This window comes from Prionailurus bengalensis, chromosome B1 (assembly GCF_016509475.1).
Source record: "Prionailurus bengalensis isolate Pbe53 chromosome B1, Fcat_Pben_1.1_paternal_pri, whole genome shotgun sequence".
In the NCBI taxonomy this organism is placed as follows: Eukaryota; Metazoa; Chordata; class Mammalia; order Carnivora; family Felidae; genus Prionailurus; species Prionailurus bengalensis.
The window spans coordinates 157706508-157778596 of NC_057344.1; the positions used below are offsets into that span (position 1 = coordinate 157706508).

The 72089-nt window shown below is 35.4% G+C and overlaps 1 non-coding gene and 1 pseudogene across 1 annotated transcript; both read left to right on the forward strand.

Annotated features, from left to right (window-relative positions):
• Positions 1-27291: 27291 nt before the first annotated feature.
• LOC122479181 lies at positions 27292-27407 on the forward strand. Its single transcript, XR_006296249.1, has one exon. It is a non-coding gene; the product is annotated as a U5 spliceosomal RNA (small nuclear RNA).
• A 10347-nt stretch (positions 27408-37754) lies between these two features.
• Positions 37755-38355, forward strand: LOC122468318 (annotated as a pseudogene).
• Positions 38356-72089: the final 33734 nt, after the last annotated feature.

Below are 72089 nucleotides of genomic sequence, written 5' to 3' on the forward strand. Positions count from 1 at the left end.
GAAATCTCTGACCTACAAGGGAAGACAAATAAGGTTAGCAGCAGATGTCTCTACAGAAATTTGGCAGGTCAGAAAGGAGTGACATGATATATTCAATGTGCTGAATAGGAAAAATACGCAGCCAAGAAAATTCTCTTCAGCAAGGCTGTCATTCAGAAAAGGAGAGAGAAGAGTTCTCCAGATAAAAACTAAAGGAGTTCATGACCACTAAACCAACCTTGCAAGAAGTATTAAACCAGACTCTTTAAATGGGAACAAAAAAACTAAAAGCAACAAAAATCTGTAAAGAAACAGAGAAAAATCTTCAGAAACAGCAATTCTATGGATAATGCAGTGGCACTAAATTTATATCTATCAATAATCACTCTGAATGTAAATGGACTAAGTGCTCAAATCAAAAGACATAGGGTATCAAAATTGACTTTACAAGATCCATACATATGCTGCCTACAGGAGACTCATTTATTATTTTTTAAATAATTTTTTAATGTTTATATACTTTTGAGAGAGAAACAGAGACAGAGCACAAGTAGGGGAAGAGCAGAGAGAGAGAGGGAGATACAGAATCTGAAGGAGGCTCCAGGCTCTGAGCTGTCAGCACAGAGCCCTATGTGGGTCTTAAACTCATGAATAGTGAGATCATGACCTGAGCTGAAGCTTAACCAACTGAGCCAGCCAGGCACCCCAAGAGACACATTTTAGAACTAAAGATACCTGCAGATTGAAAGTGAGGACATGGAGAACCATTTATCATGCAGATGGATGTCAAAAGAAAGCTATATTTAGATCAACTAGGTTTTAAAACATAGACTATAACAAGCGATAAAGAAGGGCACTATATCTTAATTAAAGAGTCTATCCAATTTATAAAATAATAGCAAACATAAAGAAACTCATTGATAATAATACAATCATAGTAGGGGACTTTAACACCCCACTTACATCAATGGACACATCATCTAAGCAGAAAGTCAACAAGGAAACAATGCCTTTGAGTGACATACTGAGTCAGATGGACTTAACAGGTATATTGAGAACATTTCATCTTTAAGCAACAGAATACACATTTTTTTCAAGTGCACATGGGACATTCTCCAGAATAGATTACATAGTGGCTCATGAATCAGTTCTCAATAAGTACAAAAAGTTGGGATCATACCATGCGTATTGTCAGACCATAATGCTATGAAACTTGAAGTCAACCACAAGAAAAAATTTGGAAAAACCACAAATACATGGAGACTAAAGAACATCCCACTAGAGAATAAATGGGTCAACCAGAAAATTGAAGAAGAAATAAAAAAAGTACATGGAAGCAAATGAAAGAGAAAACCAGACACTCCAAACATTTGGGGTGCAACAAAAGCAGTCTTAAGAGGGAATTATACAGCAATCAAGCCTACGTTATGAAACAAAAAAGTCTCAAATATAAAACCTGCCCTTTTACCTAATGGAGTTAGAAAATGAACAGCAAATAAAGCCTAATACCAGTAGAAGAAGGAAAATAATAAAGATTAGAACAGAAATAAATGATATAGAAACAACAACAACAACAGTACAACAACAACAACCAACAACAAACAATAGTAGAACAAATCAATGAAACTAGAAGCTGGTTCTTTGAAAGAATTAATAGAACAATCCCCTAGCCAGACTTCTCAAAAATAAAAGAGAAAGGACCCAAATCAATAAAATCACGAATGAAAGAAGAGAGATTACAACCAACATCACAGAAATACAAACAACTATAAGAGAATATTATGAAAAATTATACCAATAAATTGGGCAATGTGGGAGAACTGGTTAAATTCCTGGAAACACATAAACTATCAAAACTAAAACAGGAAGAATTAGAACATTTGAACACTGTTATCCAGCGAAGAAATTGAATCAGTGATCAAAAATCTCCCAACAAACAAAAGTCCAGGGCCATATGCTTCCTGGTGGAATTCTACCAAACATTTAAAGAAGGGTTAATACCTATTCTTCTCAAACTGTTACAAAAAGACAGAAAGAAAGAAAGAAAGAAAGAAAGAAAGAAAGAAAGAAAGAAAGAAAGAGAAATGGAAGGAAAGCTTCCAAACTCATTCCATGAAGCCAGCATTACCTTGATTTCAAAACCAAAGACCCACTAAAAAAGAGGAGAGACAGAACGAGTGAGCAAGAAAGGAGCAGAGAGAAGGGACAGAGAGAATCCCGAGAAGGTTCTGTGCTGTCAGTGCATAGACCGACATGAGGCTCAAGCTCACAAACCTTGAATTCATGACCTGAGCTGATATCAAGAGTCACACACTCACCTTAGTCACGTAGGTGCCCCCAAAATAAATTTCTAATAAATGTATGTTTAATTTAATCACATGAGTCACTTAAATAATGTTATCTCTTTTGAATAAATGTAGATACTACATAGCTGTCATTTTTTCATACGTAAGATTATAATCTTAATTTTCTCCAAGGAAATGCTGAACATAAATATGTTCCTTGAGTTTACAATTTTGTCTTCTTCAGCTTTACAATCAGATTTACAGTTTAAATTTCTCTAGTGGACATAGCAGTGAAATAGATTTACAGAGTTATGTTTATAATTTCTTGAGTTGGAAATGAAAGAATAAATATATTACTTTTTCTGCTTATGATTTTCTGTATCCCCTCATAAGAACAATTCAACAAATTATGGGCCACTATATAGACATTTTATCACAGTTTGGGCTATATCTATATAATATATATATACACATATATTATACATAGATATATATACATATATCTATATAGTATATACTATATAGTATATATACACATATATATTATAGACATATAGCAGTCTCAACAGTGAAAATCTAAAATGGTGCAAACTATGAAAATGTCTGCAGCTTCTGAAGTGTACTGTTAAAGGAAGTGATTATGGAGATGTTGATAACAGGATCAATCTACCTTGCACGTTTTTGGGGAGTCAGCAGGCAGTCTGAGATGTTCACATGTAGTGAGAAAAAGATTGATCTCCTATGTAATATTCAGTTTTTAAGTTTTATCATAGTATCACCAGTGTATTATAATTTTAACTTAAAGGGGCACAATAGATTTAACAATAACAGGTTTGTGGACCTAGCAGTCCAGCAGTGTTTTTCTTTAAAACTCCATAATGCTAGGCTGAATAATTGAAGAGAATAAATGCAAAATCACTTTGACAAAACTCTATTGCACCCTTAGTAAGTGTCAGGGACTATGATGGATGCTTTGAATGCCCATTCTCTGCTCTGACATTCTTCTCAATTTGATGGAGGAACTATCAAACAATAGCACATTATAATAACACATAATAACACATTATAGTAACAACACCAGGACATCATAAACAACAGAAGATATTTTCACACAAAGTTATGGGGATATAGAGAAAAGTACCTCATCTCTCTTGGAGACAAGAGAACAGTTTTTGGAAGCTTACAGGTTTTTGTTACTGTTATAAGGCAAATAATATAATAAAAAGGTAACAGTATGTCTAAACTATAGCGATGTGAAAAAAAATCTGGTATATTCAAATAAGTACAAGTGGTTTGGAATGATGAGTTACAAAATATATGTGGGAGGACCGACAGAAGATGAAGTAGAAATAAAAATTTGATGCTTCCCTAAGGGGTTTAGAATTTAATCTCAAGGTGGAAGGTCATCATTTTTTAAAAAATTTTTTTAATGTTTATTTTTGACAGAGAGAGAGAGAGAGAGAGAGAGAATGAGTGGGGGAGGGGCAGAGAGAGAGGGAGACACAAAATCTGAAACAGGCTCCAGGTTCTGAGCTGTCGGCACAGAGCCCGACATGGGGCTCCAACTCACGGACAGTGAGATCAGGACCTGAGCTGGGACGCTCAACCTACTGAGCCACCCAGGCGCCCTGGAAGGTCATCATTGATGCAGTTCTCATAAGGAGATGATAGTAAATGTATATTCTGGAAAGATAATCTGGTCATAGTTTTGAAGCATATGGAAGAGGAAAACTGTGGAGAGTTAGGAAGCTTCCGTATTAAACTTTGTGAGTGTTGGAAAATCTAAGGTAAAGGAAAGTACGGTACAGGAAAGACAAAATCATCGTTTAAAAAGGAAGTCTATAAATTATAACTGATAAGAGATGACTAAAAGAATAGATATGAAAAATGATGTAAATGGTAATGTTATGCTTTATGCAGATTGTCTCCTGAGTCCTTAAAATAGCTATAAGAGCACTGTAATTATATTCTAATTTTGTATATGGGAAAAAATACCCAGAGCGCTTAACTCACTTGCCCAAGGCCCCCAACGAGTAGATCTTCAAGTTCACGTAATCTGACTTCAAACACCAGCCTCTTTAAATCTCTGATATACTGAAAGGAAACCTATGCTAGAATGTTAGATGGGGCAATGAGATGGATAAAAGTGTCATTCGTTAGAATAAAGATTTATTTTTAAAGAAATGGAGGTGGAAAGGTAGTTCAGTTTAAGATATGCTGAGTTTGACGGTAAGATATGAGTGATAGACTTAATAAGAATGACAGTTGGGGCACCTGGGTGGCTCAGTCGGTTGAGCATCCGACTTCGGCTCAGGTCAAGATCTCGCGGTCTGTGAGTTCGAGCCCCAGGTTGGGCTCTGTGTGGACAGCTCAGAGCCTGGAGCCTGTTTCAGATTCTGTGTCTCCCTCACTCTCTGACCCTCCCCCATTCATGCTCTGTCTCTCTCTGTCTCAAAAATGAAACGTTAAAAATAATAATAAAAAAAAAGAATGACAATTTATAATTACTAACTAACTGCATCTCTGTTTTAATTTACTGTTACCTTTATGTACATACTCAATACTAAAAGGGTCTAATCTTCAAAAAATTTGGTCAGCCTTCATTGAAGTTTTCATTTAGAAACCACCGTTTCGATTTATTTCCTAATTTTATAGCTCACAAATACAGATCTGGAAAACTGAACCTTACAAAACATTTTAAACATTTAACTCTTATTTGAATTTTTGATGCATTAAAAACCGTGTGGCTAGCCTTTCCTCTTTTCATATTTATGAACTCATAGCTATGCTGTAAGCATTTCAACATGAAACCGTACTGGTCTTCTTAGCTCATTAGAGTCAGCAATCTCTGCGATAATTTGGACTTTTTGTGTATAGGCAAAAAATGCAGCCAAGCTGTTATTAAGCAAAGTTAAAGTTAATCTTTTAAATAATTGCCATCAGGGCACCTGGGTGGCTCGGTAGGTTAAGCAGCCGACTTCAGCTCAGGTCATGATCTCACGGTTCATGGGTTTGAGCCCCATGTTAGGCTCTGTGCTGACAGCTTAGAGCCTGGAGCCTGCTTCGGATTCTGTGGCTTTCTCTCTGCCCCTCCCCTGCTCAAGCTCTGCCTCTTTCTGTCTCTTAAAAGTAAATAAACATTAAACAAATTAAAAAAAAAAAGATGTAAATGATAGAAATTCAATGTATACACCTGACAACACGAGGAGCCCTGCACTAAAATGTAGTTGGTTTAATGACTTAGAAGACAGGTCATCTTCTGTGGAGAATTCATAATAGAAGACCATGGATGAAATCTTGAGAAACGAAGAAACATTAAAGAAATATACTTCATATAAGGCAACACCATTTATGAAAAGATCTAATTGAAATAAAACTCTTGAGGAGATATTTTGCATGTAAATGTACCCAATAACCATGTCTTTGTCGCAATTCAAAACAGATCTATCCATTTTCTACTATCAAAGATTCATTTAATATTTAAAGACAGCCATCATTTATTACTTAGGCTTTTCCTTTCCAGGGATTTCCCCATTATTAGAATATGAATTCTGAAAATTAGCACCATCAAAAACACTTTTTGGATTATGTTATTGGCTCTAGAATGCACCTGTTAAAATATCTGTTCCTGGTTAGAGAAAATTACATTTACCCTTAGCATATATTAGTTTACTAGGTTAACGTTATCGAAAAAATTCAAATCCCTAAGTAAAATCAACATAAACTAAGGCGGTTTTTACTCTAGAGTCAGAAGACAACCCAGAGAATGGGGGTACTCTCCATAAAGAACACTGTTAGTGAGACACTGAAGGTACCGTCATCATGAACATCCTAGAGCAAATCACTTGGATGAAAATTCAGAACACAAAGGAATTAAAGGCCTATGTAGTGCTTTATGAAATTTCCCACTGTTGACTTTGTCTACACAAAGAGTAAAATTAAAGTCAGCACAACCTTGTAAAATATCTTACCAGGCTGTATGGCGTGTTTTTCATTGAATATTTAGTGTTGATGCTTAGTACTGTTACACAGTCTTATTTCTCTCACTTCAGATTTATCTCCATATATTCAGTAGAAAATTTCAAGATAGTCACTGTGCTCAAAGCACTATGCTGGCTATTGCCAGAGACATAGAAATGGGTAAGATTCATTTCCTCTCTAGGAGGTAGGGAAGTTTTATTGTTCAGATTTTCAAAACTGAGTCACACTTTATGAGATTATTGACAGTTCATATTAATATAAACCAATGATTTTAAATTTATAAAATATAAAACACTAAATAATACTTTAGATATTATTGATGAAGTTGAGTATATAGAATAAATTTGGAACTTGTTAGTACATGCTAAAGACAGCAGTTGAGCTATATTTTTAAGTAATTAGAAACTCTTAATAAGTTGTTGAAGTGACACAAATTTTAGTGTTTAACTCCACATTTTTTCCAAAGTAGAGAATTGGCCCCTTCATCATTTAAATACTGAAAACTCTGAATTAAAAAAAAAAATATTTTTGTGGATGATAAATACGTTCCTGGCTATGACCCAAACTACGAAACCTAAATATATATAAAATGGATTTTAACAATTAGTCTATTACTGATAATATAAAATAACACATTAAAAAGAAACAGCATTACCATTAAAGCTTTGGCACACTTTTGATATTGGACAAAAACAAATTATTCACAAAAGGCAATATATCATGATCAAAACCTTTACTTATTTTGCTCTTCTTTCTGTACCTCAGTGATACCTTTCCCAAATTTGTGCTATCAAAACATTCAATAGCTATGCATGATAAGTTTGGAATTATAAAACAATGCAGTATTTATACTTTAAAAATTATGCCTAAACAGTTATCAAGATTAAAATGAAATTATACAGTCCAATTATACAATCTCCTTTTGTAATGTTAATTTTCTTGCAGAACAACTGTTGCATAATAGCAAAGATTGGTTTTTCCATTGTATTGCTTCAAGATTAATTAAAATACTTGTTCTAGTGCACTGCAAATGGGAATCAAACATGTCACTGATGAAGGTTGGTTGCATCGGTGATTATAATCATAATTTTTATTCTGTAGCTTTCTCATGATCATAACTACATAATTCACCTTTATTCTCAACAAGACCTTCCAAAAAAACTCCACAGGTATATGATAAACCCATATCAATGACTATATCATCAAATAAAGTATTTCACCATCACTGTTGCTGAAAAAGTATAACAATATGTTTTATCTAAACTACTCAAATACGATTCACTCACAAAAACAAAAATATATTTTGTCAGGAGGATCTATTTTAATCATCTATTATATGAATACAAACTTAGTTTTCTTGACTCATATTTGAAATAATTTTGCTTTAGGTTTGTAAACTATTTTTCAGCTTTTTTTTTTTTTTTGATACTTGGTTTGGTTGACGAAGAATCTAACTCCTAGTAGTATCCTCCCATTCTAATGTTCAACTCCTCTTCCTCTTCTATCCTGGTTTCATCACCCAGATTTCATTCTTCAACTCTGTGCTCACCTTAGTCTATATATTTTATGGAATACCTAATGCACAAGTGGGTCCAACTACTGTGTATGTTGGTGTCCTGAATAAATCTCTAATCCAGAAATTTGTTGAGTTCCAAACTTTCATATCCAATTACTGTCCATATGTTTTTGCATAGATAACACACAGTGACCACAAAGTTAACTTGTTCAGATTTAATTCATTGTCTTTTCCCCAGAGTACTCTTTACTATTTTTCATAATGTACCTCAACAGCCCCACGTTCTTTAAGACCACTTAGATTCCATACTTCTCCTTGCTCCTTAAATCTAATCAGTTAATAAGTTGCCCAGATTCTGTCTCCTTAACACCTCTTAAAATTCACTCCATCTTTCCATCGGTGCTCTACGGCCTTTGTTCAGGCTTGTATCATTTGTTCTTGGATTATGAAAATCACCATTTACCTTTATTTCTCTCTTCTATTAGAATTCTATAAGATAAGACCTATCCCTCTCCATGTGTTCCCTTCAGGTATAGGATCTCAGATAAAAGAAGTTGATTTGGTGGCATGATCTCAAGTAAAAAGAATGAAAAGGGGAGGGGAAAAACAAATGCACAGGTGAGTTACCCAGCTGGTCACCACCATGGGATCCCCTGAGGGCCTCAGAATTATCTGCTAGGGATATAGAAAGACAGTGTCTATCCACTGGTCCTTATCCTCTGGCCAAGTGTTACTGCATGGAGTATTTATTCTCTTAAATTTCCAGGTGTATGCATGCAAGAGTACTGAGTGGTATGTCAGATGTCCAAAGACATGGCTTCAGAAAGAGCCTAGGATTGGGGCATGTGGGTGGCTCAGTTCATTAAGCATCCAACTTTGGCTCAGGTCATGATCTCATGGTTCGTGTGTTCAAGCCCTGCATCGGGCTCTGCGCTGACAGCTCAGAGCCTGGATCCTGTTTCAGATTCTGTGTCTCCCTGTCTCTCTGCCCCTCCCCTGCTCACACTCTGTCTTTCTCTCTCTGTGTCTCTCAAAAATAAATAAACATTAAAAAAAATGACCCTAGGATATAAAGCAAGTGGTATAGTGAAACTGAGACAAGGTACTGTCCATTAAACCTAATTTAATTTGTTTACTGGATCAATAACTAGGGGTGAGCTGAGAAGCAGCCATAGACAGGGTCTTATGTTACTGTTCTTTCTATGACATAAATCTGATTATGCAGTGCCCATGCTCATACATTTGCATGGCTTCCTAAACATTAAGTTCCTTAGCGTAGCACCCAAATATTCTCTGGGAAGCTGTATATGTCTTCCAAATCTGAGTCAACTTTCTTCTTAAGTGATGCTGTGTCTATTATAGTATCTGAAATATAAACACATGCAGGAGCTCCTTATTATCAAAGGATGCTTAGTACAGGGAAAAGACACTTAAAGTAAATTCATTTAAAACTGGAATCAAACTGTATAAGGAATAGTGTCAGTAGTGGCAGTGGTGGAGTGGGATGGTGGGGGTGGCTAATAGAGAATTTGCATTACAATAACTAAGAAATGAAAACACAGCTTACTCCTTGTTTATTTTAACAAGACTGCATATAGGGCAACTGTATTCTGATTCTTAAATGCACTTTAAAAGTGTTACTTTTTGTGCATAGAATTTTTCTAATAACATCTTGTAATAGTGTGAAATTATATCCTTCATCATGATTTCAGTTTTACGAAAGGATAATAAAGAATGTCTTTTTAACTAAAACATAGGAAGTTTTCATTGGTTTCCCCAAAGAGCTACCTTAAATCTTGATTTCTAAAACATTCTTAAAAAATAACATACAGCTTTATCAATATTTCCTTCTTCATTTGTTAACTGCGCTACCTTTTACTTGGCAGTGGCTTTATACGTGACTGGAATAGTCCACAAACATAATTTTATTGACATAATGAAAATGTAATTCTTGCAGGATATGCACTTTCACTTTCTAATTAATTTGCATTGCATTTGCATTGCATGGACTAATGTTTACAGAACACTGTAATAAGTGAACAGAGTTATTGATAAAGAATTTGAGGAGAGGAGCAGTGATACTCAGTAATGTTAAGTGGCTGGCAAGGGAAAGAGGGAGGTATTTTCTAGAGAATAATTTCATAAACTGTCAGTTCCTTAGTGATTATTCTCATGCTGTAGTGAATTTTGTTTATCTTCAAGCTCATAACTGGGGATTCAGAGAAGGATAATGAAAATACACTGTATATTTATCTTTTGTTCTTTTATTGTTCTCAGAGGAGACTTCCTGTTCTATTACAATTGTCAGTGTAGTCCTCTTTCTCCAATTAGACTCTAAATTCTCTGAGGTTAGCTGATTTTTAATAATGATAATCCAATAGCAATAATAATTATTGATCATGAGGTTTACTTTTGGAGAATAGTTTTGGTAAGACATTTACTTGACTTTTCATGAGCAACCTAGAAGGCACTGTACATTTGAGTTGTTATTGCTATTCCATTTTACACACAAGAAAACTAAAGCACAAAAAGGTAAGCAAAAAAGTACAAAACAAAAAGACATTTTTTTCAAGTACATACATAAAAGTGGTGAAATGGAATTCAAATCTGTTGGTCATCAGCATCTTTGTATCTGTTATAAAATTGTATTAATATAACATCTAGAGCTTCATTGGATAAAGTGTCTTCTAGATTTTTTTTTAAGAATTTGTGATAGGTGATACTGTGTTTTGGAAACACATTGGGAGACACAACACGTCTGGTGGTCTCCTCTTATTGATGTCTGACCAGCGTGTTTGAGTATGGTCAGCTTGATTGTTCTTACAGTGTTTGACCTAATGAGTTGTGCAGCTATTAATGCCAGATCCATTATTCCATTAGTGATTACAAAATGGTGAAATTTTAAAAATTCGTTTTGCATTTATTAGATAAAATTATTTCATAAAGAAGAAAATTCCCACGTCAACTACAAGAATAACACAATAAATGGGGTGCCTTAGTGGCTCAGTAGGTTAGGTGTCTGACTCCTGATTTCTGCTCAGGTCATGGTCTTGTGGATTCATGGGATCAAGTCCTGCATCAGGCTCTGTACTGACAGTGTGGAGCCTGCTTGGGATTCTCTCCTTTGCTCTCTGATTCTCCACCCCTTGTCCTTGTGTATGCTCTCTCTCTCTCTCTCTCTCTTAAATAAACTTAAAAATTTTAAAAAGGATAATAGAACAAATACCATATTTTCTGCTTATTTATGATGTTGTTTCAGTTTAGATACTTTCTTCCTTCTGTTCATCTAATTCCCCTTGGAAGAAAATATTAAGCTAAAGTACTACCTCTTCAGGGAAACTTTCTCTGACTTCTCTCCTAAGCCCCATTTATTATTCCTTCTCTATCTTCCATTTTACCCTTATCCTAACTATGTATTGTTTTCTTAGCATCCTTTATTAAAGGATACACTCCCTGAAGACAGGAAACAAAAAAACAGAAAAGAAAGATATAGCTTCTCAGGTGAGACCTACTTACTAGAGTCAATTCCACTCAATCCTTTCTCTACAATGCTTTTAGAAATGCATTCACAGGTTAAATATTCCCTATAGCTGTGTAGGATAAAGAGAGTCATCCTTGCAGTTTGTATGTGTGCATCAGTCATGTGCCTAAAGGGAAAGAAGCAGTGCAAAATGGGGGAGTTCAGAAGATGAAGGTAAGACGAAAAAAGGTAGCATTTCAATTTATGGTTGGAAATCAAAATCCTGACTTTGGTAATATATGTCATATTTAAGTGGATCCATGGCTTAAATCTTCTTACAAAACAGATGCTAGTTCTACAGTCCATGGTAATTTTAGGAATAAATACTGAGAAGGCCTCAACTCCTTCATTAAATAAAATCTAACTCTAGTTTATTCATTGGCTCTAGAATATGTTTTTTTTAAAAGGGAAAAAAGTCATCCATCATTATAGCACACTTTTTTTTTAACATTTGATATTTGATATTATTTATTAGAGTCATTATAGATAAAACTAAAAAAAATATTTATAGAAGGAAAAATCTCCTCTTTATGTTTCCAGTGTGTGTATTTTTTTTATGAATTGTAAAACCTACTCTCTTGTTTCACAAGAATAGACACAGAGTTTTAAATTGCATTGCTTTCTTCTCTCTTATTATCCAACTGTGAAAACATGTGTTTGTCTTATCCACAGAATGGAGGATGAAGAAACTTTGTTTAACATATAGTGATTACATAGTAAAACATTCTGACTCCATTTAAACAAAAGAGTGAAGTTGCCAAGTCATTTCCCAAAGACAACCAGTCATTAAATTAGAAACAGCTGGGGTAGACACAGACTCATCATATGCCACCACTAGAGAAGGAGACAAATGAGGAGATTAGTTCAAAAAAGTGGTTGATCCAAAACAGAAAGAGAATTCCAGAAAGGATAGCTTAGTTTTAAATAGAGAAGGGACAGTTGTTATGAAAACAAGAAAGTATGGGGCCATGTGCATTACAGGTGCCTTGCTTAGGATGGAGGTTTCTCAGGCAGTAAAGTCATTTCTACATTTCCACAATGAAATTTTTATCACTTTTGTTCTGAAATAGGAGTTATAATGGAGCTTCTAACCTTGTCAAAATCTACAAAAAAAAAAACCTAAAAATTAATATATGTTTAGTATATCATTTACATTTATTTTGGTTTCATTCTTTGCCTTGCTCTATATTAGGGGGTTTATACAAATTTGAAAGTGAATTTGTTAGTTTCTATTTTACTTACAATAAATATAAAGTTATATTTCCTTATATAATTCTGGTAAGCATAATGTGGTATATATTTTGGGTGTTAATTTTCCATACTCCAAGTAGTTGTTGCTTAAAGTAAATTATATCATCCATCATATCACAACCTAACACCACTATCAGTCACCTTGTAACAGAAACTAGCTGACAATGGATTTATGAACAGAATATTCTTTGAGATGCACTTTAGGACCTCAGTCTTTGAAAGGGACATCGCATTTCCATCATCTCTAGATTATTCTAACACTGAACAATTGCAAATTTCTTCAGGTTAATCTTATATTTTTTGTTTCCTCAAATATGTACTACATGCTTAAGGATGTGCCAAGTACTATGCTCTGTCTACGTTTCTTATTGTTCTGGAACCTTAACAGTTCATGAAAAGAAGCCAATCTTATCCAATAGGCAATGTGATAAGCACTGGGGAATATATTAAGCTGCATTAATACAAGAAGATAATAACAACAGCTAGCTCTTTTGTTAAGTGCTTACTATGTGCTCCGCATGATTATTAGGCTTAACATCTATTAACCTATTTCATTCTTATAATAGCTATATCAGTTGACTGAAACAGAGTTTAAATAACTTGCCTGCTTATATGGAAAGTGTCAGAACTGGGATTCAGAAGCTGTCAGTTTGGCTTCAGACACGGAGGTCATAAACTATGTTATATTCCATTCATTCCTTAGAAATCAGTCAAAAGCCTTGGTCTACTATTTAGAATTTTACACCAATCTACTACAACGGGCTGTCACTGTACACACACACAAATAGAGTAAGAACTGACAAAAACATACGTCACAACCTTGAAAATATATTTCAATGATAAAAAAAAATAATCGACGACCTGGGGCTCCTGGCTCCTGGGTGGCTCCATTGGTTGAGTATCTGACTGTTGATTTCAGCTCAGGTCATGATCCCAGGGTGTTGAGATCAAGTCCTGCATCCTGCTGTATGCTGAGCATGGAGCCTGGTTAGGATCCTCTCTCTCTGTCTCTCTCTCTCGCTCACTCGCTTGCTTTCTCTCTCCCTCACCTGCCTCTCCCTCTGCCCATCTCCCCAGCTCACGCTTTCTCTCTCTCTGACTCTCAAAAAAAAAAAATCAAGGACTTGAGTTACTACATAAATTCTTAAAAAACAAATGGAGCAGTGGAGTTAAAAATGTGGCTTATATCAAGTAAGACACTCAAGTATTCCTATTACTTCTGATGTCAAAGAATAAAAAGAAAGCACAAGGAAAAAATACAAAGTTTAATAACTCATCTTGAGTGAAGCAATTCTTTGAGAGTTTATTGATAGGAAAAGGCAGTTTTTTTTTCTTAAGTGCTAGAAAAGGACACTATAGTCAAGTTGTAATGCTAATTAAGGATTGGAAACTCACATTAAGATAGGATAAAATGGGTGCACAGGTCTGTGTTTATTTGATTAAAATAAACTCCATTATTTATTGATCAGGAAAATGTCTCCAGATATGTCCAGTAACAGTATTATATACTGAGTTAACTCAGAGTTTACTCTATCAGATACAACTCGTTAGATTCAGGTGTGATGAAATATAACATTTTTATATCATTTAGGCAAATGCTGTTGCAATCATAAAATTTTCTTTCATACTCTCACAGCATTAAATATATAATTTACATATCCTTAATTTGAAGTAATGGTTTTTTCATTGTTGGGATGTTTTAATGATGGTTATTTATTTATACAAGCAAATTGTTTTAACTTCTATGTCCTCCTTAAGACCCAGGACTGCTGGCATTTCCTGCAATTGTATAATTGTGTATTTACCCCTAACTTATTAACTCATTTTTCATTTAACCATTCTTTCACTCAACACTTAAAAACATGGTGTTAAAAACTGGTGAAAATCCCAATGCATTATCTTGTTTTTGCCTTCTAATTTCATTATTTTATTCAATGCTACTTTCATCCATCATTTAGAAAGAAGGATAGTAAAACCTGGGGTTGGGGGGGAGACATATAATTTCTTCATTTATTCATTAAAAAAAAAGATAAACTAATAGTTTATTTAGGTTGACTAATTAACCCTTCCCACTAGTGGTCTTGAATGTATTTTGGCTTCATTGTAATGACTTAGATATGAAGGGGAAGTAGAGTACTGTCATTGGTAGGACATGAATTTTGTATTCATCTTTGGTAGACCAGTTTTCTTACTTACCTTCTGAAAAACAAAACAAAACAAAAACAAAACAAAGCAAAACAAACAAAAAACTATTGCCTATTTATCTGAATTGCATCATGTAAAATATAAGTTGATTTTTATGGTAGGATATAGAGATCATAAATGTTAATCCTAGTGAATATCATGAAAAGGAAGACGTACAACATTAATTGACAAAAACAACCACTACCCTACAGAATACAATTGGTATGTTATAGTGCTAACATTATGAGACCTTGCATGCTGTGCACAGCACAATAGCTGGTTTTAATTTTTTTTAATGTTTATGTATTTTAAAGAGAGACAGAGACAGAGACAGAGTATGAATGGGGGAGAGGCAGACAGAGAGGGAGACACAGAATTTGAAGGAGGCTCCAGGCTCTGAGATGACCGCCAGCCAGCCCCTGACATGGGGCTCATGGTCATGGACTGCAAGATCATGACCTGATCTGAAATCGGATGCTTAACCAACTGAGCCACTCAGGCGCCCTGACAATTGCTGGTTTTATATTGTCATGATCAATCATGTGCCTAGACACTATAGTAGAACATATTGATTCATTCTGAGAATCTAGAGGATTGGCCCAAGAGAACTTCAACAAAAATGTGAAGTAGATACGCAAAATACCTTAAAATTCTCTCATAAGGGGCCCCAAATGCACTGCTTAAAATCAGGGTCTCTGATTCAAGGTGGGCACTGGAGCACTTGTTTAATAGCTCTCTTAAACAAGAATGGTGACAGCAAGGAAAATATTAAGAAACAAGGTGGAAAGAAGAAGGAAATGGAAAGAGAGAAAGGGGAAGTTAAAGAAGAGGAGGAAAGACAGTTGAATACTAAGCTTCACCCAGGAATTAATAATTACCTTCACAGCTATGATAGCCAACCCTGAATTACTACCTTACAACTCCTTGAAGAGATGACTTCAGGTTGACATATCCTGATATTTTTTAGAGTATCCAAATGCAGGAAAGATATCTAGAACTGCACAACTGGAGAGGAAAACAAACACTCCAAACTTTTATCCTTTAATATATGTAAGGATAAGATGAACAAGGTCATATATACATGTAATAGGAGTTCAAAGAGGACTGAATCAAGCTCATGGTAAGGAGAACCAGATAAAAAAAATCCCCTGGCTGGAATAAAATCTTTGCTTTTTTTCTTCAAAATCTTCTGTGAAATACTAAGCAATGAATGTTGTAAAAACTCATATTAAACTAGCCACTTAATGTTATAAAAATCAAAAAAAGTCTTAAAAATTAATAGAGATAAAAGGGAAGCTAATATGACTCAGATACCATCAACACAGATGCTAGAAGGCCATAAAGCAATGTTAATCAAGTTCTGCTGAGTGATTCTGAACCTAGAATGTACAACCAATCAAACTTTAATTGCAAAATTTCTGACTCGCAAGTTTTACTGCAATTTACTACTACATTTTCTATGTATTCTTTCAAACATAAATTAATCAGATACACCTTCTTGTAAAATAAACCAGGAATAGTAAAGGTAAAAATACAAGAGCTAGAAAGCAATAAAATGAAATTAGAACAGGATATCAAGGTAGTCTGTGAAGAATGATTTCAGAAGAAATTATAAATCATCTCATCAGCTTAATAGACAATCTGGAAGTACAAATAAGTAATATATTAATGAAATTAGGGTACATAAGTCTTCTGATACATGAAAATGTGTATTTTAAAAAGGAAGTCCAAACTTTGGGAAGAAATGTGGAATAAATAGGTCATGGTGATTGATAGTGATGTTCAAGTCAACTTTATCCTTATTGATATTCTTCCTACTTGATCTATCAATTACTGAAAGAAGGGGGCAGAAGTCTCATTTATAATAATGGATTCATATATTTCTCCTTGAAGTTCTATCAGTTTCACCTCATAGATTTGGACAGTGTTGTTAGGTGCATACACATTTAGGATTGTCACGCTTTGAAGAATTGATTTTTTTAAAACCCACATTTGTTCCTGAAAATTTTTTTTTCTGAAGTCTGCTTTGTTTGAAACAAATATAACTTACTGTAAGTCATTTTTGATTAATGTTAGCATGATATACCTTCTTTTATCTCTTTTCTTTCATTCCATCTGTATCTTGATAATTAAAGTGATTGCTTTTAGACAACACCCGGTTAAGTCTTTTTTTTATTTTTTAATCCACTGTGACAGTTTGTCTTTATTTGGTATATGTAGACCATTTCTTTTGTTTATTTCTTTCTCTTCTCTAGTTTTAATTGAGTGTTGTACTAACTTGCTTGGACTACCATAATAAAATACCACAAACTGGGTGGCTTAAGCAACAGATTTGTTTTCTCACAGTTCTAGAGGCTAGAAAGTCAAGATCAAGATATGGGTAGGGTTGGTTTAGTCTCTCCTTTTTAAAGGAGAGGCCTCTCTCCTTTTTAAAACCACTTTTTGCTGTGTTCTCATGTTCTTTCTTCTGTGCACATGCATCCCTGGTGTCTTTGTGTCCAAATTCTTTTTTCTTATAAGGACACCATTCATATTGGAAAAGAGCCTATCCTAACAGTGTCATTTTAACTTATTCATCTCTTTAAAGGCCCTTTCTCCAAATGCAGTCACATTTTGAGTTACTGTGGTGTAGACTTCAACATATAAATTTGGGCGATGGTGCATAATTCAGCCTATTGCGAGGATATTATGTTTAATTTTCTCCCCTACTTAGATATAAATTGTTCTTTTAAAACAAGTTAATAGTTGCTCTGGAGTTTAAAATATATTTTTTTAAGTAATCTAAATTTACCTTCAAAAGCACTATACTGCTTCACTTGAGTGCAGGTGACTTCTAACAAAGCATTCCCGATTCTTCCCTCCCATCCATTATGACAATCACATCATTTATGTCACTTGTCCATATGCTATCATAACCTAACACATTGTTATTATTATTACCTTAAATAAACCTTTGTATTTTAGGTAAATTACCAACAGACAAAATAGACTTTATTTTACTTTCATTTCATTTACTTTTATTTCTTCTCTAATATTATTCCTTTCTTAATATAAATAAAGTTTCTGATTTATATAACTTCTTCTTTAAAACATATTTTATCACTGATTGCAGGGAACATCTACTGGTGAAGTGTAATTCAGCTTTTATTTCTCTGAGAAAATATTTCTCCTTCAGTGTTAAAGAAAAATCCCATTGTAAATAGGATTCTAGGTCAGTAGTGTTTTTCAGCACTTTTAATATTTCACTCTACTTTCTTCTTGCCTGTATAATTTCTGATGAGAAATATACTATAATTCTTATCTTTGTTCATCTATAGGTAATCTTGTGGTTTTGTAACATACTTTTAGCTACAATACTAAAGCACTATCCAAAAAACGTTGTACTCATTAAAATTTAAAAGTTCTATGTGAAAGACATGGTTTAGATAAACAAAAGTTAAGCCATAAAATGGGAGAAAATATTTGAAAAGCACACAGTTAATACTTACATCCACGATATATGAAGAACTTTTATTACTCAATGATGCAGAAGAGCACAATTAGAAAAATGTACAAAAATATCTGAACATATTACCAAAGAAGATATACAAATAGAAAATAAGCCTATAAAAAGATATCCAACATCATTTATAATTAGAGACTTACAAATCAAAGCAATGTGACATACTAATAAAATGGCTAATACTGAACAAATGGATAATACCAATTTCTGGTGAGAATTCAGAGTGACAGAAATCCTTATCCATTGATTGTGGTAGTTCTAAATAGTAAAGCCATTTTGAAAGACATTAGCAGTTTCTTACAAAACTAAAATTAATTGCTTTCCTATATATTTAACCATTTAAAAATGTATGTACACACGAAAACCTTCACATGAATGTCATTTTCAGCTTTATTCATAGTTACCCCAAATTGGAGCAATCAATAAGCCCTTCAGTAAGTAGATGGATAAGAACATCTGTGGTATATCTGTACAATAGAATATTATTCCTTAATAAATACAAATGAGCTTTTAAGCTACAGGAGACATAGATGCATCTTAAATGTATATTTATAAATAAAATAAACCAATCTGACATGACTATATACTGTTTGATCCCATTTATATGGACATTCTGATAATGGCAAAACTACAGAGATGGTGAACACGTTAGCGGTTGACAGTGGAAATAGGTAAGGGTTAAATATGTGGTGCACAGAACCTTTAGGGTAATAAAATTATTCTGAATGATACCGTAATAGTCAGTAAGTGACACTCTATTTGTTAAAACTTACAGAAGTTTAGAGCATAGTGAACCTTAATGTATAGAAATTTAAAAAAATAATAAATTCAGATTTGGGGTATCCCTGTTTGGCATGAAGAAGGGGATAGCAATCTATTTTAAATGCTGAGCCACACTGAAGAGGGTGGGGACAGGGGTGCTACACTAGATAACTTTAGAAATGAGTGATTTTTTTTTTTTTTATCTAGCTGATAAAGCGATTTCCTATGGCGTATTGGTTCTGATACTGCTATTTCCATATACTGGATACATGTGTCCTGAAGTTGAACAAGTAAGACATGAATGGCAGATGGTGGGAATCAGGTTTCTCACTGTTGGATGCGGAGTTTGCAGATAAGGAAAGAGAGGATGCTAGCATGATGAAATAGAGTTGGCGGTATCCAAGGGAAGCCATGTTTAATCTAATAAAGATACAGATGGTTATATATCGAAATATTTGTACATGTGTGCACGCACACAGGGAAGTACATGCACATATATTTCCTTGTTCTGTCACCTGAAAGGGCCTGGATGCCACAGCACTGCAGTAGCAACAAACACACCTAGAGCCCAGCACTTCATTTCTGATATCAGTCTTCAATGAGAGGGAGCAGGGCCCTTTGGGAAAATGACTGGTTTTAGGACTAAAGCAGAAAATACACACGATGACCTTGGAGTATCTTATACTGCCACAAAGCAGGATAATACTCAACAACAACAAAAACCCCACTACGCTGATGTGGGTATATCCAAGGGAAGCAAAAGGCAACTGCAAGAGCCCCCGTGCCAAAGCTGGATCAATCTGAGCATCAAAGTGAATAAAGCAGTATTAAATCATAACTTAAAATTTAAAATAAATATCCATGAGTCCAAACTGATATAAATGCTTGAGTAATTAAATGGGGGGAAATAAATCTCATGTGCAAAAGGATTCCAAAAGACGTATATAGCTATTTTGCCCTCAAATTAGATAATATGAGTTCTCTATGAAGTAGAGTCTCCTGGGTCAGAGAATTGGGTCAAGTGTTAGGTACAGAAGCAAACTCAAATGAGAAGCTTCCTAAGGATTCCCACATAAGGAAAGTTTTAGCCTCTAGCTTAGCAGAGGAAATCTCCAGGGAACACTGAGAGTTCTCAGCTCTTAACTCCCCATAGGAACTAGTTCTAAGATGAAAGTTAAAGCATTCTAAATTAAGAAAGTGTTTTGCTGGTAAATGCTTCACAAGTGGCTCCTCAAGGGAAAACAGTGCATATAAATTTTACTAATATCAAGACTATGTGAAACTAAGTTTACAAATAAAACTAAAATATGTAACACTCTTGTAATTTCACATAGCCAATGGAGATACATATAACAGTGTCATAGAAGAGTGCCTGGGTGACTCAGTTGGTTAAGCCTTGGACTTTTGGCTCAGGTCATAATCTCACGGTTCTTGAGTTCAAGCTCTGCATCAGGCTCTGTGCTGACAGCTCAGAGTCTGGAGCTGCTTCAGATTCTGTGTCTCCCTGTCTCTCTGCCCCTCCACCATTCGCACTCTGTCTCTCTCAAAAATAAGTAAACATTTAAAAAATAAAAAGTACCGTAGAACACTTTTGTTGATTCTTTGCAATAATCTTCTATCCACAGCTGGCCTGTGGCTGCATATGATGAGTAAGTTTAGTTCTGACATGAATGTTTGTTGATATTTGTGTTTACATAAGCAAAAATGACAAGAGGAAAACAACAAAGGCATATGTTGGAACTTCCCTCATTTGCTACTGCAGTGAGTGCTTAGTTTAGTTGGAATTATACTGGAAATATACTTCTTGGGTGTTCTTTTTTTTGGCTATTCACAAAGTAATAACTACAAACAACATACATTTTTTTATGTTTTTATTTATATTTGAGAGAGAAAGAGAGAGTCTGGTAGAGGGGCAGAGAGAGGGAGACAGAGAATCTGAAGTGAGCTCTGTGCTGACAGTAGAGAGCTCAATGAGATGAAGGGCTCAAACTCACAAATCAAACCATGAGATCATGACCCATACCCAAGTCAGACGCTTAACTGAGTCACCCAGGGGCCCTTAAACAACATATTTTTAAGTTTAGCTTATGTTTGTTAATATATTTCATCATTTCTTGGTCTGAACAACAAAACGTTAAACTGAATTTTAAAATTTATGACATTAGCTTATTTCCATGGTTTAAATACTTCTACCATGGCCAAAGAGACATCCTTCATGCAGAACTGGGAAAACATGAGTAGTAACACAGCATCATACAACATTTAAACCATTCTTGTAAAATAGGTGTAATCTTGAGAACATAGATAGTAATAAAATATATTAAAAATACAGAAGTGAGGAGTTTTGAGTATTTAATATCTTAATGTAATTTATTTAACTATAGGTTTACATGATTGGATTTCTAATGATTGTGTTATAACTACCACTTTTCAAATTGTCTGAAAAAAATATAACAATTCACTAGACTATTGGATTTGTGTGTGTGTGTGTGTGTGTGTGTGAGTTTAGATCAATATTTTATTTTGTTTGTTTTATATTTTATTTTATTATTTTATTTTATTTATTTTGTTTTATTTTTATTTTTTCCAGAATCCAAGTAAACATTTCCTAAGCATTCTGCTTAAAGTTCTCAATGGAAAAATGAGCCTTCTCTTCATGTCTAATTTTATCGTCTTTTTCTGCCTCTAGCCTTATATAATAAATCAGTAAAGAGTGATTGTTCAAATTTTCTCAGCCTTAAATTAACAATTTGAACTCACCAAACTAGTTCTAGACCTTCTTGGACCAATCTTTAACTTGGTATTGATAAAATGTTGCTTCTATTTATTTGCCTTTTGTTTAATAAAATTAATACAACATAAAATTAACCATTAAACATTTTTAAAATAAATTTATTTACTTATTTTGAGAGAGACAGAGACAGCATGACTGGGGGAGGGCCTGCAAGAGAAGGAGAATGAGAGAATCCCAAGCAGGCTCCATGCTGTCAGCTCAGAGCCCAACGTGGGGCTGGAACTCATGAAACCTTGAGATCACGACTTGAGCAGAAACCAAGAGTCAGACGCTTAACCAACTGACCAACCATTAAGCATTTTAAAGTACATGATTCAGAGTCGTTGCATGCATTCACTATGTTTGCAACCACCACTTTTATATAGTTCCAGGATATTTTTCTCACCCCGCAAAGAAACCCCATACCAATTAAGCAGACTTATTATTCCTCCTTCCTTCCCCTACCCCTGCACCCCTCCCAGCCATTAGCAAACACTAATCAGCTTTCTATCTCTATCAATTTACCTACTCAGAATACTTAATATAAATGAAACTATACAATATGTGAACTTTTAGGTCTGATTTCTTTCACTGACTTTAATGTTTTCAAAGTTCATTGACATTGCAGCATGTATCTGTACTTCTTTCTATTATATGGCTCGAGAATATTCCATCGTATGGATTTACAACATTTTTTCCACCCATTCATCTGTCAATGATATTTGGGTTGTTTCCACTTTTTGGCTATTGCAAATAGTGCTGTTATAAACATTTGTGTATAAGTATTTATTTTAACATTTGTTTTCAATTCCTTGAATGTAAACTTAGGAGTGGAATTATTGGGTCATATGGTAATTCTATGTTTAACTTAAGAAAATAAATGCCAAACTGCTGTCCATAATGGCTATACTATTTTACATACTCAAAAGCAATGTAGAAAAGTTACAGTTTCTCCACATCCTGACCGGTATTTATGTTCCTTTAAAAAAATTATAGCCATCCTTGACATTGGTATCTCACTGAGGTTTTGATTTGCTTTTCCTTAATGACTAAGCTGTGAACATCTTTCATGTGCTTATTGGCAATTTGTAGATCTTCTTTGGGGTATTGTCTACTCAAGTCATTTACCCACATGGGACATTTTTTTTGTTATTGAGTTGTAAGACTTCTTTATATGGTTTGGATATTAGACCTTTATTAGATTAATGATTTGCTAACATTTTCTCCCACTCATTGGGTTGTCTTTTCACTGTCTTTAGTGTCATTTGAAGAGCAGTTTTGTTTTCAATAATAATTTCATTGTCTTGTTTTTATTTCTCTTTTTCTGCTTGTGATTTTGGTCTCATATAAGAACACTTTACTAAATTCTAGATCATGAAGGTATACTTGTGTATTTTCTCCTAAAGATTGTATAGTTTTAGCTCTCATAGTTATGTCTTGGATCCATTTTAAAATAATTTTGGTATGTGATATGAGGTAGGGGTCAGACTTCATTCTTTTGCTAGCTTTGGATTTACCTTGTCTTTCTCTTTATAGTTCCTAAACTGTACAGTTAGGCTATTGATTTGAAATCCTTTTCTATTTTTTTTTCCAGTATAAATGTTTATAGCTTTACATCCCCAAATGAACACTGCTTTCACTGTATCCCAAAATTCTGTGTGCTGTATTTTCGTTTTTATTGGTCTTAATGAATTTTCTTATCTCCCTTGTGATTTCTCCTTTGACCCATTAGTTAAGATTGAGTCTCACGTGTAACCTAAGCTTATTCCAAGTGTTATTCTTTGCCCCAGTCTGCTGTAACCAATATGTGTTTCATTAAACGCTTCTGGCAAAAGCCACTGGGGAAGTCATCCCTGTCCTGGAAGTGCTTCAAGTCAGGTGAAACAAATGTTTTGTACTGGTCATTGAAAAAGGTGCCAGATGAATGGAGACTCATAAACACATTTCTTTGAGAATAAGGTCCAAATTGCTTTTTCTAGTTCTACCAATTTGCATGACAAGTGCAGCTACTGATTTTTAAATTTTTGAGGAATCTGAATTCTGATTTCCATGGTGGCTACACCAATTTACATCCCCACCAAGGGTGCTCAAGTGTTGCCTTCTCTCCACATCTTTGCCAGTACTTGTTATCTTTTGTCTTTTGGATGAGAACCATTCTAACAGGTGTGAGATGATACCTCATTGTGTTTTTGGCTTACATTCCCCTGATGATTAAGTAATGTTGAATACTTTTTCATGCATCTGTTGGCCATTTGTATGTCTTTTTTGGAAAAATGTATATTCAGGTCCTCTACCCATTTTGTAATCATAGTGGTTTGTTTGCTATTTGGTTGTAGGAGTTCCTTACAACTTGGATATTAACATCTTATTAGATACATGATTTCCAAGTATTATCTCCCACTCCACATGTTGCCTTTCATCTTATTAGTTGCATTGGGGAGAGGTGGATGAGATTCCCTACTCCACCATTTTTAGTGATGTCACTCTTAAAATACTACTTTGATAGCAGTACTCCACCCTGAATCTAATTTCTCAGTTTCCTTGCATTTCCATTTGTTTCCTCTCTCTCTCTGTTCCTCTCCTTCAGTGAAGGACCTGACGGCAGAGAAGAACACATTATTTTAGTCTGTTTACAGAGCAACTAGTCAAAAGTCAAAATGCAAAACAGTTGGGAAAGGAATCTTTGATAGCTATATTTATATCCTGAAGAATATGACCTAGACACAAATAAATGGACAGGATAAACTAGATGCAAAGATACAGCCAGAGAGAGAAAGTAAATTACTTCTAAAATTATTCAAACCCAGAAATGTAACTTCAGTCTTCTCTCTTGCAAATGGCAATATAAGATAGTTAATTTTTTGAAGCAAACAAATCACCTTAATTGAACACAGTTTTCATTTTAAAACAAGTTGTAGAGCTTAAGGCTGAAGTCCTCCAGAGAAAATAGCCTTATGATTTATATCAGCACTGCTCGAACTCATAGCAATTTGTGAGGTTGCATATGAATAATGCAGGGTGAGAACAGCACAGGAGGAAACCATTGAAAGAAAGTAAATGAAGTCCCTTTTAAAATGGAATATATAGGAAACTATTTAATTTGAATTATTCACCAACACTTGTGATATTACAGGAATAACCATAGATCAGTGAATATTTCAATTTTTAAGACAGGGTCATGCTGTTCCTTTTATATATTAAAAGAAAAGTCTCAGAGACCAAAAATAGTAAGTGAATGAGAAGTGCATTACATCCTATGAATATGCATGAATGTGCTAGAGTTTACCTGAAAATAAGGGAAGAATGGCCTCTTGAACTCTGTGACACACACCTATAGCTGTTGACTCAAGATCCACAGAGGCAGTTTCTGCCAGCGTGAGGGACTGTTCAATGATCAGAAGATAATGCACCTTTTACATATGTTTTAACTATTTTGAGTCTAATGAAGAGCTGTATGTTTTGGAGAGATTCCAAATACCTGAGTAGGATCTTAGTTCCTTTACATATGGGGTAAGGATGAATGTTGTTTCTTTTTTCTTTTACATAATCCAAAATGCCATAGTGTAGAGTAGTTTAATATATAATTATTTCAAGGGAGTAAAATGAGAAAGTAAAAGGGTAGATCATTTAACAATGTGATAATAACTACACAATTAAAATAACATATAATGCACTTGATATTTACTCCATTATAATCAAATAAAAAACCTTACCAAATTTCATATCAATTAATCCTATTTAATGTTGCATATTATTTTTAGCCTTAGAAGTTCCTTAGTAATATACTATATGTATTGACTGTTTTAGAATCACGGAGTTGAAAAGTCACCTGATCTATAGAAGTTTAAAATCAATAGTCTTTTAAATTTAATACTATAAGAATTCTAAATGATCTGGGAAAACAGCCAGCTGACCAATATTAAAGTAAATGACGAGGCTTAGTATTTGTATGGAATGTCTCTAACTAGAACTCAAAAAACCATGGCTAAAATGATTTAATTCAAAGAGATGCTAGACCATGTTTTGTAAGGAGGTATGGAAACAGCATAAAACCATCTAGTTTATCCAAATATTTCTGTAAATCAATAGCTGCTGAGAGGCCATAATGTTGCAGGGCTGGAAAAATACAACTGTGAAAAAATTAATATCCTTTTGAGCAATATCATGGATAAGAACATGAATGTGTATAATGCAAGTTAAATGATAGAGAGAAATGAGAAACATTCAAATCATTCACTAGCTAGTGCCTTTATATTCAGGCCAAGCCGATATTTGATTTCAGATTCTGGTGAACACTACTGATCAATAAAAATAAACGAAGTTCTTTCACTTTGAATGTACAGGTCTGGTCTGTTAGGATAAACTAATTTGATTTGGCTGCTTTTAGCATCAACTTTAATTTCAGGCATGCCTTGTAATTGGCTAACGTTTTGTTAGCATTCTGTATGAGAACTTCTTCCTCATGTTCATATTTTAAGATCTCTGTGTATGCTGGGGTATACTCTACCAATTCACTTTCTTTACGGGGACCTGGACATTTGGAGGTGGCAAGCGATAGGAATGGGCAGTGGGGAGAATTTATAGAGGACTAATCCAAAAGGACCGTTATATTTTAGAGCTTCCCCATGCTTTCTAATGACCTGAGAGGATTCTGGATTCTCTTCGACCTAGTTACAAAGACATTCTCAAATGTTATAAAAGTTCTTTAATCACCCACTTTTTTTCCAAGAGTAACTTCAGTGTTCTGATAATTTCCATTAACATGCATGCCTTTCATCTTTCTTTGTCCCATAATAACTCTTGAATAGGTCACCTACGAGTTATGGAGAAGGTTACAGAGAAGTGATATTTTTACTCAATTCCCATCAGCTTGATATTATCATTAAAACAAAGCTCTGGCTAGGTCAATTGGCTTTAGTGTAGCTGTTTAGCCTGGCAATTCCCCATCAGTTCTGTTTCCTATTATGTCAAAGTGAAAGAAGCTGTGTTTAATGATAAGAAACTAAGAATCCACATCTATCTATCTATCTATCTATCTATCTGTCTATCCATACACACACACACACACACACACACACACATACAACTTATTTAGACATAAATTAATATGGATATTTATGTATAACAGACTTAGGCATAGAACAAAAGAGGTTTTTAAATAGGTAAGATTCTTCATATATGGTAGGATATATAATGAAAGCATAATCTTTAGTATATATAGTGTGCAGAAGACATCTTTGTTGTTGTACTAGAAAGTGAGAGAACATCAATGGGGAAGAGGGGCAAAAAGAGAGAGAGAATATCAAGCAGGATCCATGCTGAGCCCACTGGGGCTTGATCTCATGACCCTGGGAGCCTGACCTGACCTAAAATCAAGAGTCAGAAGCTCAACCAACTGAGCCATCCAGACACCCCTGGAGAAGACATATTTGTATACAAAATACTATTTATTATAGTTGCAATTAAGTTTATAAAATAATCATGAAATAATAGAGAATTTGTGATATCTGGATATGCTATAAAAATTAAGAGCTCAATATATTCTGGTTTCTCTTCAAATTGATTACATCTTTAACCTTTTACTAAAAATTTCCATTGAGAGGAACAATTCTATGTCTTAAATCAGTTGTTTGAGGCTTCGTTTTACTAGGGCCAAATAAATAAATAAATAAATAGCCCAGGCATTAGAAGCTGATTGTCTGGATTCAAATTCCAACTCCACAACCTATTAACTGTATGATACTGTGAAAATCACTAAATATCTGTAAAATATGGTAATCATTATACTTAACCTTGGGGTCATTACTGAGATGAAATAAAATAATCAGAGGTCATCACTGTGCCTAGAACATAATAAGTGCTCAAGAAATGGTAGAATGTCAGCATTAGCTTCTACTTCTGGTATTGAAAATAAACAATAATATTTTCAATTTTCAACAAGAATACTGATTTCCTAAATACTCTATTGAAAATTTTTGAAAAGTTCTGCCTACATTGTAATCAACTTGCTTTATTTTATTGATTGCAATCATGCTTTATGCATCAGTCAATTATGGCTCAATAGCTACATGGCAGAACACCTCCAAACTGAGTGACTTAAAATAGCTGTCATTTGTTCTCTTTCATACATCTGCAGTTCACCTGTGCATCAGGTCATCTTGGCTAGACTTACCTGGGGGCCTTGCTTAACCTGGGGGGCAACTGGCCTTGGCTCCTCCCTCTGTGTTAGCCTCAGGTCTGCTCTGTGGGAGGACATTTTGAGCCCCAAGTTGAAGGGAAAGTTTTCCCAGGGCCAGGACAGAGTCACAAGGGCCCCACTGCACAAACATAGTTTGAACATTAATTTGAATTACATTTGTTAGTATCCCCTGGCTAATGCCAGCCATATGGCCAAACCAACATAACAGGGCAAGGAAGCACACTTCTATAAAGGTGAGAAGAACAATGGTATATTTAAACAGTGTTCTAATCTGCTGTACTCTCTTAATTTGAAAACTATATAATGGATCAATTAAAATGTGAACACTTAGAAAATATGTGTTTATAGCTATTAATATTCTAATATTAACCTCTAATTTTTAAATAATCGTTATCTCATAAATGTTCCCTAAGTTTTTAATAATCAGGATTTCAGAAATGTTCACATCAGTCCTTCCAGGCAAATGAGATAAAATTGTGTACGTTTCCCCACAACATTTAGTAACTATTAGGACAGAAATCTTAGGATGTGTATTAGCCTGCTCAGGCTTCCATAACAAAACACCACAGCTAGGGGGACTTAAAAAACAAAGATTTCATTTTTCACAGTTCTGAAGCCTGGAGGTCCAAGATCAAGGGACTGGCAGAGTTGGTTTCTTCTGGGGCTTCCCTTCTTGGCTTGCAAATGGCCACCTTCATGCTGTGGCTTGACACGGGCATCCCTGTGTGCGCATGTCTAGTGTCTCTGTGTGCGTGCCCAGATTGCTTCTTCTTATACAGATACCAGTCATACTGGATTAAGGCCCACTGCAAAACAAAGGAAAACATAATGTCATTTTATTTTAATCATGTCTTTAAAGACCTTATCTCCAAACATAGTTAACATTCTGAGGTACTAGATGTTAGGCCTTAATTCAACACGTGAGCTTTGAGGAGACACAATTTAGCCCAAAACAGGATTTTTTTAAAGTGTTTTTTAGATGTTAGGCAACTCAAAATGCTTCTCCTTCAGGGAAAGGTATACATCCCAAGGGTCAGAGCAGTAGAGTGAGAAGAGCAGTGACGGTGCTGAGATTGAGCTTCAGAACTATGCTTCAGTCCAAATACGGGCACTAATTAGCAGAGTTGTGTGCACTCACAATCATATTTTTAAAAAGTATAACTAAATGCCACTAAATGATTTGGAAAAAATTGGGGGTGGGTTTCTTATTTGAGCACAGACATTTGTGTCTACTATTCATTAGAAGAAGATCTTGGGGCTACTGGGTGGGTCAGTCAGTTATGCGTCTAACTATTGATTTTGCTAGGGTCATGATCTCACGGTTCATGGCATCAAGCCCCCTGATGGGCTCTGAGCTGACAGCACTGAACCTGCTTGAGTCTCTCTCTCTCTCTCTCTCTCTCTCTCTGCCCCTTCCTCTCTCATGCTCTCTCTCTCTCTCAAAATAAATAAACAATCTTAAAATAAATAAGATCTTAATAATTAGGGAAGTTACTTAAATGGCTTTTTGGGGACAGGCCATTTACACTACCAATAATTGTTTTCAAGGTTTATTAATCTAATTTTTCCTAGTTTCCAAAGATTGGACAGCATGATCAGTGGTTGCAATTTTTTAAACAAAAGGAATAAACACAAAGTACAATAGTATTGCTTTCAGGTTTTTTCATTCTTAGGGTAATATTACTTAGGTTTTTTCATTCTTACTTAGGTAATATTTATTTTTTCTTTTTGAGCTTTGTTTCACTTATTATTCCTTTGCTGAATTTAATGTTTTAAATGTGTAACTGATTCAGTTTGTGTTCAGACAGTGATCTCTATGACCAAGGCAAAATGTCCCATGATGCAGTGTATGTCCAGCTTTCTGTCATTTTTAATTTCTCCCAATATTTTGCATGTTTTCAAATTTAACCACTGTATTAAACCTGTGGGTTTTCCTCTCTCATTTGCTTTTTCTGAATGGAAAAATGGCTTTCCAAACCTTTCCTGAACACAAGACACATGTCTACCTTCCTCCATCCTTCCTTCTTTCCTCCCTTCCTTTCTCTCTCTCCCTTTCTCTCTGGTTCTTTCTTCCTTATTTTCTGACTCTATACACTGTAACAGACAAATCAAGAGGCCTGTGAAATATCAGGAAGAAGATAAGGGAATAAATAAATTTGAGATCAGAAATTAGATGTTAATAATATTACTTATTGAGATTACTAAAGAATTAAATAAGTATGGCACAACTTTCTTCTTTTGTTATAATCCTATCTGAAAGGAAACATTGAAAGGAACATTCTTGTAAAGCCAGTTCAATGAAATATTTTAGATATTTAGGAGTCAACATTAAATATTTTAGCAAATGATTTAAAATATGCTTCACCTAAAGTAACCCTGGTTTTAAAGATTCTTTTGGGAAATTATAATAATAAACCATACATTTTTTTTTCTCTCTCCTGGAGGGATTTCTTATTAGAGTTTAGGAAGTCAAATCTTAAGCTGTAAAATAAAATATGCCAAGCTTTGTAGGATATTTTCTCTTAGGGATAATAAATTATAAGTGTGGTCTCTTCATGTACTACATATTCTCTTCTCAGCGTTATATCATCCATTCAAAACAAAGCAAACCTGAAACTGCAGGGAAAGAAAAGGAGTGTGTGTAGATATACATTTATTTACCACCCATTGAGACATAAAGACCCTAAATGCTAATTTTTTGCTCAGTTGTCATGCCTACCAAGTGCCTGGTATATATGTTGGGCCTTAGTTGATTATTGAAGGATCTATTGTCAGTCTGAAACTCCTGTTTCTACTCTTCCATTAACAATGGCTCTGCTATGTCTAAGACTCTCCAGATTTGTAACTCAGAAAGTCTTACGGGAAAAATTCAGATGAAGATACCATGAATCAATTCTACATACTTTCTTCTTTTTAGACTAAAACAAACATAAATAAAGGGTAAAAAAAAGAAGGAAGAGATGCTAATTACACAGCCTGACACAAGTCATGTGGCTTTCCTGGGTCATTCCTACATAAGCAGTGATTTAGAAAGCCAGTGGTTTTTCATTTTGTTACTCCATTGCTCCTTAGGGTCTCCAAGCCATACTCTCAGTGATTCCCTACTTCAGGGTGACTGGAGAACCAAAGAGATCTGCTAGGCCCTTCAGGATGTTTTAAGGGCCAGGCCTGAAAGTAATATAATCCTTTCTCCAAAGTTTTCTTGGTGAGGTGTTAGTCATAGGGCCCAATTTTTTTGCAAGAGAATCTGATAAATGAAAAGCAGTACATCTTTTGGTACAGTCATAATCTCTGCCAGTTTGGTCAAGTAAGAAAGCAACAAAAGTGTGTAATGGAGATTGAGGTTAAGAAGATCAATAGTAAGTATTGATTAAATGCTTTAATATATCAATAGAGGCAGAAGTGATTAGCTTTAGGGCTAGGAAGAATCTGACATTCAACTAAACAAAATTCTTTATTTTATAAATGAGGAAATTGATGTCCATTTATCCATTTCTTCTTTCTTCCATTTAGCATTCATTTGCTAAATGCTTTGTGTATGTGAGGCTATGCTCTCTGTTTATGTATTGGGAATGAGATAACATTTAAAGAAGTTCAGAGACTTTGGGGGAATATCTTGAATTAACAATGCACTAAATGCTGTATGTACAGGGTGCTGTGGGACGATAATAGTAAGAACATCACACTCTCCATGAAGATTAGGATTTGAGACCTTGGAACTAAAGAAGCGTGTTCATGCAGAGTCAGTAGGAAAATTCAGACCAACAAGTTTGGATTGGGCAGGGAGGACGACATACAGGCAAAGGAAAACCCATTTTAAGGTATAGTGAAGTTTGAATAATCAGAGAAAGGCATATCTTTCAAAAAGGTCACTCTGAGTCAGGAAAAGTGATTTGATTAAGCTCCAGAACTCAGTTTGTTACCTGAAATTCAGTGCAGGTTTCTAGAATTCCAGCCCATTTCTCCTTCCTCTTTGGAAAGACATATACATAGGTAGGTTAAAGTCTTCAAATGTGAAACTGCTATATTTTCTGTGTTCCAGTTTTAACTGTGTAAATGAATTATTTGTTGACCCTTTAGATTCTCATCTAAATAATGGGGGCATAGTAACAATGATTTCCTCATGTTTTTGTGAGATGTAAATGAAATAGTGACAAAAAGTCACTTAAATAAGTTCTTGGTTTAGAATATGCATTCAATAAATGCTTGCATATATTAATATTATTACCTGTTTAAGTGTATAAGATACTAAGTATTTATGAGGCTTTAATGACTTAAAGACTAATTCACTGATTCATCAATTCCCTGAAGCTCATTACATGGATAGCTATAGCCAAAGTCATATTACACTGGATTATGTGGTTTATTGGTTAAAACAACTTTGCTCAATCCCACAGGTGCTTTGACAGTTTATCCAAATGATCAAAACATTGTAAGGCTATTGAGTACAAAGTACTATATTTGCCATAAATATCATGAGGTGGAACATTCCAAAAACATTTATTGAGATTTAGGAGTAGAGAATCAGTATCTTTTTCTTAGTAATCATGAGTTAAGGATATGTTAAAATCTATTATTTGGTTACACCAGGGTCTCCATCTATTATGGCAAACAGGCTATTAAATAAGAGTCATGAGAGCCAATTCTAGAAGTGAAACAGTAATAGGACATCATCATTATATTACATTACAAGTTACAATTAATTCATAAGAAGTGGAAATCTGTAGGGAGAAGATGGTCCATAAAGCTAGACAAATTTGATTCTGAACTCTCTGCTATATGTGAGTTGTGTCCTCTTATGGTTGTTCCTTAGAGTTCTGTACTAATTTTCCCCATTTGAGGAATGGAACTAAAAATTCATTCCATATGATATTTTTGTTGAAATTAAATGACTGATTTCTACATTTGTTCTAGGTACATACATTTAACATTACGATATCTCTAAAATTAGCATCAGTTCTAGCATAGGTAGCATGCCGTAGTTTAACTGGTAATGTTTTTCTTTCTTAGGGACACGTGAATTAATGATGTGTCTTGCAATTGATGGATTTGCTGAAGTAAAAAATACACAGTTTACCCAAGTACTTAATGGTGACATCAGTTTTATTTTCCTTTTTTTTTCTGGTTTCTCCATGCCACAAATTATTCGTTCATATAGAAACATAACAAATAGAGTAAATGAGCATTCAGGAGAACTACCCAGATATTTAATACTAAGAATAAAATGTTAGAAAATTAAAAAAAAATAGAAAACAGATGTTTGGAGTTGAATTACGGAGACAAAAAGTCAGTTTGTATTATGTAATCATTTACATAAAGGAAATAGTAACAGATATCACTTTGAGGGATGTAACAGAAATGGTAACAGGTTAGTACTAAAGACTCCTCGACCTTCTCAGGGAAGATTCATACGTGCTGCCACGAATGGACTTAACTTCTTTTCTCAGCTGGTGTGTGTGTGTGTGTGTGTGTGTGTGTGTGTGTGTGTGTGTGTGAGACACCATACATCTGTATGCCTAAATCGTATTTCCCAACACCCTACATATTGTATTCCCCATGATTTTAAGAGAATTCTTGAACCTATAAAGTAATTATATTATAAGGTGAAAAGTCACCTTTTAAAGTTAAAAGTAAAAGTGGGGGTGCCTGGGTTGTTTAGTCAGGTAAGCATTTGACTCTTGATTTTGGCTCAGATCACAATCTCGTGATTCATGAGATTAAGCCTTGTGTTGGGCTTTATACTGGCAGCATAGAGCATGCTTGGGATTCTCTCTCTTTCTCTCTTTCTCTCTCTCTCTCTCTCTCTCTCCCTCCCTCCCTCCCTCCCTCCCTCCCTCTTTCCCTCCCTCCCTCCCTCCCTCTTTGCTCCTCTCTCTCTCTCTCTCTCTCTCTCTCTCTCTCTCTCTGTCTCTCAAAATAAATAAACAACAACAAAAACTTTAAAGCTCATTGGATACTATAGTGGCATTATTTTTCCAACTCCATTAAAATGTTTTAATCAGAGAACATTTTATTTAAAGAAAATTTACTCAGAAGTCTAATATTTAACACAGTTGAAAGCAGAGCTACTCACAAAAAAGAGATGGCATGATCCAATGTCATCTTTCTGGTTCTTCCCTTACAACCTTTCTCCCAGGAGGCCCTCAGAGGGAGCTGGCTCTTTGCAACAGCCAGGACACAATTTGCAAACTACTGCCACAAAGTATGGGTGTGTAAAGTGTGAGACTGCATGCTAGCCTGTCGAGGTAGAACTCTGTATCGGAATTTGGGAACAAAGTGAGAACTGTTCTAATATTTTATTCTTTTTTTATGCTGATTTCATCTATTTCTAATTTCAGTAAAGATTCAATTGCTGTATGCATTCCGAGAAAAGATAAGATGTGAAAATGTTTTAGAATATTGTGCCAGTTAAAAAAAATTTATTGATTACTCATTCTCTATAAACACAGATATACTCTTTTTTGATAATTCAGAAGAATATATGTTGGCTTCACAGGTCGGTAACAAAATAAATAGCAAAGAACAAGAAAAATCATTCATTGTCAGACTATACTTTCATAAAGTTGATGATGCTAAAACTCTGCTCTTGAACTTAAGGATGGTATTAATTCTTTGAAGCCTTGAAGGCAATAACTATTTTACACTGAGTAGATAGTGATACTCTCTCTTAAGTGTTAGCTACCATTCCTCAATATCCAGGAAACTTTAAAAAAGTATGGCTTTATTTTAGTGGTGAGATTTCTTTGTAAACCAATAACCAATACACATTACACCCTAATAGAAAATAAACGTTTTTCCTGGATTTTTATTTTGTGTTGGTATATGCCATGCTACACACAATTAGTTCTTTTCCTTCTGTCTGCAATTCGGGATTACTAACAGAGTATCACTTTGTAACTTATCTTGTAGGAGTTTACTAACATTATTCAATATATACCTTTATGCATTATTCATTATTCAATATATAATGTGTAAAAGAACGTATTTCTACTTAACAGCTCTTTGGTAACAGTAAGCATACAAATAACATAAAAGAAACTGAATTGATCATGTGGTAGAAACTACACTAGTGACAGCCAGAATAATGAAAGTTTTTATAGTTTGTATAATACACATGATCCAGAAAGTTTTATGAAAGTCAAATGTAAAGTATTGATTTTCTTGAAAGTAGGGTTTGACCTATATTAAACAATACGGTGTCGTATACATATATAAATATAAGCATATATAAACATATATAAATAAATGTCAATAATTCAAAGCCATAAACACTATCTGGAGATATTCCAAATTAGAAAATTAATTTCATGTTACCTTCACATTTTAGAATAAAAGCATTTTTTTTCTTTTACTAAAATATATCTGACATAAAACTTGTGTAACATTCGATTTGATTTCTTTACATATTGTAATACAAATGTAGTTGCAGCATTAGCACTCCATCATGGCACACAATTATCATTTCTTTTTTTTTAGTGGGAATAATTCAGAACTAATCTCTTAGCAGGTTTGATTACTAGAATACAATACTATTGTCTGTATTCACTATACTGGACCTTAGATCTCCAGGATTCGTCTACTAGTTGCAAGTTTGTACCCTGAAACAACATCTCTCCTATTCTTCCACCCCCAAGCTCCTGGTAGCCATTTTGCTCTGTTTTTTACAAGTTTGGCTTTTTTAGATTCCGCACTTAACTGATACCATGCAGTATCTGTCTTTGTCTGATTTATCCCCCTTAGCATATGTCCTCAAGATCATTCTATGCTTTCACAAAAGGCAGAATTTTCTTCTTCCTCATGGCTGAATAATATTACACACACACACACACACACACACACACACACACACGTGCATTTTTTCATCCATTCATACTTTGATAAACAGGTTGTTTCCATTTCTTGGCTATTGTGAAAAATGCTGCAATAGACATGGGAGTGCAGCTATTCTTTGAGAGTGGTTTCACTTCCATCAGATTCCATCAGATATATATCTAGAAGTGGGACAGCTGAATTATATGAGAGGTATTCCTTTAATTTTCTTCATTATAGTAAAAGTAGACAAACATACACATGCATGTACACATATAGCCAAAGAAATACTTTTTCTTTTTTTTTAATTCTTAATCTTAGAAATTCCCAGATACATAATGATCGGTGGCTGTGGGTAATAGACTTAGTAATATGTTTCTATATTATATCAGTGAAAACTTATTTATAAAAATTATGCGAAATAAAAGTAACATCTTTATATTTAGTACTGTTGAATTGACTACCATTAAAATCAATAATTTAAGTATTCACATGCATATTTACATATAGATAAATAAGGCAGAGACACAAGAGAAAGGCATTAACAATTTAGAAAGAATAATTATGCATACACATACATATTCAGCAGGAATTTTTTAATGGATTTCAGAGTTTATAACTATAGTGATTATTTGGGGTTTTAAAAGAGGCATTGAAATAGAATATTACATAAGATAAAATCTATGAGGAAATATTTAGAGATCTCTCAAATCATGGTATATGATAAAGTTGCTTTCTTCTCTTTATATCTGGTGTACATTAGCAGTGAATTCTCACTTGTTAAGCATAGATCTTTTTCCTTCTTTGTCCTCCGAACTACAAAACTTAAATACGACTGGTTTGATATGAACGTGTGGTCCTGTATTCCCAGGGATTTTTTTTATTTACTTCTCTTACTATTTGAAATCTCTTAAAGAATTTAAATCTAAACAATATTTATTGTGGAATATGTTGCTCTAAAATTAGATGAGAATTTTTCAGACATCAAAATGACAATTCCTTTATTTTTGGAAAAATGCTATGCCATTTAAAAAATCAACATAAAAAAAGTCAACATGAATCAGTTCTAAATATTGTGTTACTTAAAGGCAATAGCTTCAAATACTATTTTCCTGGGGTGAAAAACAAGGCAGCTTTTTTCTGTCGTTAAGAAATTTATTGTCCCTACGTGCCATAAGCGATTCCTCTCTGATGCAACCACATTCTTTTTTTTTTTTTAATAAAATGTCCACTTTAATATTTATCATATAAATTTTTCCTTACACTTACCTGAAAATTATAAGAAGACAATTTGTACATGTCACAATCATATTACTATCCATATAAGAACAACTACACATAATTGTTTACTCAACTATATCAGGATAATACACAAGATTTTTGTTTGTTTTAGACTTCTTAGTTAAAAGGAAACACCAAATAAGGAAAATGAGTTTCCAAAGATTAAGTTAATAACAATACAGATACACATTCTTGTGGAGAAGCTGACTTAAGGCACAACAGTCTTTGTTATACCTCATTTACTTTAGCTAAAAAAGTGTCAGTAGCAACTTCCTCTTCTTGGAATACATGTGAAGAGGTCATTAAGATGAATTATGTGGAATTTTCCTGAAGAGTGCAGAGAAACCTTAAGGGGTAGTATGCTGCCTACCTAAATCTTGACCAAGAATAACTACTTTATGTGTTTTCCAAGTAGTATCTATTGATACATGGGATTTGGGGGGTAAAAATGCACCACACTGACACCTGATGGTAGACTTCCAGCTTTCAGAACTTCCAGAAAATACATTTCTGTTGTTAAGACACCCAGCCTATGGTATTTTGTTATGGCAGCCTTAGCAGACTAAGACATACAGCATACTAGACAAAAAGTAGACTAACACAATAATTAAGACAATTATATGTTCAGTTAAGAACTTGCTATCCCCAGAGGAAGAGAGCACAATAGTGGTCAGTGGAGATTCCAGTGTCCCAGACTCAGCTAGAGGTGAGCATGGCGGAGCAGGAGCCCACAGCTGAGCAGCTAGTGCAAACTGTAGCCAAGAATGAGAAGGATGAGCACTGGGTCATCTATAAGCCAGCGGCCCAGAAGAGAATCCAGGAGATCCAGGAGCAGGACAAGATGATGAGAATCTGTGCAAGAACAAGGAGGCACTGTGGGGCTGTGTAGCTCTGTCTGCTGACCCTGCCATCCCCAAGGTTGTTGTGACCTGCCTGACCCTGGTGTGTAGCCTGGCCCTAGGCCCCCTGGACCTGGACCTGGAGAACTTTCAAGAAGCAGTCCTCTGTGTGGAAGTAGGGCATCGAATGCCAGATAAAAATCTCTTTCCCAATCAACTGGGAGATTATGTCCAGCATGAAGTACATCCAACACATGTAGAGAGAAGGCATCAAGGTTGACAAGACCAATACCTGGTGGGGAACTACAGGCCTAGGCAGAGGAGTACAAGTTCCAGTCCCCCGTGGAGAGGATGCCCAAGGGTAGGCTGGCTCGTGGCATCTACAATATCAAGTCCTGCTTCACAGACAATGACAAGACTGACCACCTGTTCTGGGAGTGGAATCTTACCATCAAAAAGGAACAGAAGGACTGAGCCCTGGCCCCTGGGCCGGGAGGCAGGCAGGCCTTTGACAGAAGGATGGACCTGTCTGATGTACCCCACCTCTCCCACCACCACTACCCATCCCACACCCTCACCAAAATGCTGATGGGTCTGCCCCTGGCCAGCTCTAGCCATCCCTCCCAGCCCTGCCTGCAGGCTCCAGCTTCCTTGGTGGTCTGGCCTTGCTGCTTCTGCCTTTACTGGGTAGAGGGGAAGAGGGAGACTCTAGCTCATGCCTCCAACCTCCCCTGCTGTACCCCATTGGGGTCCACCACCCGTCCTAAGGCCCTGGCTTTTCCAAGGAAATCTGATGGGGTGCTTAGCCCTCTGCGCGCCTTTGCAGTTGCCTTGAATCTTGTTTCTTCTCTTTTCCTGGGGTGGGGGTGGGGGTGGGGGTGGGGAAGGATGCATGATTCGAGGCCTCTTGGGGACCAGCCACCTGTCTCTGGTCAGTTAGTCCATCGCTGCCAGTAACCGCCTAACTGTGATGTTTTCACGTGTGGAACGTGTGGTGTGGGGCCATCACTAACCTTTAACCCCTCCTTTCCACCCCCCCATGTCTGCATGAGCACATGGTCTCTCTCTCTCGATCCCTGCCCCATATGTAATCCCCATGGCCCAGGTACATGTGTGTAATAAGCCCCCTCCCCAGGCCAGGGCTGTGGGGAAGGCCCCAGGGGCTTGGGAAAAGCCAAATTGCCAAAACTGAAGTAGCCTCCCTTCCCATCTGGGAGGCCACGTGTCCTCATTCCTTTGCCTTCTTTGTCCCAGTGGGCAGCGCTGGAGCCTACGAGCCCCCGCCCCCGGCCCCCGGCCCCCGCCCCTGCCCCTGCCCCTGCCCCGGCAGACAGCCCCCGTCCAGGGAAGCCCGAAGCTGAGCCTTATTGTCTCATCTGCCGGCTTGGAACGTGTGCCTGCCCTGTCAGTGTTAATTGCCTCCATAAGTGCAGTCTCTGGGTCCCCCTGGCCTGCCACCTCTGCCCTCAGGCTTGAGTCTGTCTTCTCTGGCAGGCACTCCTCAGATCCAGCCAGGACAACTGTGGGACCAAGCAAGCACAGCCAGAGGCCTCCCCTGTGCCTCCCCTCTCCTTCCCACTTCTCCCCTCCCCGCTTCTTCCCTCCACTTGCCTCTACTTGTCTATAATGCTCAGGAGCCTGATCCTGCTTCTTTTCTGACCAAGAAATTACCCTGAAGGAAAAAGAAAAGAAGGAGGAGGAGGAGAGGAGGAGGAGGAGAGGAGGAGGAAAGAAAAAAAGGCCAGGGAAGGGGAAGGGAAGCAGGAGAAAGAAAAATAATTTACTTACTCTAACATCAGAATAATGGTTGTCCCAAATGTATGTTAAGTATATTTACACCAAAGAACTTATAACAGAACTAATTTAGATCAATGTAAACACACTCATGCATGCACACAGTTTTTTTTTCTTTTCCCAAATTTTTATTTCGAATCCAGTTAGTTAACATACAGTGTAATATTAGTTTCAAGAGTAGAATTTAATGATTCATCTATTACATTAGAGCACCCAGTATTCATCACAAATGCCCTCCTTAATACCTATCACCTGCCCACTTTCCATCCAGTAGCCTTCAGTTTATTCTCTGTACATAAGAGTCTGTTTCTTGATTTCTTTCTCTCTTTTTTTTTTTATTCCCTCTGTGTTCATTTGTTTCTTAAAGTCAACAAGTGGGTGAAATCATATGGTATTTGTTTTTCTCTTGACTATTTCTCTTCCCATAATACTTTCTGACTAAATCCACTTTGTTACAAATGGCAAGAATTCGTACTTTTTGATGGCTGAGTAATATTTGTGTGTGTGTGTGTGTGTGTGTGTGTGTGTGTGTGTGTGTGTACATATCTATACATACACATACATACCACATCTTGTTTATCTGACATTTGGACTTTTTCCATAAATTGGCTATTGTTGATAATGCCCCTATAAACGTTGGATGCATGTGTCACTCTGAATCAGTATTTTTTTTTACCCTTGGGGTAAATACCTGGTAGTGTAATTTCTGGGCCATAGAGTAGTTCTATTTTTAACTTTTAGAACTTGGGATGCCTGGGTGGCTGAGTAGGTTAAGCATCCAACTTTAGCTTAGGTCATTGTTTCATAGTTCTTAAGTTCGAGCCCCATACTGAGCTCTCTGCTGTCAGTGCACAGCCCGCTTTGGATCATCTGCCCCATGTCTCTCTGCCCCTCCCCTGCTTGCACTTTCTCTCAAAAATAAATAAACATTAAAAGAAGAAGGAGGAGGAGGAGGAGGAGGAGGAGGAACTCCATCCTGTTTTCCAGAGTGACTGTACCAGGTTGCAATCCCACCAATAGTGTAAGAGAGTTCCTTTTAGTCTACGTCCTTGCCAATACTTGTTGTTTCCTGTGCTGTTATTTTAGCCCTTCTCGCAGGTGTAAGATGAGATCCCATTGTAGTTTTGATTTGTAGTTCCCTGATGATGAGTGATGTTGAGCTCTTCTCATGTGTCTGTTAGCCATCTCTAAGTCTTGTTCGGAAAAATAGCTATTCATGTCTTCTACCCATTTTTTAACTGGATATTTGATTTTTGGGGGGTATTGAGTTTAATAAGTTCTTTTTAGATCTTGGATACTAGTCCTTCATCAGACATGTCATTTTCAAATATATTCTCCCACTCTGTAGGTTGCCTTTTAGTTTTGTTGAGTGTTTTCTTTTGCTGTGCAGAAGCTTTTTATCTTGATGAAGTTCCAATAGTTGATATTTACTTTTGTTTACTTTGCCTCAGGGGACATATCTAGTAAGAAGTTACTACAAACTGTGTCAAAAAGGTTGCTGCCTGTGTTCTCTAGGATTGTGATGGTTTCCTGTCTCACACAGGAAAGACAATGGTCTTTCAACCAGTTAGAATTTATTTTTGTGTATGGTGTAAGAAAGTGTTCCAGTTTCATTCTTCTGCATGTTGCTGTCCAATATTCCCGGTACCATTTGTTGAAGAGACTTTTTTTCATTGGATATTCTTTCCTGCTTTGATGAAGATTAGTTGACCATATAGTGGTGGGTCCATTTCTTTTTTTTTTTATTTTTTTTTAATATTTATTTTTGAGGGAGGGAGACAGTGCAAGCGGGGGAGGAGCAGAGAGAGAAGGGAGGGGGCACAAAATGGGAAGCAGGCTCCAGGCTTTGAGCTATCAGCACAGAGCCTGATGAGGGGCTGGAACTCATGAGCCATGAAATCATGACCTGAGCTGAAGTTGGATGCTTAGCCATCTGAGACATCCCGAAGCCCTGTTGTGGGTTCATTTCTAGGTTTTCTATCCTGTTTTATTGATGTATGTTTTTGTGCTAGTACCATACTGTTTTTTGATCACTACAGCTTTGCAATAAAGCTAGAAAGTCTGGAATTGTTATGCCTCCAGGTTTGCTTTTCTTTTTCAAGATTTTTAAGATTGTTTTGACTATTTGGGGTCTTTTTTGGTTCCATACAAGTTGGATTGTTCTAGATCTGTGCAAATTGTTGGTGGTATTTTGATAGAGTTTGCTTTAAATGTGTAGAGTGCTTTGGGTAACAGACATTTTAATAGTATGTGTTCTTCCAATCCATGAGCATGGAATGTTTTCCCATTTGTTTGTGTTCTCTTCAATATCTTTCATAAGTGTTCTATGATTTTCAGAGTACAGATTTTTTACCCCTTTGGTGGGTTTATTCCTAGGTATCTTATTATTTTTGGTGCAATTGTAAATGGAATCGATTCCTTGATTTCTCTTTCTGCTGATTTATTATTTGTGTACAGAAATGCAACAGATTTCTCTATGTTGATTTTGTATCTTATAATTTTGTTGAATTCATGTATTGGTCCTAGCAAATTTTTGGTGGAAAACTGGGGTTCTACATAGAGTACCGTGTTGTCTTCACATAGTGAACGTTTGACTTCCTTGCTGGTTTGGATGCCTTTTATTTCTTTTTGTTGTCTGATCGCTGAAGGTAGGACTTCCAGTACTATGTTAAATAACAATGGTGGAGTGTACATCCCTGTCTCATTCCTGACCATAGAAGGCAAGCTCTTGTTTTTTCCCCATTGAGGATGATATTAGCTGTGTGATTTCCCTGTATGGCCTTTATTATGTTGAAGTATGTTCCCTCTGTCCGTACTTTGTTGAGGGTTTTTATCATGAATTGAGGCTGTACTTTGCAAATGCTTTTTTTTTTTTGCATCTATTGGAAGGATCATATGGATCATATCCATATGATGAAGGATATGATGAAGGATAAAGTTCTTATCCTTCATTTTATTAACGTTGTGTATCACATTGATTGATTTGCGAATGTTGAACCATGCTTCCAGCCCAGTAATAAATCCCACTTGATCACAATGAACAGTTCTTTTAATGTACCATTGGATTCGATTTGCTAGTATTTTGTTGAGAAGTTTTGAATCCATGTTCATCAGAAATATTGGTCTCTAGTTCTATTTTTTAGTGGAGTCTTTGTTTTTGGAATCAGGGTAATGTTGGCCTCAATGAATTTGGAAGTCTCCTTACATTTCTATCTTTTGGAATAGTTTGGAACATATAGGTATTAACTCTTCTGTAAATGTTTGGTAGAATTCCCTTGTGAAACCATCTGGCCCTGGACTTTTGTTTGTTGCGAGATTTTTGATTGCTGGTTGCATTTCTTTACTGGTTATTGATCTGCTCAAATTTTCTATTTTTTACTGTTTCAATTTGGTATTTTATATGTTTCCAGAAATTTATCCATTTCTTCCAAGCTGTCCAGTTTGTTGGCCTATAATTTTTCATAATATTCTCTTTTAGTTGCTTATATTTCTGTGGTGTTGGTTGTTATTTTTCGTCTCTCATTTGTGATTTTATTTATTTGGGTCTCTTTTCAAGTCTGGTTAGGGGACAATCAATTTTAGGGGTTTATTAACTTATGAATTTAAAGGTTTATTAATTTTTTCAAAGAATAAGTTTCTGGTTTCATTGATCTGTTTTTTAGTTTCTAGTTTATTTGTTTGTTTCTATTCTAATGTTTATAATTTTCCTTCTCCTGCTGGCTTTAGATTTGCTTTTTGTTCTTTTTCTAGCTCCTTTAGATGTACGGTTAGGTTGCTTATTTGAGATTTTTCTTGCTTCTTGAGGTAGGCCTATTTTCCTGTATACTTTCCTCTATGAGTGCTCTTGTTGTTTCCCCAAAATTTTGGACCGTTGTGTTATAATTTTCATCTGTTTTCATGTATTTTTTAAAAATGTCTTCTTTAATATCTTGGTTGACTCATTCATTTTTTAGCAATATGTTGTTTAACCTGCATGTATTTGTGGTCTTTTCAAGTTTTTTTCTTATAGTTGACTTCAAGTTTCATAGCATTGTGTTCTGGAAATATTCATGGTATGTACTTGTTAAGTCTGATTTTTGACCTAGTTTGTGATCTGTGCTGGAGAATGTCCCATGTGCATTTGAAAAGAATGTGTATTCTGCTGTTTTAGGATGAAATGTTCTGAATATATCTGTTAAGCTCATCTGGTCCAGTGTGTCATTCAAGTCATTTTTTTTTCTTGTTCATTTTCTGCTTAGATGATCTGTCTATTGCTGTAAGTGGGGTGTTAAAATTCCCTACTATTATTGTATTGTTATCAATGAATTCCTTTATGGTGGTCATTATTTTTTTATATATATTTTTGGTGCTCTGTTTTGGGGGAATATTTGTAACAGATCTTCCTATTGGATAGTCCCCTTTATCTTGACATGGTGCCCTTTTGATCTCTTGTTATAGATTTTGGTTTAAAATCTAGTTTGTCTGACATATGTATGGCCACTCTGGCTGTTTTTTGATTTCCACCTGCATGATAGATATTTCTCCACCCTCTCTCTTTGAATATGCAAGTGTCTTTAGGTATAAAATAAGTCTATAGTAGGCAGCATACAGATGGGTCTTTGTTTGTTTTTATCTATTCTGACACCTTATGTCTTTGGATTGGAGTATTTAGTTCATTTCCATTCAAAGTAATTTTTGATACATATGTATTTTAGGTCATTATTATTTATTTTGTCAGCACCCTTTTGGCTTGACAAGTTTCTGTGGAGAGCTAGCCTTATGGGTCTTCCCTTATAAGTTAGAGACTTCCCTTGTCTTGCTGTTTTTGTGTTGTTGTTGTTGTTGTTGTTGTTTATCACTATAGTTTGCAAATTTAACTACAATATGCCTTGGTGTTGGCCTGCTTTTGTTGGTTTTGATGGGTGTTCTCTGTGCCTCCTGGATTTTTATATCTATTTCCTTCCCAAGATTAGGGACATTTTCAGCTATTGTTTCCTCAAATAAACCTTCTACCCTCTTTCTCTTCTTGTAGGACTCCTATGATACAAATGTTATGGTGTTTCATGAAGTCACTGAACTCCTTAAGTCTACTCTCATGATCCATAATTATTCTTTCTCTTTTTTGTTCAGCTTCATTATTTTCCATTATTTTAGCTTATGTATCACTAATTTGTTCCTCTTTCATCCCTGTGGTAATTATATTCAGTCAGTTTTGAATCTCGGTTATTGCATTTTTCATTTCTGACTGTTTTTTTTTGAACTCTGTGGTAAGGGTCTCCCTGATGTCTGCTATGTTTTTCTCAAGCCCAGTGATTATCCTTGATTGTTGCTTTAAATTTTCCATCAGGCACATAACATATATATTTTGATTAGATCTCTGGCTGTGACCTTTTCTTGTTCTTTCTTTGGGGATGCATTGCTCCATCTTAGCATTCTGTCTGAGTCTCTTCTTCTATGGATTAGAAAAGCCTGTTATGTTTTCTGCTCCAAAGAGCAACGGCTTATGAAGAAGAGGTCAGATATTGTCCAGGTTCTGGCACTTCAGGGAGTGCCTCTGCTGTGTTCTGTGTACACTCTGCTGCTGTGTTTTGACTACTCTAACTCTCAGACCAGTCATATGCAGAATCTCTCCTTGCCTGTAATGGGCAGTGTTTGGACCTTGGCCAGAGTGTGGCAAGTTTTAACTAGGTGTGCTCTGGTCTGCTTGTTAAATGAGACCTGATGCTACTTCCACTAGAAATGAAGCCTTGCAGAACTCTCTGGTCAATAGATGTAGTGTATGAGCGTTTGTTATGATTTTCTGAGGTAGGGGCCCACTGCACTGTTCCTTAGGCACACTTGCCCAAGAGAAGCAGTACCAGTAGAAGGCAGGGGGGCAGGACTTGTCGTAAGCAGTTTAGTAAACCAGTGTTGGTACTGTACTGTTTACTGAAGTTGGTTTCTACCAAAAGACGGGAGGGAAATGCTGCCAGCCAGCTCCTTTGTCCCTGGAGAGGGGTCTGCATGCTTGCTGCTCTCAGGGAAGGAGTCTCAGAAGAGTAAATAATTATCCCTTGTGTGTCCCAGACATTTTTCAGATCACTGTTTTCATCCTGTCTGCCTCTGGGTTCCTTGGAGGCCTGGAGCAGCACTGTGTACTTTGGGCCAAACCTGCTGACTTCTAAAACTCAAAACTTTAGGGACCTGGTGTGGCAGGACCTGCAAAGGTCCTCTGGAGGAGGGTCTCACCACACTGAGACTGATGAAGGTTTGACTGAAAATGGCAGTTGTGCCAGAGTGCAAAGGCATGGTATTTGGAGCAAAACAGGCTAAACAACCAGTGTCCAGTTAGCTGCCCTGAGCAGGTGTTTCTGTGCCTATGCTGATGGGCAGGGGAGGGAAATGGCACCTGCAGCCTCTCTTATTGCTGGAGAGGCATCTCTGAAAATGCCATCTCTTCAGGAATAGGGAACAGTCTCTCCCTGTGTGCCTTAAGTGATACTTAAGGATACTTATCTGCCTCAGGATTGCTTGCCTGTTTTCTTTCCAGGAGTAGGGCAGTACCCTCAGGGCTCTGTCCTAGAATCACCCACCTACCTTTGACCCCCAGTGGTTGCCAAAACTCACAAAAATCAGCTCCCGTCATTTTACCAGTCAGTGGCTTTAGGGAAGTATCCTCCTTTTGCATTCCCCTGTGCCTTCCATCGCCTCCCCCTACACACACACACTCTTGCACACAATAATTTTATCTTACAGCCTAGCAAAGATAAGGCTCTGAGTAAAATTTCAAAATGTGTATTGAAATAGAAAATTCTGATCATACTGAGTTTATATGAACTTATAATACAGATTATCTTTGTATTCATATCTTTAAAGAAGCAATTTAATACCATACTGTCTTGATGATGACAGCTTTGTAGTAAAGGCTAAAGTCTGGGATTGTGATGCCTCCCACTTTGGTTTTATTTTTCAATATTACTTTGGCTATACGGGGTCTTTGTGGTTCCATACAAATTTTAAGGTTGTTTGTTCTAGCTTTGAGAAGAATACCGGTGCAATTTTGATTGGGATTGTATTGAATGTGTACATTGCTTTGGGTAGTACTGACATTTTAACAATATTTATTCTTCTAATCCATGAGCATGGAATGCTTTTTTCATTTCTTTGCGTCTTCAATTTCCTTCATAAGTTTTCTATAGTTTTCAGCATACAGATTTTTTACCTCTTTGGTTAGGTTTATTCCTACGTATTTTATGTTTCTTGGTGCAATTGTAAATGGGACCAATTTCTTGATCTCTCTTTCTGTGCTTCATTGTTGGTACATAGAAATGCAACTGATTTCTGTACATTGATTTTGTACCCTGCGACTTTGCTGAATTCATGTATCAGTTCTAGCAGTCTTTGGTGGCATCTTTTGGGTTTTCCATGTAGAGTATCATGTCCTCAGCCAAAAAAGAAAGTTTGACTTCTTCTTTGCCAATTTTGATGCCTTTTATTTAATTTTGTTGTCTGGTTGCTGATGTTAGAAGTTCTAACACTATGTTAAACAACAGTGTTGAAAGTGGACATACCTGTCGTGTTCCTAATCTTAGGGGGAAAGCTCTGTTTTTCCCATTGAGGATATTAGCTGTGGGCCTTTCATATATGGCTTTTATAATGTTTAGTTATGTTCCTTCTATCCCGACTTTCTGGAGGGTTTTTATTAAAAAAAGATGCTGTATTTTGTGAAATGCTTTTTCTTCATCTATTTACAGGATCAAATGGTTCTTATCCTTTTATTAATGTGATGTATCACACTGATTGATTTGTGAATATTGAACCAGTCCTTTAGCCCAGGAATGAATCCCTCTTGATCATGGTGGATAATTCTTTTAATATGCTATTGAATTCGATTTACTAGTATCTTATTGAGGATTTTTGCATCTATGTTCATCAAGGATGTTGGCCTGTAATTTTCCTTTGTTTTGGGTCTCTGTCTGTTTTGGGAATCAAGGTAATGTGGCTTCATAGAATGAGTCTGGAAGCTTTCCTTCCATTTCTATTTTTTGGGACAGATTGAGAAGGATAGGCATTAACTCTGCTTTAAATGTCTGGTAGAACTGCCCTGGGAAGCTATCTGACCAAGGACTCTTATTTATTGGGAGATTTTTGGTAACTGATTCAAGTTCTTCACTATTTATGAGTCTGTTAAAATCTATTTTGTTCTATTTGAGTTTTGGTAGTGTGTGGGTGTTGAGGAATTTGTCCATTTCTTCTAGATTGTCCAGTTTGTTGGCATATGATTTTTCATAGTATTCTCTGATAATTGTTTGTATTTCTGAGGGATTGGTTATGATAAGTCCATTTTCATTTGTGTTTTTATGTATTTAGGTCCTGTCTATTTTCTTTTTGAGAAGTCTGGCTAGGGGTTTATCAATTTTGTTTATTAAAAAAACAGGTTTTAGTTTCATTGATCTGTTCTACTCTTTTTTTTGGATTCTATATTGTGTATTTCTTCTCTGACATTTATTATTTCTATTCATCTGCTGACCTTCAGGTTTCTTTGCTGTTATGCTTCTAGTTCCTTTAGGTGTACTGTTAGATTTTGTATTCAGGATTTTTCTTATTTCTTGAAGTAGGGCTGGATTGCACACAGACCAATGGAATAGAATAGAGAACCCAGAATTGGACCCACAAGTGTATGGCCAACTAATCTTTGACAAAGCAGGAAAGAGTATCCAATGGGGGGAAAAACAGTCTAGCAAATGGTCCTGGGAGAACGGGACAGCAACATGCCGAAGGATGAAACTTGACCACTTTCTTACACCATACACAAAAATAAACTCAAAATGGATGAAAGACCTAAATGTGAGACAGAAAACAATCAAAACCCTAGAGGAGAAAGCAGGCAACAACCTCTTTGACCTCAATCACAGCAATTTCTTGCTCAACACATATCCAAAGGCAAGGGAATTAAAAGCAAATCTCATCAAGATAAAATGCGCTGCAAAGGAAACAATCAACAAAACTAAAAGGCACCTGATGGAATGAGAAAACATATTTACAAATGACATATCAGATAGAGGATTAGTATACAAAATGTGTAAAGAACTTATTAAACTCAACACCCGAAAAACAAATAATCCAGTGAAGAAATGGGCAAAAGACATGAATAGACAGTTTTCTAAAGAAGACATCCAGATGGCCAACATATGCATGAAAGGATGCTCAATGTCACTCATCACCAGGGAAATACAAATCAAAACCACACTGAGATACCACTTCACACTAGTCAGAGTGGCTAAAATAAACTTAGGTAACAACAGATGTGGTGAGGATGTGGAGAAACAGGAACCCTCTTGAACTGTTGGTGGGAATGCAAACTGGTGCAGATGCTCTGGAAAAGAGTGTGGAGGTTCTTCAAAAAATTAAAAATACAACTACCCTACGACCCAACATAGCGCTACTAGGAATTTATCCAAAGGATACAGGAGTGCTGATTTGTAGGGGCACATGTACCCTAGTGTTTATAGCAGCACTTTCAACAATAGCCAAATTTTGGAAAGAGCCTAAATGCTCATCAACTGATGAATGGATAAAGAAGATGTGGTTTATATATACAATGGAATACTACTTGCCAATGGGAAAGAATGAAATCATGCCACTTTGCAGCAACATGGAAGGAAATGGAAGGTATTATGCTGTGTGAAATAAGTAAGTCAGAGAAAGACAGATATCATATATTTTCCCTCACATGTGGAACTTGAGAAACTTAACAGAAGACCATGGGGGAAGGGATGGGAAAAAGATAGTTACAAACAGACAGGGAAGGGGGAAAACCACAAGAGACTCTTAAATACAGAGAACAAACTGAGGGTTGATGGGGGTGGAGAGGAGGAGGGGAAATTGGGTGATAGGCATTGAAGAGGGCACTTGCTGGGATGAGCGCTGTGTGTTGTATGTAAGCGATGAACCATGGAAATCTACCCCCAAAACCAAGAGCACACTGTACACACTGTATGCTAGCCAATTTGGCAATAAATTATATTTTAAAAAGTAAATTAAAAAAGATAAAGAAGGAACTCAAAATATAGAATTTTTCTGAAACTTACATTGAAGTAAGGCATCAATTTAATTGAACCTATAAATATAACTTAAATTCTTATTTAGAAATAATTAGGAAATATTTATTTATGTATTTATTTATTTAACATAAATTTATTTTTATATTAAAATACCAATTTAAACATCAGGGAAGAAATATTTTTTCCCAAAATAATGCATGAGTTAAGCATATTTTTTATGTGATTGGCTTATATGTGATATCTTGCTGGAAATATGGTAGCCATGAAATTGATTAATCTTTAAGACATAGATTAAAAAACTTTACCAGATGAGTTTCCCTTCTCAATGGCAGCAATATAAGGGAAACAAGAGTGGGGGAAAAAAGTGTAAGAACAATTTAGGAAATTAGAAATTAGATATAGCCATTGTGTACTCCACATATTCAAACTTTGATCTTTATAATAATTTTGATAAACAGTATATATCTGATCAATGTGAAAGTTACAAAGTAGCCCTTTAGGGAAGTAGGATCCATATAGTAATCCACTGTAATTATGGATTGCCTAAAAGATACAAATCCAGTAGTACTCAGTGGTCCAGTAACATCCAAAGGTTGCTTCAGGTTCAGGACTGATCTAGCCACAAAGGCCTGTAATTATTAGAAAGGACAAGTTTTTATTCTAGCTATTATCTAATGTATTTGGAAAAGTGTATTTATAGTCTTGAGAAATAGAGATTCTAGTTTATAGGCAATTAAGTTCTTCAGCTAATATACAGCATAAAAATGCTAGTTTCAAACTAAGTATTAGTTCTTTGACTTTGTATTATGTGAATGGGAATTATCTAATGAAACAGGATTTAGTATCTCTTGAAATTACATTTGAGTTGCTGCACCCCAGTAGGGGATCTCTTTTTGAGAAATTATTTCTTCTAGTAAAAACAAACAATATACATATTTATTAATTTGTTGATGATAATTTATCCTAAAAGAGTCAAATGCATTCTAACATGGTCCTTTTGTTGATTTATGGGTAAACTAATGTATTCACTTTCTATTTCTGTATAACAACTTAACCCAAAAATTTATCAGCTTAAAACGTATATTATTTCACAGTTTCTGGGATCAAATTTCTAGGCACACCTTAACTGAATTCTCTTCTTCAGGGATTCTTATGGATTGCAATAAAAAAAATTGGCTAGGCCAAAGTCATCTCAATGTTTAACTGGACAGAATATTAGCAGAAATCAGTTCCTAGAAATCTTGTGGACTGATTCTGCCCTCAGCTCTTTGCCAAGTGGGACTCTCCAATATGGCAGTTTACTCATTAAAGCATGTAAGCCAAGAAGCCAATAGAGCGGGTCTGCTAGCAAGAGATAAAAGCCACAATCATACCTAAACTAATCATGAAAGTTATGGCTTATAGCAATAGTGGTAGTCTATTTGTTAGAAGTAGCTATGTCTGACCCACACTTAAGGAGAGTGTAGTACACAAATGGGTGAATATCAAGAGGTGGGCATCACTAAGGACCATTTTTGAAATCTAGCTACCATAATATATATTTAGTTTATTGATTTTCTTTCACATGTTGATCATTTTCATAGCATTTATAGACATTAAAATAATCCTACTTCATCATTGAGATTGTTATTGAAAGAGTCATTGAAATTAAATTAAATATTTTGGGTGAAATTTACATCCAAAATGAATTTAGTATAGAATTTTTTCAGAAAAATAATATATTAGCAATTGTACAAAGTTCTTTAAACTAAGAAACTGTCTATAGCAAAGGAAAATAAATGAAATAGTTATTTTTTATTTTCTTCTTAGATTGCAAAAACTATGGAAATAAGGATGTCTAAAAGCCTCAAGGACTAAACTTGTGGTTTATGTGAATTTAGAAGGACTATTTTCAGATAGCTTACTCTAAAGTAACATGGGTTCTGCTGAGTGACTGTTAATACAGTTAGCTGAGCTGGCCACAGGTGAGGAAAGGAATACAAAAGCATATATTGGCCTGTGATTAATGATTTTATTATTACTGTTATTATTATTACTATTTAATGTAAGAACTACATACTATTTTCCATGTGATTTCATTCAGACAATAATACCCCATGAGGTAGATAGTATTACTTTTTGCATTTTATAGAAAGGGAAACTGATGCAAAGAAAGGTTAACTCATTCAATAAGTGACAAAACTGGACTTGAACTCAAGCAACCAGACTCATTTCTAGAAAAGGACAAATACTGCCTCTATTTAATAACAATTAGCAGTAACTTCTTATGCATTCAGTTGTGTTTCTGGTTAATCACAGTATCCATATGATATAGGAGTTATTACTGTATCAATAAAACTGATGCAGGGAGAGAACAAAGAACATTCCAAAGCCAAACAGCCAGTAAAATGTAGTAGAGGAACACAGAAATATCTAAGATTAGAAGATCTATACAACTGAATTAAAAATGAAATTATTATAATTATTTTAACTAAGCAGTTAGGTAATAAAAACAATAGATGTGATAGATTGGATTATTCTGTTTTTACAACATAACTTTTCTAGCGGCATATGGGTGTCTCAGTTGGTTGAGTGTCTGACTCTTGATTTTGGCTCATGTCATGATCCAGGTTCATGGGGATCTGTGTTGAGCATGGAGCCTGCCTAAGGTTCTCTCTCTTTCCCTTTGCCCCTCTCTCCCCATCCCTCACTCTTCTCTCTCTAAAAGAAATAAAATGATAAAAATAATACAACTGTATCTGGAATGTTAACATAAATATTCAAATAAGACAAAAATCGATACATATAACTTAACCTGATTCAATAATACCAAAATAGGTTACGAGTAATTAACAGTTTATTTAAAATTTTTTTTGAAGGAGAGAGAGACAAAGCATGAGGGGGGAGGGGCAGAGAGAGAGGGAGACACAGAACCTGAAGGAGGCTCCAGGTTCTGAGCTGTCAGCACAGAGCCCAACACGGGGCTTGAGTTTGTAAACCACGAGATCATGACCTGAGCCAAAGATGGAGGCTTAACCGACTGAGCCACCTAGGCACCCTGAATAATTAACACTTTAAATCAGTAGAAGCCACTGTTAATCTATTTTCATTGTGCCTACAGAATTTTCTAAGATACATTTTATATACTTAAGTAAAATCTTTAAGTTAGGAACTAAAAGTAATTCAAAACTAGCATTTCATGATTTTTATACTATTTTGCAACCTTTAATTTTATTATAATTTATTATAATTTGAATACACAGAAATCAGTTATGCACTGCTTGATACCTGGAGATATTATTTTCCTTTACCACTTAAAACCACAGAGCACACTTTCTAATAACAAGTGTATTTTCTTATGTAAATTTAAAGATTTAATATTTATAGAATTCTGTTTTCTATCCATGACTTACTCAAATGAACTATAAATGATCAGTTATGTCAACACTATAATTTACGGTTTGTCTTACCTTTGTCCCACATGTACTCTAGGGTGACATAATGTGTTTACCGATTCTTCATCTTTATTCTCCTTTAATCTGAAACATTTTTGTTTCATAGACTTTAAAGACTATGTCCAATTAGTCTTAAAAACTTATTTTGTGGAATGCCCTGCAATTTGGCTTTGTCTTGTGTTTCTTCATTGTTAGATTTGAGCTATGCATTTTTATCAGAAATACTACAAAATTGATGTGTATCTCTCAGTGCATGATATCAGTATGTACATGTTAATGACATCCCAACATTGGTGGTGTTAAATAGCCCACATGTAAAGTAATAAATGCTAGGAAACGTATTTTTTTCTTATTTTTCCACTGTAACTTCCACTGTAAACTTATTTTTTCTTCAAATTTAATAATTCCCCACATCCTTACACATTGGTTTCTGGGTTATCTATCATTTGATGAGAGAATAGTCTTTAGAGTTTCAAAATAATATTATTAAATTTGTCTACTTCACCCTTCTGTCAATTATTGCTTAATATATATGTATATTTACTTTTTTAATGGTAATTTTTAAGTGAAGTATAGTGATCACATTTATGATTTCTGTATATATCTTAAGAACTGCCCTTCAGGGGCGCCTGGGTGGCGCAGTCGGTTAAGCGTCCGACTTCAGCCAGGTCACGATCTTGCGGTCCGCGAGTTCGAGCCCCGTGTCAGGCTCTGGGCTGATGGCTCGGAGCCTGGAGCCTGTTTCCGATTCTGTATCTCCCTCTCTCTCTGCCCCTCCCCCGTTCATGCTCTGTCTCTCTCTGTCCCAAAAATAAATAAACGTTGAAAAAAAAATAAAAAAAAAGAACTGCCCTTCTGTCATTATGAAATATTAGTCTTTAGCTATTATATACTCTTCGTCCTCAAAGATTTTTTGCCTGCTCTTAGTATAGCCATTCCAGAACACTTCTTTGTAATGTTGGTATAGTATTTCTCTTTCTATTCTCTTACTTTATACTGTCTGTGTTTTTTATATTTAAAGTATGCTACTAGGACCAAATTAATAGGTTTTTTTTTTAACTTTATCCTGTTAAAAATTACTTCATTACAATTAACTCATTCCATTTATATTTCATTTAAATATGTTTGGGTATGTTGATCATTTTTCAAGATGTTTTCTCTTTGTTTTGTTGGCTTTTGTTCCTTTTTACTTGTCTTCCTTTTGTTCCTTTTACTTGTCTCCAGAACTTTTGGGTATTTGGGGATTTTTTTCCTACTCCCATTTTAATTCTTATATTTACTTTTTATCTATACGTCTTTGCATTAATTTTTCTAGTTTCTTTAGAATTACACCACATATCCTTAACTGTCATATTCTACTTCCAGTCAGTGTTTTATTTCCTCACTTAAAATCTAAGGACCTTATAACAATATTGTTCCACTCTCCTGATCTTTGTGCTATTGTTACTATGTATATAGTGAATCTACCTACATTAAAGGCCCACACTATATAATTGTTTTCTTATCATTATATATTTTAAGCCATTAAGATACAAATTTATGATTCTAGAGAGTTTCATGTCATTAGTACATGTGACTCCCTATCATCCATTCCATTTGTCTTCAGAATGGACCATCAGATTCGTAAGACAATGTTCTGAGATCTTTCTTAGTATATTGGTCCCTACTGGTTATATTTAAAACCATAATAATTTATGAATTTTAGGTCTTTGTAAGAAAGCATTGATTCAAAAAATATAGCTTCCAAGCATACAACACATCCCCTTGTCTACTTTGACATAGAATGTTAGATTTCCTAACCCTTTAGTATCACTGCTAAGCCATTTTCTTGACAGTGGTCAACACAAAGTATGTTAAGACTCAAATTGAAAGTTTCAATTCTTTTTACATATAGTTATTTGAAGCCCTTTTTCTCTAACAGTGGTTGTCAAATATTTTAGACAAAGAATCCTTTTTATTTAAAATAACATCTTATGAACTACAAATATATAAAAAGCACTATTGTATTCTACACTATTATGAGTGAAAACATAATACAATGATTATTTAACATCATGCATTGAGAATAATAAAGCTGTTTTGATATATGTAAAACTGATATCATGAGTCTAGATAAAAATGCTAGTTATGTCTCCTTTGTCTAATTTATTGCAATATACCAATAAAATGTTTATATCCACAAACTAAGCAACAGACTGTTTTTAAATATTTTACTTTGACATCTCATTCTGTGGCGGATTGTTATTTTCCGAAAGCAGCCACAGCAATAGTTCTAGTCCCAAACAACTCCACTCCCCCAAAAGTAGTAGAATTAATTTCCCATTCCCTTGAAAATAAACAAGGCTTGATGGCTGCCTCAATGACTACAATGTAGTGGAGGTGACACTATATAATTCTGGATTTAGGTCGGAAAAAGTGGGATGGCTTCCAGCTGGTTTTCACTGTGTTTCTTGAATATTGGTCTTGAAACCCAGTCGCCATGCTGTAAGGAACCCATGCCCCACTTAGTCTATACAGAGCCCTACAGAAAACAGATGGCCAGCTTACAACCAGCGTCTACTATCATTTTGAGTGAACAAAGCTGCAGTTGAATTTAGCCCATGGGTTTCAATTCTTTTTTCTGAGGCCCACAGATTATGAATCCAAGTCATTCTTGCTGTTTCTTGTCTTAATTCCCGGATCACAGAAGTTATTGAAACAACAAAAAGGTGTGTGTGTGTGTGTGTGTGTGTGTGTGTGTGTGTGTGTTTTACTAAGTTGGGGATGATTTGGTACTGTGTTATGCAGTCAGAAAAACTTAAATAGGTTTTGGTTCCCAGAGGAGACAGTGCCATAACAAAAAACTAAAAACATGTCAGGGGTTTTCAAACCATGCTTCTGAAGAGATTATTAAGTGAAATGTGATAACCCTTGAGGAAATTGTCAGTGAGTACTTAAATGAAAGTGAAAAACATATCACTGGAGATAAAGAAAAAGTGTTCCTTGTATGTAATGGCTAAAATTTTAACAATACTGTTAACTGTGGTAACATGGAAAGTAAAAAAAAAAAAAAAAAGAAAAGAAAAAAGAAAAAAAATTAAATAAAACCTAAAACCTAATAATCTAACCAACAAGAAGACACAGCAGGTGAGAACTGTTGCTTGCCTTTTTCTTGCTATTGACAAGGATAGTAGGAGAGGGATCAGATAAGTTAAAGAAAGATCTATTAAATACAATGGATCCAAGAAATGATAGGTTTGAAAACAAAACTGTGTCCTTCCCAGTCTCTTCAGTATTTCCAGATTAAGAAAAGACTTCAGTGCTAACATCAAATTCAGGATAGGACCTTGTTAGGATCCTAGAAAGAAATTGGGAGGTTGTGTTTCAGAATATCATTCACTGAGGCAAAGAAAGGCCCTCTAAAAATCTTAAAGGCATGATTCTCAGTTAAATAAAATCCCTGTAGAATTGAATTTTGGGGCACCTCGGTAGCTTAGTCAGTTAAGTGTCCAACTTCGACTCAGGTCATAATCTCATGAGTTCATGAATCGGAGCCCCACATCAGCCTCTCTGCTGTGAGCAAAGAACCCTCTTTGGATCTTCATCTCCCCCATCCATCCACCCAAAATAAATAAACATTAAATGTTTTTACAAGAAAAAAGAAAAAAAAAGGATTTAAGTTTGAAATCCCAGAGCATCTTTAGAGGAGACCAAAATAAAAAAGAGCTTATCTTGATAAGACTGGTAGGTGTAGGAATTCTACCTACTGGTTATGAATCAATTAATACGAAATCCCAAATATTTTTTATATAATTTTGTTAAAGAGAGTACAATGGGAATAGATATTTGATTTATCTATATAAATAAACTTCAAAGAATGAGAAACAAGTTGGGAAAACAGCTTAGTTGCAAAATGACCTCTTTTGTTATGGAAAAGGAAGACTCAGATGATAAACCTTAAACCCCGGGAGGAAGGAGCCAAGAGCTAGGATGCATCATTTGCAGGCAAGAGGACTGATCATTAGTTTAGAAACTGCCAACATATGTCCATCTGAGTGTCCCATGCATATGAAAGAGAGTTCATTGTTGTTGTCAAAGGGTGCAACATGGAAGATGGTATTTTCTGAAAAGGGTCACAGCAATATTTCTGGCTCCTCTTGTAGAAAATTGATATTCTTCATTAAGAAATGGAATCTATTTCTCCTCTCCTTGAAACTAGGAAGGACTTTGTAACTGTCCAATGAAGATATTGTGGTGAAACTGTGTTACTTCAGGCTAGTCTAACAAAGGCAGTACAATTTCCAGTTGGCCACCCAATTCTCTCTTTGGGACATCTGCCTTGGGAACCCAGTTACCATGCTATGAAGAAACCCAAATTAGCCAATGTGAAGACATCACATGACAATGTCCATGTGCAGAGTAACTATGACTCTCAGCTCATAGCCATTATCAACCATTAGACCTGTGAGGAGATAAGACATTATATAAATCTAGCCCCTAATTTTACGTCGTGTACCTGAAACTCCAAACATTATGAGTGAGAGACAGGTGAGGCTGTCCCTGCTGTGCCTTGTAGAAATTCATGACTCCACAGAATGTTTTAGCATAATAAATTCATTTTACACAGCTTGGTTATTGGATAATTTGTGACTTGGCAAAAGTAACAAATTCCTTTGAAAGCATGATCCAGAAACCTGGAAGAGAGATTGTGAAAAGTTTTTTTCCCCCAGCTTTGTTGATACATCATTGGCATATAATGTTGGGTAAATTATAGTATATATCATGTTGATTTGATAAATTTATATGTTACAAAATGTTTACCACCATAGTATTCGCTAATAACTTCATCCTGTCACATAATTACCTTTTTTTGTGTGGATGATGAGAACACTTAAGATCTATTCTCTTAGCAACTTTAAAGTATATAATGCAGTATTATTAGCTGTAATCATAATGTATACATTAGATCTCGGGAATTTGTTAATCCAATAACTGGAAATTTGTATTCTTTCACCAATATCTACCCATTTTTTCACATCCCCCAACTCCTGGGAACCACCTCTCTATTCTTGCTTTCTCTGAATTTGGCTTTTTAACGATTCCGCACGTAAGTGTTACTATGCGGTGTTTGTCTTTCTCTGTCAGACTTATTTCACTTCGCATATGTCCTCAACTTTTAATCTAAGATGCAAGTGGCAGGATTTCCTTCCTTCTTCAGGACCTAATATCTCAGTGTGTGTTTCCGCAAGTGTGTATGTATCTCATATATATATCTCATCTCTTTATACCTTCATCCCCTGGCAGACACTTAGGTTGTCTTCATATCTTGTTTATTGTGAGAGATGTTGCAGCGAACATGAAGGTGCATACAACTCTTCGAATCAATTGATAGCAATGTATAAAATTGTTTACGTTTCTTATTTAAGTGGTTAATTGAAACAAGTAAACAGTACCACCAGGCAGTTGAAACTTTTATTGTAAAAACTTTGTCTTAAACTATATATTACCCATTTCTAGCATTTCAGAGTTTCAAAAGCATTTTTTTATATAATTACTAGTTCAAAATTAATTTTAAAAACGATCTATGGACCAGTACCTGTAGTTGTAAGCATGGTAATATTATTAAAATTCATTGTATCAAAAAATAACAATTAGATAAGTAAATATAATAACTATTATATTTAGACATTTTTACTTATATTTATATTAACAATTAAAAGTGGCATTTTGTTGCATTTCAAATATTATATTTATCTCTTATATTAAGAGAACCAGCAATTTTAGATGTGAAATGGTAAATTCTGCCGCTCATTTCATATACAATAACAAAAGAATTGAGAATTTACAAATAAAAGCTGATGTCTGAAAAAGTGTCAAATTCTACTGGATTATTAAATGTTCTTTGGAATGTACTAACAATATTCTCAAAAACCATTACAGTACTTGAAATGTGTCTTAATTGATTAACTATATTTTGGTCCGAGATTTCCCATAGAACTCACGTTTTGTTTCATTTTTTTTTTTCTCTTACATGAGCACCATCATTCAAGACAGATCTCCCAGCTTGCTGAAATCTGATGTAAATAGTAGAACATTTCTTCTCTTATGTGTGTCCCACTTCTTTTATACTGTAATGCCTCTGCCTTATTTACCTGTGTGAATATAAAACATAAAATCAAGCAATCTGGAAAGATTCATACTGCTGTCCCATATAAGACCTAGGTCACATAATCTTGTTCTATACAAAAATAAGATTTTATATTTGTATTTATCCCCTGGTTGTATTTTGAGACTATGATAATGGTATGTTCTTACCAGCCAGGAATCCTAATCTTTATCTTCAATTTTCAGCAAATCTGGGTTTGATAAAATATTCTTCTAGTTGTATAGCTTTCTCTTACATATTCTATTATTTCATGCAATATAAAATTGTTCAATAACTGCAATTGCTAGAATAAAATTGTATGAGTCACCACTTCAGATATTTTTAGAAATATAACTTACATAAAAAAAGAAACTTTAATAATGCACTTAATGTATTTAATTTACTATATTTACACACATGCATATTCACATATGTCCACATACAAAATGACTTAGTGACTTATATTAAGAATTTATCAGGTGTCTGGTGGCTCAGTCAGTTAAGCATCCAACTTCGGCTCAGATCATAGTTCCTGTGTTTGAGCCCTGCATTAGGCTCCATGCTGACAGCTTGGAGGCAGAGCCTGCTTCAGATTCTGTGTCTTCCTCTCTCTGCCCCTCTCCTGCTTGAACTCTCTCTCTCACTCTTTCAAAAATAAATAAACATTAAAAGAAATTTAAAAAAGAATTTATTAGAATACAAATGCATTAAGAATAGTCATTTTTCGGGGCACCTGGGTGACTCAGTCTGTTAAACGGCTGACTTCGGCTCAGGTCATGATCTCGCAGTTTGTGAGTTCAAGCCCCGCGCCGGGTTCTGTGCTGACAGCTCAGAGCCTGGAGCTTGGTTCAGATTCTGTGTCTCCCTCTCTCTCTGCCCCTCCCCTGCTCATGCTCTGTCTATCTCTGTCTCAAAAATAAATAAATAAATAAATAAATAAATAAATAAATAAATAAATAAAACAAACATTAAATTAAAAAAAATAAAATAAAAAGAATATTTATTTTTCCCCAAAAATGTGGTAAAATTAAGAAGCAGGGAAGTTATAATGTAGAATGTAGAGTGGAAGTTTTCAGAATTTTCAAGAGGTGTAAAAATATAAAGCATTCCAATAAAGCAATATTTTATCCTGTTTGCTTATTCTATTATACAAGAATTAATACATGCTCTGAACATATGAACCAAGGGGGTATACCTAAGCTTTGGCCAGCATTTGGGTATGATGTGTACACATACAAATACACATGTACTTGGGTAATAATTGTATATGTTTACATAAATTAGCATGTGAAAGTTATGCTAAAAAATTACAGGGCAAAAAGTCACATTATTCTTAAAGTTCACATTTATAAGAATTTCAAACGAATATATATATATATATATATATATATATATATATATATGGCAAGTTACCTTATATTTTAATATATGAAAAAAGAAAAATAGTCCTCTAAAGGCATTGTATGAAGAATTTGGTGGTGTCTAAGATTTTAGTGTTTATTCTTTAAGTAAGTACTAATGTTTAGAAAAATGCAAGAACCATTAAAGCAATTCTGGTGGTATTTTCACATCATTTAAAATTTTATGCCTGAAATCAGGCTTTCTTATTGTTTTCAGTGCTTATTATTTCAGAAAACATAAGGGAAACTGAACATATGTGGGAAGACAGAATATGTTTGAAGATGTCCCCATTTTTTATCGATCAATTAATTTATAATTTTCTATAAAGAATGAACATCCGTGTGTTTCAAAATCCAAAATTATACCAAGAACTGTGATGGATAGTTTCAGTTAGTGCATTATCCCCTATCCCTTATCCTCTCTCTATCCCCTATCCATTATCTGATTCTCTTGTCAAGCTGCTTCGTGTCTACATACCTATCCCCTCATCACCGTAGTGAAACATTTTTATGTTTTGATTGCCTTCTTCCTTGGATTTTTATACACATCTAACTTCACCCTCTCCCTCCACAAAAGCTTGCTTAATATACGCTGTTCTGTCTTTTTTCAAAACAGTGCATTTTAGAGACCTTCCCATATCTGTATATAGCCAGCTGCTTCCTTCTTTTCACTTCTCTTTGATATTTCTTTGGTTGCTTGTATTGTAATTTATCAACAGGTCTCTTCGTTGATGGCTATTTGTAAGAGTGTCAGTTGAGTGTTCTGACAAATAATGCTGCAATGATTGGCTTTGTACATATTCCCTGAAGTATTTTTTTGCAGTTTGATAAACCATTATAGTTTTATGTTTCAACTTACCTAAACTATGATGTCCATTGGTTTGTTCAAACACCAAACAGGGTGTTGCTGTGAAAATATTTTTTAGGTGTGATTAACATTTTAATACGTAGACTCTGATTAAAGCAATTACTCTTAATAATATGGGCGGGCCTCTTCCATTCAGTGGAAAGCCTTAAGAGCAAATAAGGAGGTTCCCCAAAGAAAAAGAAATTCTGTCTCTAGACTACCTTAAGACTCAAGATAGAAAATACAATTTTTTTTCTGGAATTGCCAGCCTGCTCTGAAGATTTAAGAATCAGTTGCACAACTGCATGAGTAAATTCCTTGAAACAAATTTCTCCATCTCTCTCTCTCTCTCTCTCTCTCTCTCTCTCTCTCTCTCTCTGTCCTTCTCTCTCACCCTCCCTCCCTCTCCCTCCCTGTCCTCTTCCCTATCTCTCTCTGTCTCTCTCTGTCTATATTTATACCTATACCATCTATCTATCATCTATCTATCATCTATCTATATATCTATCTATCCATCCATCTATGTATCTATCATCTATCTACCTACATATCTATCCATCCTGTTGGTTTAGTTTCTCTGGAGAATCTTGATAAATACAACCATTCAGTCAAATTTAGGATTGGTAAATTCTCCTTAACTATTAAGGTTTTCATTCAAGTTAAAGCATCAAGAATTTTTTTCACTTCAGGACTACTAGGTTAGTTGAATTAAAAAAAAAAAACAATGATGCTTGTGTAATAGGAGACTGAATGATGATTTTATTTCCTAGTCTGCTTGGGTTTAACTGACTGCATTACCAATATGCCCTCACAAACCCTGTAACTTCCTGAAAGAAACACATGAGCTACTATCTGTGTTATAACATCTGTGCTTGATTATTCGGGTGGATTCTAAGTCATAGAAATGATATTCCCAAAGAGAAATTGATATACAGGTGCTTAAGAAATTGCTTGAGTGAAGTCACTTCCTCATCTTTGTTCAAACTCTACCCAAAAACCCAAACATGTCTAATTCAATATGATTTTTGGAAGATCATTTGAAGATTTTGTGAATCTGTTTATCTGATACAGATTATAATAGGGCCTCCTGGTGTCATTTTATGGTAGTTCCAGCTTTGGTCTTAAGTGGAGGGGGAAATTACAAGCAGGCTCATTTTCTAATTATAATCATTTCTAATTTATTCTTCTGTTTCACAGCTGGTGTACATCCCAAGAGTATCTGAAAAGGGGATAATACAATAGACAGGATGTTTCTTTCCAAGGAAAATAATAATACATTTTAAAGACAAGTGATACAATTTACAGTACAGTCATAAAGAACAAGAAAAGAGTATGAAGGGGAAGCCTTATTTATCTACTAATCATTTAAATCAAATTTACAATGTTAAAATATTTTTATGAATGTATGACACTGAAATACAAAGAGAAAAATTATTAGTCACAATGGACACACTGTTAATCCAAGATCATATTGTTTTGGGCAGCCATGAAGAAATAAATTATGAAAGCTTAGAATGGCATGCAAGTACCATTTTAGGACTCATCTGTCACTTGTATTAAAACAATTTCAACTATATATGCTTGTTCCCAGACAGCAGTTTGTATTGTTTGGAGTATACAAGGTTCAAGTATACCTCTAATTAATGGGATTAAACTGGATTCTTTGAGACCTGGATTTCAAATGAAGAATATTACTGTTTTATAATTTTAATCAAAATTATTGGAAAGGTTATACAATTTCAGCTATGACCTGAAGTAAAAATATTAACTGCTTCCCTATGTGCTTATAACTGCAAAGGAATAATATCCAACCAGTTTGTATGTAGAATTTTAAATTCTTATATAAAAATAGAAATCAAGTGAAGTAGTTTCCTAGACTTCATAATATTATAATAGTAATAATACAATAATATTGTATTTGAAAAAAATATATTTGCCACTCATAGCATTTTTCACTTACATAATTCAGTTGCGTTTTCCAAAACCCTTTTTGGTATATTTCATGATCTAATTGGCTTTTGAATAAGATAATTAAATTATTTGGTCCCAAAAGATTTACCAACTTAGTTGGTAACAACCCACTAATAGTATAAATTTCTTTCAAAAAGTAGTATAAATTTCCTTTTTCTCCATATGTCTTTCTTAATGTTATTGTTGTTAAAAATGGAAGCCCAAATCTTATTCTGACTAATCACAACTTCTTTGTGAAGAAATTATTATTCAGTCAAAATTACAAGTGGAAATTTGGAAATTATATCACATTGAGAGAAACAGCACTATCACTTCAGGTATTACAAATTAAATTGTACCCACGTAACCAGTTACCTGACAAGAAACGTAAGCCAACTGCACACAATAGGCTTAGTGGTAAACTATTTTTTTGTTGTTGTTGTTTTTTTTTTCAATATATGAAGTTTATTGTCAAATTAGCTTACATACAACACCCAGTGCTCATCCCAAAAGGTGCCCTCCTCAATACCCATCACCCACCCTCCCCTCCCTCCCACCCCCCATCAACCCTCAGTTTCTTCTCAGTTTTTAACAGTCTCTTATGCTTTGGCTTTCTTCCACTCTAACCTCTTTTTTTTTTCCTTCCCCTCACCCATGGGTTTCTGTTAAGTTTCTGAGGATCCACATAAGAGTGAAACCATATAGTATCTGTCTTTCTCTGTATGGCTTATTTCACTTAGCATCACACTCTCCAGTTCCATCCATGTTGCTACAAAGGGCCATATTTCGTTCTTTCTCATTGCCCCGTAGTACTCCACTGTGTATATAAACCACAATTTCTTTATCCATTCATCAATTGATGGACATTTCTGCTCTTTCCATAATTTGGCTATTGTTGAGAGTGCTGCTATAAACATTGGGATACAAGTGCCCCTATGCATCAGTACTCCTGTATCCCTTGGATAAATTCCTAGCAGTGCTATTGCTGGGTCATAGGGTAGGTCTATTTTTAACTTTTTGAGGAACCTCCACACTGTTTTCCAGAGTGGCTGCTCCAATTTGCATTCCCACCAACAGTACAAGAAGGTTCCCATTTCTCCACATCCTCTCCAGGATCTAAAGTCTCCTGATTTGTTCATTTTGGCCACTCTGACTGGCATGAGGTGATATCTGAGTGTGGTTTTGATTTGTATTTCCCTGATGAGGAGCGACGTTGAGCATCTTTTCATGTGCCTGTTGGCCACACAGATGTCTTCTTTAGAGAGTGTCTATTCATGTTTTCTGCCCATTTCTTCACTGGGTTATTTGTTTTTCGGGTGTGGAGTTTGGTGAGCTCTTTATAGATTTTGGATACTAGCCCTTTGTCCGATATGTCATTTGCGAATATCTTTTCCCATTCCGTTGGTTGCCTTTTAGTTTTGTTGGTTGTTTCCTTTGCTGTGCAGAAGCTTTTTATCTTCATAAGGTCCCAGTAGTTCATTTTTGCTTTTAATTCCCTTGCCTTTGGGGATGTGTCGAGTAAGAAATTGCTACAGCTGAGGTCAGAGAAGTCTTTTCCTGCTTTCTCCTCTAGAGTTTTGATGGTTTCCTGTCTCACATTCAGGTCCTTTATCCATTTTGAGTTTATTTTTGTGAATGGTGTGAGAAAGTGGTCTAGTTTCAACCTTCTGCATGTTGCTGTCCAGTTCTCCCAGCACCATTTGTTAAAGAGACTGTCTTTTTTCCATTGGATGTTCTTTCCTGCTTTGTCAAAGATGAGTTGGCCATACGTTTGTGGGTCTAATTCTGGGGTTTCTATTCTATTCCATTGGTCTCTGTGTCTGTTTTTGTGCCAATACCATGCTGTCTTGATGATGACAGCTTTGTAGTAGAGGCTAAAGTCTGGGATTGTGATGCCTCCTGCTTTGGTGGTCTTCTTCAAAATAACTTTAGCTATTCGGGGCCTTTCGTGGTTCCATATGAGTTTTAGGATTGCTTGTTCTAGCTTCGAGAAGAATGCTGGGTGCAATTTTGATTGGGATTGCATTGAATGTGTAGATACCTTTGGGTAGTATTGACATTTTGACAATATTTATTCTTCGAATCCATGAGCATGAAATGTTTTTCCATTTCTTTATATCTTCTTCAATTTCCTTCATAAGCTTTCTATAGTTTTCAGCATACAGATATTTTACATCTTTGGTTAGGTTTATTCCTAGGTATTTTATGCTTCTTGGTGCAATTGTGAATGGGATCAATTCTTTATTTGTCTTTCTGTTGCTTCAATATTAGTGTATAAGAATGCAACTGATTTCTGTACATTGATTATGTATCCTGCAACTTTGCTAAATTCATGTATCAGTTCTATCAGACTTCTGGGGAGTCTATCGGATTTTCCATGTATAGTTTCATGTCATCTGCAAAAAGTGAAAGCTTAACTTCATCTTTGCCAATTTTGATGCCTTTGATTTCCTTTTGTTGTCTGATTGCTGATGCTAGAACTTCCAACACTATGTTAACAACATCGGTGAGAGTGGACATCCCTGTCGTGTTCCTGATCTCAGGGAAAAAGTTCTCAGTTTTTCCCATTGAGGATGATGTTAGCTGTGGGCTTTTCATAAATAGCTTTTATGATCTTTAAGTATGTTCCTTCTATCCTGACTTTCTCGAGGGTTTTTATTAAGAAACATTGCTGAATTTTGTCAAAGGCCATTTCTGCATCGATTGACAGGATCATATGGTTCATATCTTTTCTTTTATTAATGTGATGTATCACATTGATTGATTTGTGAATGTTGAACCAGCCCTGCATCCCAGGAATGAATCCCACCTGATCACGTGAATAATTCTTTTTATATGCTGTTGAGTTCGATTTGCTAGTATCTTATTGAGAATTTTTGCATCCATATTCATCAGGGATATTGGCCTGTAGTTCTCTTTTTTTACTGGGTCTCTGTCTGGTTTAGGAATCAAAGTAATACTGGCTTCATAGAATGAGTCTGGGAGTTTTCCTTCCCTTTCTATTTTTTGGTATAGCTTGAGAAGGATAGGTATTATCTCTGCTTTAAACGTCTGGTAGAACTCCCCTGGGAAGCCATCTGGTCCTGGACTCTGATTTGTTGGGAGATTTTTGATCACTGATTCAATTCTTCACTGGTATTGGGTCTGTTCAAGCTTTCTATTTCCTCCTGATTGAGTTTTGGAAGAGTGTGGGTGTTTAGGAATTTGTCCATTTCTTCCAGGTTGTCCAGTTTCTTGGCATATAAGTTTTTATAGTATTCCCTGATAATTGATTGTATCTCTGAGGGATTGTTTGTAATAATTACATTTTCATTCATCTATTTGGGTCATCTCCTTTTTCTTTTGAGAAGGCTGGCTAGAGGTTTGTCAATTTTATTTTTTCAAAAAACCAACTCTTGGTTTCATTGATCTGCTCTACAGTTTTTTAGATTCTATATTGTTTATTTCTGTTCTGATCTTTATTATTTCTCTTCTTCTGCTGGGTTTAGGCTGTCTTTGCTGTTCTGCTTCTTGTTCCTGTAGGTGTGCTGTTAGATTTTGTATTTGGGATTTTTCTTGTTTCTTGAGAAAGGCCTGGATGGCAATGTATTTTCCTCTCAGGACTGCCTTTGCTGCATCCCGAAGCGTTTAGGTTGTTGTATTTTCATTTTCATTTGTTTCCATATATTTTTTAATTTCTTCTCTAATTGCCTGCTTGACCCATTCATTCTTTAGTAGGGTGTTCTTTAACCTCCATGCTTTTGGAGGTTTTCCAGACTTTTTCCTGTGATTGATTTCAAGCTTCATAGCATTGTGGTCTGAAAGTATGCATGGTATGATGTCAATTCTTGTATACTTATGAAGGGCTGTTTTGTGACCCAGTATGTGATCTATCTTGGAGAATGTTCCATATGCACTCGAGAAGAAAATATATTCTTTTGCTTTGGGATGCAGAGTTCTAAATATATCTGTCAAGTCCATCTGATCCAATGTATCCTCAGGGCCCTTGTTACTTTATTGACCGTGTGTCTAGATGATCTATCCATTTCTGTAAGTGGAGTGTTAAAGTCCCCTGCAATGACCACATTCTGATCAGTAAGGTTGCTTATGTTTATGAGTAATTGTTTTATATATTTAGGGGCTCCTGTATTCGGCGCATAGACATTTATAATTGTTAGCTCTTTCTGATGGATAGAACCTGTGATTATTATATAATGCCCTTCTTCGTCTCTTGTTACAACCTTTAATGTCTAGTTTTTCTGATGTAAGTATGGCTACTCCAGCTTTCTTTTGACTTCCAGTAGCATGATAAATAGTTCTCCATCCCCTCACTCTCATTCTGAAGGTGTCCTCAGGTCTAAAATGAGTCTCTTGTAGACAGCAAATAGATAGGTCTTGTTTTTTTATCCATTCTTATACCCTATGTCTTTTGGTTGGCGCATTTAGTCCATTTACATTCAGTGTTATTATAGAAAGATATGGGTTTAGAGTCATTGTGATGTCCGTAGGTTTCATGCTTGTAGCGATGTCTCTGGTACTTTGTCTCACAGGATCCCCCTTAGGATTTCTTGGAGGACTGGTTTAGTGGTGACGAATTCCTTCAGTTTTTGTTTGGGAAGACCTTTATCTCTCCTATTCTAAATGACAGACCTGCTGGAGAAAGGATTTTCGGCTGCATATTTTTTCTGTTCATCACATTGATGATCTCCTGCCATTCCTTTCTGGCCTGCCAAGTTTCAGTAGAGAGATCGGTCACGAGTCTTATAGGTCTCCCTTTATATGTTAGAGGACGTTTATCTCAAGCTGCTTTCAGAATTTTCTCTTTGTCCTTGTATTTTGCCAGTTTCACTATGATATGTCGTGCCGAAGATCAATTCAAGGTACGTCTGAAGGGAGTTCTCTGTGCCTCTTGAATTTCAATGCCTTTTTCCTTCCCCAGATCCACGAAGTTCTCAGCTATTATTTCTTCAAGTACACCTTCAGCACCTTTCCCTCTCTCTTCCTCCTCTGGAATATCAATTATGTGTAGATTATTTCTCTTTAGCGCATCACTTAGTTCTCTCATTTTCCCCTCATACTCCTGGATTTTTTTTCTCTTTTTTCTCAGCTTCCTCTTTTTCCATAATTTTATCTTCTAGTTCACCTATTCTCTCCTCTGCCTCTTCAATCCGAGCCGTAGTTGTCTCCATTTTATTTTGCAGTTCATTGATAGCATTTTTTAGCTCCTCCTGGCTGTTCCTTAGTCCCTTGATCTCTGTAGCAAGAGATTCTCTGCTGTCCTTTATACTGTCTTCAAGCCCAGCGATTAATTTTGTGACTATTATTCTAAATTCACTTTCTGTTATATTGTTTAAATCGTTTTTGATCAGTTCGTTAGCTGTTGTTATTTCCAGGACGTTTTTCTGAGGGGAATTCTTCTGTTTCATCATTTTGGATAGTCCCAGTGGTAAACTATTTTTGAATCAAGTTTGCCAATTCCTTTAGAATCAGAATAGCAATGTTTTCTGCAATCTACTCTTTAGTGAAACACATTATTTCCACAACGCATAAAGAGTAAAGGAGTGAGAGAGAGTAGAAAGCACTTCAAACCTGCACTAAATTTTAAGTCAGTATTTTAATATACACAATTTTATAATGTAATTTTGTCTTATGCTTACTTTAATTAAAGACTAATTTTTCATTCGTACCCTGAGGCAACATAGTTGTGAAAGTTCTAGCTTTATTACTCAAATAAGTAAAATCAGATATAAGATTAACTTACCTTATTGTTCCTCAGCTTTCCAAATTATTTTTAGTTTGAATATAATAAGAGAATTGAAAAATACTTTAGTTATTAAAATATATAGAACATGACAAATTAGTGCATTTAGACACACAAAAGTATTTTTCCAAAATACAAAATGCTTAAAACCAATATACTTTTGTTTTAAATATATACATTGCTTAAGGTATGTAGAAAATATTAAAGCCTAGTGAATAAAAAGTTAATAAATGTAAACTAACTCAGTTTATTTATAATTTACTATATCGGAAAAATTTCCTATCCCAATTATTTTGTTTTATATTGTATCATCACAATACTAATAAGAAACTTTTCAAACTAAGACTTTATTGTTTTAGAACAGGTTTAGGTTTACGGCAAAATTGAGAGGGAGGTACAAAGATTTCCCTTTTACTCTCAACCACCACCCCTGCATATTCTTCCCTATTGTTAACATCCGCCACCAGATTGGTACATTTTTCACAACTGATGAACTTGCATTGACACATCATAATCTTCCAAATTCACAGTTTACTTTAGGGTTTCACTGTTGTATCTTCTATGGGTTTGGACACATGTATAAAATAACATGTGTCTATCATTATTGTATCATACAGAGTATTTTTATAGTCCTAAAAATCATCCTTCCTACAACCTCCCTATCTTCCACCCCACCAACCCTTAGATACTACTGATCTTTTTAGGATCTTCATAGTTTTGCCTTTTCCAGAATGTCATATAGTTGGAATGATATATTATGTATCCTTTTCAGATTGACTTCTTTTACTTACTTAATATGCACTTACATTTCCATAATGTTTTGTCATGTCTTGAATCCTCATTTCTTTTTATTACTGAATAATATTGTGTTGTCTGGCTGGACCTCAATATATTTATCCAGTCCTCTAGTGAAAGACATCTGTATTGCTTCCAAGTTTGGGTGCTGCTACCTACACCTATGTGCGTTCTTGTATGCAAATACATTTTCAACTCCTTTGGATAAATACCAAGGAGCAAAATAGCTATACATATGCACAAAGTATGTTTAGTTTTATAGGAAAGCACCAAAACGTCTTCCAAAGTGACTGTACAATTTTCCATTCCCACCAACTATGAACAAGTGTTCCTCTTGCCAACATCCTGACCAACATTTGGTGTTGTCAGTGTTTTGGATTTCAACCATTCTAATAGGTATGGAATGCTATCTTTTTGTTGTTTTAATTTGCATTTTCCTGACAACAGATGATGTGGAGCATCTTTTCATATGCTTATTTGCCATCTTTATATCTTTTTCACTGAGGTGTGTGTTAAGTTTTTGGCCCGTTTTAAAAAATATGGATATTTTCTTATTAATGATTTTTAAGAATTCTTATATATTTTGGATGAGTTATTTATCAGATGTGTCTTCACAGAAATGACTTTGCATCTTTGTCCAAAATCAATTGACTGTATTTATGTGACTCTATTCCTGGGCTCTCTATTCTATTGCATTCATCTCCATCTATCCTCTTCCCAAAAACACACTGTTCTGATTACTGCATCTTCGTGGTAATTCTCAAAACAAGGCAATGTGAGTCTTCTGACTTTGTTCTTTCTCTCAGAATTGATTTCACTATTATAGCACTTTGGCCTTTCCATGTAAATTTTAGAATCAACTTGTTCAAAAATACAATGGTGAGATTTTTTGTTGGGTGTGCATTGACTCTGTTTTTTAATGTTTATTTATTTTTGAGAGAGACAGGAGACAGAGTACGAGCAGGGTAGGGGGGAGAGAGAGAGAGAGAGAGAGAGAGAGAGAGAGAGAATGTGAAGCAGGCTTCAGGCTCTGAGCTGTCAGCACAGAGCCTGATGTGGGGCTTGAACCCAAAAACCACAAGATCATAACCTGAGCTGATGTCAGATGCTTAACCAACTGAGCCACCCAGGTGTCCCCTGCATTGAATCTTTAAATAAAAGTGGGCTGGGGCGCCTGGGTGGCTCAGTTGGTTGAACATCCAACTTTAGCTCACGTCATGATCTTGCAGTTCATGGCTTCAAGCCAGGCGTCAGGTTCTGTGCTCACTGTGGGACAGCTTGGAGCCTGGAGCCTGCTTCAGATTCTGTGTCTCCCTTGCTCTCTGCCCCTCTCCCGCTCATGCTCTGTTTCTCTCACTCTCTCAAAAATAAACATTTAAAAAAAAAGAAAAAAATTATTTTTGCTCCCTGGTATTATCCTTTATAAAATATCAGTTGACTCTATTTTGTGGGCCTATTTCTGGTCATTCTATTGGTTCCATCGATCTTTTTGTCTATTTTTTATTGTTGCTAATTCCACACTGTCCTGATTATCGTAGCTTTGTAATAAGTTTTGAAGTCAGGCAGTGTCGAAGTCCTCCAATTTTGTTCTTCTCCTTCAATATTGTGTTGGCTAGTCAGGCTCTTTTTTTTTTTCCTTCTCCATATAAACCTCAGAATCAGTTTGTCAGTATTCACAAAATATCTTCATGGGGTTTGGATTGGGATTGCACTGACTCTATAGATCAGTTTGATAAGAACTGACAACTTGGCAATACTGTGTCTTCTTACCCACGAACATGGAGTATTTCTCCATTTATAGAGGACTTTTTTTTTCATTCACCACAGTGTTGTACTTTATCTCATATAGATCTTGCACATATTTTGTTGGATAAATACCTAAGTATTTCATTGGAGAGGTTGCTAATGTAAATGGCATTATGTTGTTAAATAATATATTTTTATAACAATTGAATAAAATTAACTTTAGATATATGTTTTAAATATATGAAATGAGAGAAATGAGAGAGAGGAAATGGGAGAGAGAGAGAGCAGCAGCAGAGAGAATTTAAGTCTATTTATGTATGTCGAGGTCATTCAGACACTTTGTGGTATCATGAAAT